Source organism: Capricornis sumatraensis, chromosome 3 (assembly GCF_032405125.1).
Source record: "Capricornis sumatraensis isolate serow.1 chromosome 3, serow.2, whole genome shotgun sequence".
Lineage (NCBI taxonomy): Eukaryota > Metazoa > Chordata > Mammalia > Artiodactyla > Bovidae > Capricornis > Capricornis sumatraensis.
Window position 1 is genome coordinate 43898270 of NC_091071.1, and position 67582 is coordinate 43965851.

Below are 67582 nucleotides of genomic sequence, written 5' to 3' on the forward strand. Positions count from 1 at the left end.
TGGGGTCTGCGGCCCCACACACCCGGAGGCTGACTCCGTGAGCGCCCAGAAGGTGCCTGACAGACGTCATTTCCCTAGTGCTCTCCTCCCCAGCAGAGACGTGTGCAGGTGGTTGGGGCCTGCCCCTGCGTGTCTGGGCTCCCGCCTACAGCCCCAGCTCAGTTGAAGCAGCCCCTGAGCCAAGACCTTCAGGAGGCGCGGGGCCTCCCTGTCGGGAAGCCATGTGCACAGTACGCGGGGATGCGAGCCTCCTTGGGAAGAGTCGAGGGAGCCAAGCCACTTGCACCTGCAATCCCTGCTTGGGCGGAGCTGAGTGCGCCTCCAGTACGGCAGAGCTCTAGCTCTGCTCAGAGGCTGGATCTAGTAAGGTTCCTTGCGCGAGGCAGCTCTGCCCAGTGCGAGACTTGCCCAGGCTTGCCGCGCTGCTAGCCTTCCTGCCCAGGAAGGAGCAGGCTGTGCGATGCTGGGAGAGGCCACTGGCGCCTTCCTGGCCTCAGCTCCGCTCCTGCCTTGCCTTTGCACCCAGGCTTCAGGCGTCCTTGGGGAGGGCTTAGGGGCTGGTGCCTAGCACACTGCTAAGCGCTCCAGCAGTCAGGGCTCTATTAGAGGGAAGGGGAGGGCAACTGCAGGGCTCCTCCAGCGGTTGCTTGGCCGCCCAGACTCAGCGCCACACGGAGAGCACAAGGCTCACAGGGCCCCTGTCTGTGGTCTGCAGCCCCACACACCCGGAGGCTGACTCCGTGGGCGCCCAGAAGTTACCTGACAGACGTCATTTCCCTAGCGCTCTCCTCCCCAGCAGAGACGTGTGCAAGTGGTTGGGGCCAGGCCCTGCGTGTCTGGGCTCCCGCTCCCATCCCCAGCTCAGGGGAAGCAGCCCCTGAGCCAAGACCTGCAGGAGGCGCGGCGCGCCCCCGCATGGAAGCTTAGTGCACAGCATGCGGGAAGCGAGCCTCCTCGGGGGAAGAGGAGGCAGCCCAGCTGCGTGCAGCTGAAATCACTGCTTGGGTGGAGCCGAGTTCGCTTCCAGTACGGCAGAGCTCCAGCTCTGCTCAGAGGCCCGATCTGCCAGAGTTCCTGGCGTGAGGCTGCTCTGGCCTGGGCGAGCCTTGCCCAGACTTGCCTCGCAGTTCGGCTTCCTGACCAGGAAGGAGCAGACTGCGCGAGACTGGGAGACGCGACTGGCTCCTTCCTGGCCTCAGCTCCACTCCTGCCTTGCCTTTGCACCTAGTCCCCGGGCGTCCTTGCGGAGGGCTTAGTTGCCGATGGGTTGCACACTGCCAAGCGCTCCAGCAGTGAGGGCTCTATTAGTGGCAATGGGAGGGCAACTGCAGGGCTCCTCCAGCGGTTGCTTGACCGCCCAGACTCAGCACAGCACGGAGAGCACAAGGCTCACAGGGCCCCTGGCTGGGGTCTGCGGCCCCACACACCCGGAGGCTGACTCCGTGAGAGCCCAGAAGGTGCCTGACAGACGTCATTTCCCTAGTGCTCTCCTCCCCAGCAGAGACGTGTGCAGGTGGTTGGGGCCTGCCCCTGCGTGTCTGGGCTCCCGCCTACAGCCCCAGCTCAGTTGAAGCAGCCCCTGAGCCAAGACCTTCAGGAGGCGCGGGGCCTCCCTGTCGGGAAGCCATGTGCACAGTACGCGGGGATGCGAGCCTCCTTGGGAAGAGTCGAGGGAGCCAAGCCACTTGCACCTGCAATCCCTGCTTGGGCGGAGCTGAGTGCGCCTCCAGTACGGCAGAGCTCTAGCTCTGCTCAGAGGCTGGATCTAGTAAGGTTCCTTGCGCGAGGCAGCTCTGCCCAGTGCGAGACTTGCCCAGGCTTGCCGCGCTGCTAGCCTTCCTGCCCAGGAAGGAGCAGGCTGTGCGATGCTGGGAGAGGCCACTGGCGCCTTCCTGGCCTCAGCTCCGCTCCTGCCTTGCCTTTGCACCTAGTTCAAAGGCGTCCTTTTGGAAGGTTTAGGGGCCGGTGTGTTGCACACTGCCAAGAGGTCCAGCAGTGAGGGCTCTATTAGAGGCAATGGGAGGGCAACTGCAGGGCTCCTCCAGCGGTCGCTTGACCGCCCTGACTCAGCACAGCACGGAGAGCACAAGGCTCACAGTGCCCCTGGCTAGGGTCTGCAGCCCCACACACCGGGCGGCTGACTCCGTGAGCTCCCAGCAGGTGCCTGACAGACGTCATTTCCCTAGTGCTCTCCTCCCCAGCAGAGACGTGTGCAGGTGGTTGGGGCCTGCCCCTGCGTGTCTGGGCTCCGGTCCTCAGCCCCAGCTCAGGGAAGCAGCTCCTGAGTCAAGACCTGTAGGAGGCGCGGGGCGCCCCCGCCTGGAAGCCTAGTGCACAGCATGCGGGAAGCGAGCCTCCTCGGGGGAAGAGGAGGCAGCCCAGCTGCGTGCAGCTGAAATCACTTCTTGGGCGGAGCCGAGTGCGCCCCCAGTACGGCAGAGCTCCAGGTCTGCTCAGAGGCCTAATCTGGTAGAGTTGCTGGCGTGAGGCTGCTCTGCCCTGGGCGAGCCTTGCCCAGACTTGCCTCGCGGCTAGGCTTCCAGTCCAGGAAAGAGCAGGCTGCGCGAGACTGGGAGATGCTACTGGCGCCTTCCTGGCCTCAGCTCCACTCCTGCCTTGCCTTTGCACCTAGTCCCCAGGCCTTCTTGTGGAGGGCTTAGTTGCCGGTGGGTTGCACACTGCCAAGCGCTCCAGCAGTGAGGGCTCTATTAGAGGCAATGGGAGGGCAACTGCAGGGCTCCTCCAGCGGTTGCTTGACCGCCCAGACTCAGCACAGCACGGAGAGCACAAGGCTCACAGGGCCCCTGGCTGGGGTCTGCGGCCCCACACACCCGGAGGCTGACTCCGTGAGCGCCCAGAAGGTGCCTGACAGACGTCATTTCCCTAGTGCTCTCCTCCCCAGCAGAGACGTGTGCAGGTGGTTGGGGCCTGCCCCTGCGTGTCTGGGCTCCCGCCTACAGCCCCAGCTCAGTTGAAGCAGCCCCTGAGCCAAGACCTTCAGGAGGCGCGGGGCCTCCCTGTCGGGAAGCCATGTGCACAGTACGCGGGGATGCGAGCCTCCTTGGGAAGAGTCGAGGGAGCCAAGCCACTTGCACCTGCAATCCCTGCTTGGGCGGAGCTGAGTGCGCCTCCAGTACGGCAGAGCTCTAGCTCTGCTCAGAGGCTGGATCTAGTAAGGTTCCTTGCGCGAGGCAGCTCTGCCCAGTGCGAGACTTGCCCAGGCTTGCCGCGCTGCTAGCCTTCCTGCCCAGGAAGGAGCAGGCTGTGCGATGCTGGGAGAGGCCACTGGCGCCTTCCTGGCCTCAGCTCCGCTCCTGCCTTGCCTTTGCACCCAGGCTTCAGGCGTCCTTGGGGAGGGCTTAGGGGCTGGTGCCTAGCACACTGCTAAGCGCTCCAGCAGTCAGGGCTCTATTAGAGGGAAGGGGAGGGCAACTGCAGGGCTCCTCCAGCGGTTGCTTGGCCGCCCAGACTCAGCGCCACACGGAGAGCACAAGGCTCACAGGGCCCCTGTCTGTGGTCTGCAGCCCCACACACCCGGAGGCTGACTCCGTGGGCGCCCAGAAGTTACCTGACAGACGTCATTTCCCTAGCGCTCTCCTCCCCAGCAGAGACGTGTGCAAGTGGTTGGGGCCAGGCCCTGCGTGTCTGGGCTCCCGCTCCCATCCCCAGCTCAGGGGAAACAGCCCCTGAGCCAACACCTGCAGGAGGCGCGGGGCGCCCCCGCCTGGAAGCTTAGTGCACAGCATGCGGGAAGCGAGCCTCCTCGGGGGAAGAGGAGGCAGCCCAGCTGCGTGCAGCTGAAATCACTGCTTGGGTGGAGCCGAGTTCGCTTCCAGTACGGCAGAGCTCCAGCTCTGCTCAGAGGCCCGATCTGCCAGAGTTCCTGGCGTGAGGCTGCTCTGGCCTGGGCGAGCCTTGCCCAGACTTGCCTCGCAGTTCGGCTTCCTGACCAGGAAGGAGCAGACTGCGCGAGACTGGGAGACGCGACTGGCTCCTTCCTGGCCTCAGCTCCACTCCTGCCTTGCCTTTGCACCTAGTCCCCGGGCGTCCTTGCGGAGGGCTTAGTTGCCGATGGGTTGCACACTGCCAAGCGCTCCAGCAGTGAGGGCTCTATTAGTGGCAATGGGAGGGCAACTGCAGGGCTCCTCCAGCGGTTGCTTGACCGCCCAGACTCAGCACAGCACGGAGAGCACAAGGCTCACAGGGCCCCTGGCTGGGGTCTGCGGCCCCACACACCCGGAGGCTGACTCCGTGAGAGCCCAGAAGGTGCCTGACAGACGTCATTTCCCTAGTGCTCTCCTCCCCAGCAGAGACGTGTGCAGGTGGTTGGGGCCTGCCCCTGCGTGTCTGGGCTCCCGCCTACAGCCCCAGCTCAGTTGAAGCAGCCCCTGAGCCAAGACCTTCAGGAGGCGCGGGGCCTCCCTGTCGGGAAGCCATGTGCACAGTACGCGGGGATGCGAGCCTCCTTGGGAAGAGTCGAGGGAGCCAAGCCACTTGCACCTGCAATCCCTGCTTGGGCGGAGCTGAGTGCGCCTCCAGTACGGCAGAGCTCTAGCTCTGCTCAGAGGCTGGATCTAGTAAGGTTCCTTGCGCGAGGCAGCTCTGCCCAGTGCGAGACTTGCCCAGGCTTGCCGCGCTGCTAGCCTTCCTGCCCAGGAAGGAGCAGGCTGTGCGATGCTGGGAGAGGCCACTGGCGCCTTCCTGGCCTCAGCTCCGCTCCTGCCTTGCCTTTGCACCTAGTTCAAAGGCGTCCTTTTGGAAGGTTTAGGGGCCGGTGTGTTGCACACTGCCAAGAGGTCCAGCAGTGAGGGCTCTATTAGAGGCAATGGGAGGGCAACTGCAGGGCTCCTCCAGCGGTCGCTTGACCGCCCTGACTCAGCACAGCACGGAGAGCACAAGGCTCACAGTGCCCCTGGCTAGGGTCTGCAGCCCCACACACCGGGCGGCTGACTCCGTGAGCTCCCAGCAGGTGCCTGACAGACGTCATTTCCCTAGTGCTCTCCTCCCCAGCAGAGACGTGTGCAGGTGGTTGGGGCCTGCCCCTGCGTGTCTGGGCTCCGGTCCTCAGCCCCAGCTCAGGGAAGCAGCTCCTGAGTCAAGACCTGTAGGAGGCGCGGGGCGCCCCCGCCTGGAAGCCTAGTGCACAGCATGCGGGAAGCGAGCCTCCTCGGGGGAAGAGGAGGCAGCCCAGCTGCGTGCAGCTGAAATCACTTCTTGGGCGGAGCCGAGTGCGCCCCCAGTACGGCAGAGCTCCAGGTCTGCTCAGAGGCCTAATCTGGTAGAGTTGCTGGCGTGAGGCTGCTCTGCCCTGGGCGAGCCTTGCCCAGACTTGCCTCGCGGCTAGGCTTCCAGTCCAGGAAAGAGCAGGCTGCGCGAGACTGGGAGATGCTACTGGCGCCTTCCTGGCCTCAGCTCCACTCCTGCCTTGCCTTTGCACCTAGTCCCCAGGCCTTCTTGTGGAGGGCTTAGTTGCCGGTGGGTTGCACACTGCCAAGCGCTCCAGCAGTGAGGGCTCTATTAGAGGCAATGGGAGGGCAACTGCAGGGCTCCTCCAGCGGTTGCTTGACCGCCCAGACTCAGCACAGCACGGAGAGCACAAGGCTCACAGGGCCCCTGGCTGGGGTCTGCGGCCCCACACACCCGGAGGCTGACTCCGTGAGCGCCCAGAAGGTGCCTGACAGACGTCATTTCCCTAGTGCTCTCCTCCCCAGCAGAGACGTGTGCAGGTGGTTGGGGCCTGCCCCTGCGTGTCTGGGCTCCCGCCTACAGCCCCAGCTCAGTTGAAGCAGCCCCTGAGCCAAGACCTTCAGGAGGCGCGGGGCCTCCCTGTCGGGAAGCCATGTGCACAGTACGCGGGGATGCGAGCCTCCTTGGGAAGAGTCGAGGGAGCCAAGCCACTTGCACCTGCAATCCCTGCTTGGGCGGAGCTGAGTGCGCCTCCAGTACGGCAGAGCTCTAGCTCTGCTCAGAGGCTGGATCTAGTAAGGTTCCTTGCGCGAGGCAGCTCTGCCCAGTGCGAGACTTGCCCAGGCTTGCCGCGCTGCTAGCCTTCCTGCCCAGGAAGGAGCAGGCTGTGCGATGCTGGGAGAGGCCACTGGCGCCTTCCTGGCCTCAGCTCCGCTCCTGCCTTGCCTTTGCACCTAGTTCAAAGGCGTCCTTTTGGAAGGTTTAGGGGCCGGTGTGTTGCACACTGCCAAGAGGTCCAGCAGTGAGGGCTCTATTAGAGGCAATGGGAGGGCAACTGCAGGGCTCCTCCAGCGGTTGCTTGGCCGCCCAGACTCAGCGCCACACGGAGAGCACAAGGCTCACAGGGCCCCTGTCTGTGGTCTGCAGCCCCACACACCCGGAGGCTGACTCCGTGGGCGCCCAGAAGTTACCTGACAGACGTCATTTCCCTAGCGCTCTCCTCCCCAGCAGAGACGTGTGCAAGTGGTTGGGGCCAGGCCCTGCGTGTCTGGGCTCCCGCTCCCATCCCCAGCTCAGGGGAAGCAGCCCCTGAGCCAAGACCTGCAGGAGGCGCGGGGCGCCCCCGCCTGGAAGCTTAGTGCACAGCATGCGGGAAGCGAGCCTCCTCGGGGGAAGAGGAGGCAGCCCAGCTGCGTGCAGCTGAAATCACTGCTTGGGTGGAGCCGAGTTCGCTTCCAGTACGGCAGAGCTCCAGCTCTGCTCAGAGGCCCGATCTGCCAGAGTTCCTGGCGTGAGGCTGCTCTGGCCTGGGCGAGCCTTGCCCAGACTTGCCTCGCAGTTCGGCTTCCTGACCAGGAAGGAGCAGACTGCGCGAGACTGGGAGACGCGACTGGCTCCTTCCTGGCCTCAGCTCCACTCCTGCCTTGCCTTTGCACCTAGTCCCCGGGCGTCCTTGCGGAGGGCTTAGTTGCCGATGGGTTGCACACTGCCAAGCGCTCCAGCAGTGAGGGCTCTATTAGTGGCAATGGGAGGGCAACTGCAGGGCTCCTCCAGCGGTTGCTTGACCGCCCAGACTCAGCACAGCACGGAGAGCACAAGGCTCACAGGGCCCCTGGCTGGGGTCTGCGGCCCCACACACCCGGAGGTTGACTCCGTGAGAGCCCAGAAGGTGCCTGACAGACGTCATTTCCCTAGTGCTCTCCTCCCCAGCAGAGACGTGTGCAGGTGGTTGGGGCCTGCCCCTGCGTGTCTGGGCTCCCGCCTACAGCCCCAGCTCAGTTGAAGCAGCCCCTGAGCCAAGACCTTCAGGAGGCGCGGGGCCTCCCTGTCGGGAAGCCATGTGCACAGTACGCGGGGATGCGAGCCTCCTTGGGAAGAGTCGAGGGAGCCAAGCCACTTGCACCTGCAATCCCTGCTTGGGCGGAGCTGAGTGCGCCTCCAGTACGGCAGAGCTCTAGCTCTGCTCAGAGGCTGGATCTAGTAAGGTTCCTTGCGCGAGGCAGCTCTGCCCAGTGCGAGACTTGCCCAGGCTTGCCGCGCTGCTAGCCTTCCTGCCCAGGAAGGAGCAGGCTGTGCGATGCTGGGAGAGGCCACTGGCGCCTTCCTGGCCTCAGCTCCGCTCCTGCCTTGCCTTTGCACCTAGTTCAAAGGCGTCCTTTTGGAAGGTTTAGGGGCCGGTGTGTTGCACACTGCCAAGAGGTCCAGCAGTGAGGGCTCTATTAGAGGCAATGGGAGGGCAACTGCAGGGCTCCTCCAGCGGTCGCTTGACCGCCCTGACTCAGCACAGCACGGAGAGCACAAGGCTCACAGGGCCCCTGTCTGTGGTCTGCAGCCCCACACACCCGGAGGCTGACTCCGTGGGCGCCCAGAAGTTACCTGACAGACGTCATTTCCCTAGCGCTCTCCTCCCCAGCAGAGACGTGTGCAAGTGTTTGGGGCCAGGCCCTGCGTGTCTGGGCTCCCGCTCCCATCCCCAGCTCAGGGGAAGCAGCCCCTGAGCCAAGACCTTCAGGAGGCGCGGGGCCTCCCTGTCGGGAAGCCATGTGCACAGTACGCGGGGATGCGAGCCTCCTTGGGAAGAGTCGAGGGAGCCAAGCCACTTGCACCTGTAATCCCTGCTTGGGCGGAGCTGAGTGCGCCTCCAGTACGGCAGAGCTCTAGCTCTGCTCAGAGGCTGGATCTAGTAAGGTTCCTTGCGCGAGGCAGCTCTGCCCAGTGCGAGACTTGCCCAGGCTTGCCGCGCTGCTAGCCTTCCTGCCCAGGAAGGAGCAGGCTGTGCGATGCTGGGAGAGGCCACTGGCGCCTTCCTGGCCTCAGCTCCGCTCCTGCCTTGCCTTTGCACCTAGTTCAAAGGCGTCCTTTTGGAAGGCTTAGGGGCCGGTGTGTTGCACACTGCCAAGAGGTCCAGCAGTGAGGGCTCTATTAGAGGCAATGGGAGGGCAACTGCAGGGCTCCTCCAGCGGTCGCTTGACCGCCCTGACTCAGCACAGCACGGAGAGCACAAGGCTCACAGTGCCCCTGGCTAGGGTCTGCAGCCCCACACACCGGGCGGCTGACTCCGTGAGCGCCCAGCAGGTGCCTGACAGACGTCATTTCCCTAGTGCTCTCCTCCCCAGCAGAGACGTGTGCAGGTGGTTGGGGCCTGCCCCTGCGTGTCTGGGCTCCGGTCCTCAGCCCCAGCTCAGGGAAGCAGCTCCTGAGTCAAGACCTGTAGGAGGCGCGGGGCGCCCCCGCCTGGAAGCCTAGTGCACAGCATGCGGGAAGCGAGCCTCCTCGGGGGAAGAGGAGGCAGCCCAGCTGCGTGCAGCTGAAATCACTTCTTGGGCGGAGCCGAGTGCGCCCCCAGTACGGCAGAGCTCCAGGTCTGCTCAGAGGCCTAATCTGGTAGAGTTGCTGGCGTGAGGCTGCTCTGCCCTGGGCGAGCCTTGCCCAGACTTGCCTCGCGGCTAGGCTTCCAGTCCAGGAAAGAGCAGGCTGCGCGAGACTGGGAGATGCTACTGGCGCCTTCCTGGCCTCAGCTCCACTCCTGCCTTGCCTTTGCACCTAGTCCCCAGGCCTTCTTGTGGAGGGCTTAGTTGCCGGTGGGTTGCACACTGCCAAGCGCTCCAGCAGTGAGGGCTCTATTAGAGGCAATGGGAGGGCAACTGCAGGGCTCCTCCAGCGGTTGCTTGACCGCCCAGACTCAGCACAGCACGGAGAGCACAAGGCTCACAGGGCCCCTGGCTGGGGTCTGCGGCCCCACACACCCGGAGGCTGACTCCGTGAGCGCCCAGAAGGTGCCTGACAGACGTCATTTCCCTAGTGCTCTCCTCCCCAGCAGAGACGTGTGCAGGTGGTTGGGGCCTGCCCCTGCGTGTCTGGGCTCCCGCCTACAGCCCCAGCTCAGTTGAAGCAGCCCCTGAGCCAAGACCTTCAGGAGGCGCGGGGCCTCCCTGTCGGGAAGCCATGTGCACAGTACGCGGGGATGCGAGCCTCCTTGGGAAGAGTCGAGGGAGCCAAGCCACTTGCACCTGCAATCCCTGCTTGGGCGGAGCTGAGTGCGCCTCCAGTACGGCAGAGCTCTAGCTCTGCTCAGAGGCTGGATCTAGTAAGGTTCCTTGCGCGAGGCAGCTCTGCCCAGTGCGAGACTTGCCCAGGCTTGCCGCGCTGCTAGCCTTCCTGCCCAGGAAGGAGCAGGCTGTGCGATGCTGGGAGAGGCCACTGGCGCCTTCCTGGCCTCAGCTCCGCTCCTGCCTTGCCTTTGCACCCAGGCTTCAGGCGTCCTTGGGGAGGGCTTAGGGGCTGGTGCCTAGCACACTGCTAAGCGCTCCAGCAGTCAGGGCTCTATTAGAGGGAAGGGGAGGGCAACTGCAGGGCTCCTCCAGCGGTTGCTTGGCCGCCCAGACTCAGCGCCACACGGAGAGCACAAGGCTCACAGGGCCCCTGTCTGTGGTCTGCAGCCCCACACACCCGGAGGCTGACTCCGTGGGCGCCCAGAAGTTACCTGACAGACGTCATTTCCCTAGCGCTCTCCTCCCCAGCAGAGACGTGTGCAAGTGGTTGGGGCCAGGCCCTGCGTGTCTGGGCTCCCGCTCCCATCCCCAGCTCAGGGGAAGCAGCCCCTGAGCCAAGACCTGCAGGAGGCGCGGCGCGCCCCCGCATGGAAGCTTAGTGCACAGCATGCGGGAAGCGAGCCTCCTCGGGGGAAGAGGAGGCAGCCCAGCTGCGTGCAGCTGAAATCACTGCTTGGGTGGAGCCGAGTTCGCTTCCAGTACGGCAGAGCTCCAGCTCTGCTCAGAGGCCCGATCTGCCAGAGTTCCTGGCGTGAGGCTGCTCTGGCCTGGGCGAGCCTTGCCCAGACTTGCCTCGCAGTTCGGCTTCCTGACCAGGAAGGAGCAGACTGCGCGAGACTGGGAGACGCGACTGGCTCCTTCCTGGCCTCAGCTCCACTCCTGCCTTGCCTTTGCACCTAGTCCCCGGGCGTCCTTGCGGAGGGCTTAGTTGCCGATGGGTTGCACACTGCCAAGCGCTCCAGCAGTGAGGGCTCTATTAGTGGCAATGGGAGGGCAACTGCAGGGCTCCTCCAGCGGTTGCTTGACCGCCCAGACTCAGCACAGCACGGAGAGCACAAGGCTCACAGGGCCCCTGGCTGGGGTCTGCGGCCCCACACACCCGGAGGCTGACTCCGTGAGAGCCCAGAAGGTGCCTGACAGACGTCATTTCCCTAGTGCTCTCCTCCCCAGCAGAGACGTGTGCAGGTGGTTGGGGCCTGCCCCTGCGTGTCTGGGCTCCCGCCTACAGCCCCAGCTCAGTTGAAGCAGCCCCTGAGCCAAGACCTTCAGGAGGCGCGGGGCCTCCCTGTCGGGAAGCCATGTGCACAGTACGCGGGGATGCGAGCCTCCTTGGGAAGAGTCGAGGGAGCCAAGCCACTTGCACCTGCAATCCCTGCTTGGGCGGAGCTGAGTGCGCCTCCAGTACGGCAGAGCTCTAGCTCTGCTCAGAGGCTGGATCTAGTAAGGTTCCTTGCGCGAGGCAGCTCTGCCCAGTGCGAGACTTGCCCAGGCTTGCCGCGCTGCTAGCCTTCCTGCCCAGGAAGGAGCAGGCTGTGCGATGCTGGGAGAGGCCACTGGCGCCTTCCTGGCCTCAGCTCCGCTCCTGCCTTGCCTTTGCACCTAGTTCAAAGGCGTCCTTTTGGAAGGTTTAGGGGCCGGTGTGTTGCACACTGCCAAGAGGTCCAGCAGTGAGGGCTCTATTAGAGGCAATGGGAGGGCAACTGCAGGGCTCCTCCAGCGGTCTCTTGACCGCCCTGACTCAGCACAGCACGGAGAGCACAAGGCTCACAGTGCCCCTGGCTAGGGTCTGCAGCCCCACACACCGGGCGGCTGACTCCGTGAGCTCCCAGCAGGTGCCTGACAGACGTCATTTCCCTAGTGCTCTCCTCCCCAGCAGAGACGTGTGCAGGTGGTTGGGGCCTGCCCCTGCGTGTCTGGGCTCCGGTCCTCAGCCCCAGCTCAGGGAAGCAGCTCCTGAGTCAAGACCTGTAGGAGGCGCGGGGCGCCCCCGCCTGGAAGCCTAGTGCACAGCATGCGGGAAGCGAGCCTCCTCGGGGGAAGAGGAGGCAGCCCAGCTGCGTGCAGCTGAAATCACTTCTTGGGCGGAGCCGAGTGCGCCCCCAGTACGGCAGAGCTCCAGGTCTGCTCAGAGGCCTAATCTGGTAGAGTTGCTGGCGTGAGGCTGCTCTGCCCTGGGCGAGCGTTGCCCAGACTTGCCTCGCGGCTAGGCTTCCAGTCCAGGAAAGAGCAGGCTGCGCGAGACTGGGAGATGCTACTGGCGCCTTCCTGGCCTCAGCTCCACTCCTGCCTTGCCTTTGCACCTAGTCCCCAGGCCTTCTTGTGGAGGGCTTAGTTGCCGGTGGGTTGCACACTGCCAAGCGCTCCAGCAGTGAGGGCTCTATTAGAGGCAATGGGAGGGCAACTGCAGGGCTCCTCCAGCGGTTGCTTGACCGCCCAGACTCAGCACAGCACGGAGAGCACAAGGCTCACAGGGCCCCCTTGGGCGGAGCTGAGTGCGCCTCCAGTACGGCAGAGCTCTAGCTCTGCTCAGAGGCTGGATCTAGTAAGGTTCCTTGCGCGAGGCAGCTCTGCCCAGTGCGAGACTTGCCCAGGCTTGCCGCGCTGCTAGCCTTCCTGCCCAGGAAGGAGCAGGCTGTGCGATGCTGGGAGAGGCCACTGGCGCCTTCCTGGCCTCAGCTCCGCTCCTGCCTTGCCTTTGCACCTAGTTCAAAGGCGTCCTTTTGGAAGGTTTAGGGGCCGGTGTGTTGCACACTGCCAAGAGGTCCAGCAGTGAGGGCTCTATTAGAGGCAATGGGAGGGCAACTGCAGGGCTCCTCCAGCGGTCGCTTGACCGCCCTGACTCAGCACAGCACGGAGAGCACAAGGCTCACAGGGCCCCTGTCTGTGGTCTGCAGCCCCACACACCCGGAGGCTGACTCCGTGGGCGCCCAGAAGTTACCTGACAGACGTCATTTCCCTAGCGCTCTCCTCCCCAGCAGAGACGTGTGCAAGTGTTTGGGGCCAGGCCCTGCGTGTCTGGGCTCCCGCTCCCATCCCCAGCTCAGGGGAAGCAGCCCCTGAGCCAAGACCTTCAGGAGGCGCGGGGCCTCCCTGTCGGGAAGCCATGTGCACAGTACGCGGGGATGCGAGCCTCCTTGGGAAGAGTCGAGGGAGCCAAGCCACTTGCACCTGTAATCCCTGCTTGGGCGGAGCTGAGTGCGCCTCCAGTACGGCAGAGCTCTAGCTCTGCTCAGAGGCTGGATCTAGTAAGGTTCCTTGCGCGAGGCAGCTCTGCCCAGTGCGAGACTTGCCCAGGCTTGCCGCGCTGCTAGCCTTCCTGCCCAGGAAGGAGCAGGCTGTGCGATGCTGGGAGAGGCCACTGGCGCCTTCCTGGCCTCAGCTCCGCTCCTGCCTTGCCTTTGCACCTAGTTCAAAGGCGTCCTTTTGGAAGGCTTAGGGGCCGGTGTGTTGCACACTGCCAAGAGGTCCAGCAGTGAGGGCTCTATTAGAGGCAATGGGAGGGCAACTGCAGGGCTCCTCCAGCGGTCGCTTGACCGCCCTGACTCAGCACAGCACGGAGAGCACAAGGCTCACAGTGCCCCTGGCTAGGGTCTGCAGCCCCACACACCGGGCGGCTGACTCCGTGAGCGCCCAGCAGGTGCCTGACAGACGTCATTTCCCTAGTGCTCTCCTCCCCAGCAGAGACGTGTGCAGGTGGTTGGGGCCTGCCCCTGCGTGTCTGGGCTCCGGTCCTCAGCCCCAGCTCAGGGAAGCAGCTCCTGAGTCAAGACCTGTAGGAGGCGCGGGGCGCCCCCGCCTGGAAGCCTAGTGCACAGCATGCGGGAAGCGAGCCTCCTCGGGGGAAGAGGAGGCAGCCCAGCTGCGTGCAGCTGAAATCACTTCTTGGGCGGAGCCGAGTGCGCCCCCAGTACGGCAGAGCTCCAGGTCTGCTCAGAGGCCTAATCTGGTAGAGTTGCTGGCGTGAGGCTGCTCTGCCCTGGGCGAGCCTTGCCCAGACTTGCCTCGCGGCTAGGCTTCCAGTCCAGGAAAGAGCAGGCTGCGCGAGACTGGGAGATGCTACTGGCGCCTTCCTGGCCTCAGCTCCACTCCTGCCTTGCCTTTGCACCTAGTCCCCAGGCCTTCTTGTGGAGGGCTTAGTTGCCGGTGGGTTGCACACTGCCAAGCGCTCCAGCAGTGAGGGCTCTATTAGAGGCAATGGGAGGGCAACTGCAGGGCTCCTCCAGCGGTTGCTTGACCGCCCAGACTCAGCACAGCACGGAGAGCACAAGGCTCACAGGGCCCCTGGCTGGGGTCTGCGGCCCCACACACCCGGAGGCTGACTCCGTGAGCGCCCAGAAGGTGCCTGACAGACGTCATTTCCCTAGTGCTCTCCTCCCCAGCAGAGACGTGTGCAGGTGGTTGGGGCCTGCCCCTGCGTGTCTGGGCTCCCGCCTACAGCCCCAGCTCAGTTGAAGCAGCCCCTGAGCCAAGACCTTCAGGAGGCGCGGGGCCTCCCTGTCGGGAAGCCATGTGCACAGTACGCGGGGATGCGAGCCTCCTTGGGAAGAGTCGAGGGAGCCAAGCCACTTGCACCTGCAATCCCTGCTTGGGCGGAGCTGAGTGCGCCTCCAGTACGGCAGAGCTCTAGCTCTGCTCAGAGGCTGGATCTAGTAAGGTTCCTTGCGCGAGGCAGCTCTGCCCAGTGCGAGACTTGCCCAGGCTTGCCGCGCTGCTAGCCTTCCTGCCCAGGAAGGAGCAGGCTGTGCGATGCTGGGAGAGGCCACTGGCGCCTTCCTGGCCTCAGCTCCGCTCCTGCCTTGCCTTTGCACCCAGGCTTCAGGCGTCCTTGGGGAGGGCTTAGGGGCTGGTGCCTAGCACACTGCTAAGCGCTCCAGCAGTCAGGGCTCTATTAGAGGGAAGGGGAGGGCAACTGCAGGGCTCCTCCAGCGGTTGCTTGGCCGCCCAGACTCAGCGCCACACGGAGAGCACAAGGCTCACAGGGCCCCTGTCTGTGGTCTGCAGCCCCACACACCCGGAGGCTGACTCCGTGGGCGCCCAGAAGTTACCTGACAGACGTCATTTCCCTAGCGCTCTCCTCCCCAGCAGAGACGTGTGCAAGTGGTTGGGGCCAGGCCCTGCGTGTCTGGGCTCCCGCTCCCATCCCCAGCTCAGGGGAAGCAGCCCCTGAGCCAAGACCTGCAGGAGGCGCGGCGCGCCCCCGCATGGAAGCTTAGTGCACAGCATGCGGGAAGCGAGCCTCCTCGGGGGAAGAGGAGGCAGCCCAGCTGCGTGCAGCTGAAATCACTGCTTGGGTGGAGCCGAGTTCGCTTCCAGTACGGCAGAGCTCCAGCTCTGCTCAGAGGCCCGATCTGCCAGAGTTCCTGGCGTGAGGCTGCTCTGGCCTGGGCGAGCCTTGCCCCGACTTGCCTCGCAGTTCGGCTTCCTGACCAGGAAGGAGCAGACTGCGCGAGACTGGGAGACGCGACTGGCTCCTTCCTGGCCTCAGCTCCACTCCTGCCTTGCCTTTGCACCTAGTCCCCGGGCGTCCTTGCGGAGGGCTTAGTTGCCGATGGGTTGCACACTGCCAAGCGCTCCAGCAGTGAGGGCTCTATTAGTGGCAATGGGAGGGCAACTGCAGGGCTCCTCCAGCGGTTGCTTGACCGCCCAGACTCAGCACAGCACGGAGAGCACAAGGCTCACAGGGCCCCTGGCTGGGGTCTGCGGCCCCACACACCCGGAGGCTGACTCCGTGAGAGCCCAGAAGGTGCCTGACAGACGTCATTTCCCTAGTGCTCTCCTCCCCAGCAGAGACGTGTGCAGGTGGTTGGGGCCTGCCCCTGCGTGTCTGGGCTCCCGCCTACAGCCCCAGCTCAGTTGAAGCAGCCCCTGAGCCAAGACCTTCAGGAGGCGCGGGGCCTCCCTGTCGGGAAGCCATGTGCACAGTACGCGGGGATGCGAGCCTCCTTGGGAAGAGTCGAGGGAGCCAAGCCACTTGCACCTGCAATCCCTGCTTGGGCGGAGCTGAGTGCGCCTCCAGTACGGCAGAGCTCTAGCTCTGCTCAGAGGCTGGATCTAGTAAGGTTCCTTGCGCGAGGCAGCTCTGCCCAGTGCGAGACTTGCCCAGGCTTGCCGCGCTGCTAGCCTTCCTGCCCAGGAAGGAGCAGGCTGTGCGATGCTGGGAGAGGCCACTGGCGCCTTCCTGGCCTCAGCTCCGCTCCTGCCTTGCCTTTGCACCCAGGCTTCAGGCGTCCTTGGGGAGGGCTTAGGGGCTGGTGCCTAGCACACTGCTAAGCGCTCCAGCAGTCAGGGCTCTATTAGAGGGAAGGGGAGGGCAACTGCAGGGCTCCTCCAGCGGTTCCTTGGCCGCCCAGACTCAGCGCCACACGGAGAGCACAAGGCTCACAGGGCCCCTGTCTGTGGTCTGCAGCCCCACACACCCGGAGGCTGACTCCGTGGGCGCCCAGAAGTTACCTGACAGACGTCATTTCCCTAGCGCTCTCCTCCCCAGCAGAGACGTGTGCAAGTGGTTGGGGCCAGGCCCTGCGTGTCTGGGCTCCCGCTCCCATCCCCAGCTCAGGGGAAGCAGCCCCTGAGCCAAGACCTGCAGGAGGCGCGGCGCGCCCCCGCATGGAAGCTTAGTGCACAGCATGCGGGAAGCGAGCCTCCTCGGGGGAAGAGGAGGCAGCCCAGCTGCGTGCAGCTGAAATCACTGCTTGGGTGGAGCCGAGTTCGCTTCCAGTACGGCAGAGCTCCAGCTCTGCTCAGAGGCCCGATCTGCCAGAGTTCCTGGCGTGAGGCTGCTCTGGCCTGGGCGAGCCTTGCCCAGACTTGCCTCGCAGTTCGGCTTCCTGACCAGGAAGGAGCAGACTGCGCGAGACTGGGAGACGCGACTGGCTCCTTCCTGGCCTCAGCTCCACTCCTGCCTTGCCTTTGCACCTAGTCCCCGGGCGTCCTTGCGGAGGGCTTAGTTGCCGATGGGTTGCACACTGCCAAGCGCTCCAGCAGTGAGGGCTCTATTAGTGGCAATGGGAGGGCAACTGCAGGGCTCCTCCAGCGGTTGCTTGACCGCCCAGACTCAGCACAGCACGGAGAGCACAAGGCTCACAGGGCCCCTGGCTGGGGTCTGCGGCCCCACACACCCGGAGGCTGACTCCGTGAGAGCCCAGAAGGTGCCTGACAGACGTCATTTCCCTAGTGCTCTCCTCCCCAGCAGAGACGTGTGCAGGTGGTTGGGGCCTGCCCCTGCGTGTCTGGGCTCCCGCCTACAGCCCCAGCTCAGTTGAAGCAGCCCCTGAGCCAAGACCTTCAGGAGGCGCGGGGCCTCCCTGTCGGGAAGCCATGTGCACAGTACGCGGGGATGCGAGCCTCCTTGGGAAGAGTCGAGGGAGCCAAGCCACTTGCACCTGCAATCCCTGCTTGGGCGGAGCTGAGTGCGCCTCCAGTACGGCAGAGCTCTAGCTCTGCTCAGAGGCTGGATCTAGTAAGGTTCCTTGCGCGAGGCAGCTCTGCCCAGTGCGAGACTTGCCCAGGCTTGCCGCGCTGCTAGCCTTCCTGCCCAGGAAGGAGCAGGCTGTGCGATGCTGGGAGAGGCCACTGGCGCCTTCCTGGCCTCAGCTCCGCTCCTGCCTTGCCTTTGCACCTAGTTCAAAGGCGTCCTTTTGGAAGGTTTAGGGGCCGGTGTGTTGCACACTGCCAAGAGGTCCAGCAGTGAGGGCTCTATTAGAGGCAATGGGAGGGCAACTGCAGGGCTCCTCCAGCGGTCTCTTGACCGCCCTGACTCAGCACAGCACGGAGAGCACAAGGCTCACAGTGCCCCTGGCTAGGGTCTGCAGCCCCACACACCGGGCGGCTGACTCCGTGAGCTCCCAGCAGGTGCCTGACAGACGTCATTTCCCTAGTGCTCTCCTCCCCAGCAGAGACGTGTGCAGGTGGTTGGGGCCTGCCCCTGCGTGTCTGGGCTCCGGTCCTCAGCCCCAGCTCAGGGAAGCAGCTCCTGAGTCAAGACCTGTAGGAGGCGCGGGGCGCCCCCGCCTGGAAGCCTAGTGCACAGCATGCGGGAAGCGAGCCTCCTCGGGGGAAGAGGAGGCAGCCCAGCTGCGTGCAGCTGAAATCACTTCTTGGGCGGAGCCGAGTGCGCCCCCAGTACGGCAGAGCTCCAGGTCTGCTCAGAGGCCTAATCTGGTAGAGTTGCTGGCGTGAGGCTGCTCTGCCCTGGGCGAGCCTTGCCCAGACTTGCCTCGCGGCTAGGCTTCGAGTCCAGGAAAGAGCAGGCTGCGCGAGACTGGGAGATGCTACTGGCGCCTTCCTGGCCTCAGCTCCACTCCTGCCTTGCCTTTGCACCTAGTCCCCAGGCCTTCTTGTGGAGGGCTTAGTTGCCGGTGGGTTGCACACTGCCAAGCGCTCCAGCAGTGAGGGCTCTATTAGAGGCAATGGGAGGGCAACTGCAGGGCTCCTCCAGCGGTTGCTTGACCGCCCAGACTCAGCACAGCACGGAGAGCACAAGGCTCACAGGGCCCCTGGCTGGGGTCTGCGGCCCCACACACCCGGAGGCTGACTCCGTGAGCGCCCAGAAGGTGCCTGACAGACGTCATTTCCCTAGTGCTCTCCTCCCCAGCAGAGACGTGTGCAGGTGGTTGGGGCCTGCCCCTGCGTGTCTGGGCTCCCGCCTACAGCCCCAGCTCAGTTGAAGCAGCCCCTGAGCCAAGACCTTCAGGAGGCGCGGGGCCTCCCTGTCGGGAAGCCATGTGCACAGTACGCGGGGATGCGAGCCTCCTTGGGAAGAGTCGAGGGAGCCAAGCCACTTGCACCTGCAATCCCTGCTTGGGCGGAGCTGAGTGCGCCTCCAGTACGGCAGAGCTCTAGCTCTGCTCAGAGGCTGGATCTAGTAAGGTTCCTTGCGCGAGGCAGCTCTGCCCAGTGCGAGACTTGCCCAGGCTTGCCGCGCTGCTAGCCTTCCTGCCCAGGAAGGAGCAGGCTGTGCGATGCTGGGAGAGGCCACTGGCGCCTTCCTGGCCTCAGCTCCGCTCCTGCCTTGCCTTTGCACCCAGGCTTCAGGCGTCCTTGGGGAGGGCTTAGGGGCTGGTGCCTAGCACACTGCTAAGCGCTCCAGCAGTCAGGGCTCTATTAGAGGGAAGGGGAGGGCAACTGCAGGGCTCCTCCAGCGGTTGCTTGGCCGCCCAGACTCAGCGCCACACGGAGAGCACAAGGCTCACAGGGCCCCTGTCTGTGTTCTGCAGCCCCACACACCCGGAGGCTGACTCCGTGGGCGCCCAGAAGTTACCTGACAGACGTCATTTCCCTAGCGCTCTCCTCCCCAGCAGAGACGTGTGCAAGTGGTTGGGGCCAGGCCCTGCGTGTCTGGGCTCCCGCTCCCATCCCCAGCTCAGGGGAAGCAGCCCCTGAGCCAAGACCTGCAGGAGGCGCGGGGCGCCCCCGCCTGGAAGCTTAGTGCACAGCATGCGGGAAGCGAGCCTCCTCGGGGGAAGAGGAGGCAGCCCAGCTGCGTGCAGCTGAAATCACTGCTTGGGTGGAGCCGAGTTCGCTTCCAGTACGGCAGAGCTCCAGCTCTGCTCAGAGGCCCGATCTGCCAGAGTTCCTGGCGTGAGGCTGCTCTGGCCTGGGCGAGCCTTGCCCAGACTTGCCTCGCAGTTCGGCTTCCTGACCAGGAAGGAGCAGACTGCGCGAGACTGGGAGACGCGACTGGCTCCTTCCTGGCCTCAGCTCCACTCCTACCTTGCCTTTGCACCTAGTCCCCGGGCGTCCTTGCGGAGGGCTTAGTTGCCGATGGGTTGCACACTGCCAAGCGCTCCAGCAGTGAGGGCTCTATTAGTGGCAATGGGAGGGCAACTGCAGGGCTCCTCCAGCGGTTGCTTGACCGCCCAGACTCAGCACAGCACGGAGAGCACAAGGCTCACAGGGCCCCTGGCTGGGGTCTGCGGCCCCACACACCCGGAGGCTGACTCCGTGAGAGCCCAGAAGGTGCCTGACAGACGTCATTTCCCTAGTGCTCTCCTCCCCAGCAGAGACGTGTGCAGGTGGTTGGGGCCTGCCCCTGCGTGTCTGGGCTCCCGCCTACAGCCCCAGCTCAGTTGAAGCAGCCCCTGAGCCAAGACCTTCAGGAGGCGCGGGGCCTCCCTGTCGGGAAGCCATGTGCACAGTACGCGGGGATGCGAGCCTCCTTGGGAAGAGTCGAGGGAGCCAAGCCACTTGCACCTGCAATCCCTGCTTGGGCGGAGCTGAGTGCGCCTCCAGTACGGCAGAGCTCTAGCTCTGCTCAGAGGCTGGATCTAGTAAGGTTCCTTGCGCGAGGCAGCTCTGCCCAGTGCGAGACTTGCCCAGGCTTGCCGCGCTGCTAGCCTTCCTGCCCAGGAAGGAGCAGGCTGTGCGATGCTGGGAGAGGCCACTGGCGCCTTCCTGGCCTCAGCTCCGCTCCTGCCTTGCCTTTGCACCTAGTTCAAAGGCGTCCTTTTGGAAGGTTTAGGGGCCGGTGTGTTGCACACTGCCAAGAGGTCCAGCAGTGAGGGCTCTATTAGAGGCAATGGGAGGGCAACTGCAGGGCTCCTCCAGCGGTCTCTTGACCGCCCTGACTCAGCACAGCACGGAGAGCACAAGGCTCACAGTGCCCCTGGCTAGGGTCTGCAGCCCCACACACCGGGCGGCTGACTCCGTGAGCTCCCAGCAGGTGCCTGACAGACGTCATTTCCCTAGTGCTCTCCTCCCCAGCAGAGACGTGTGCAGGTGGTTGGGGCCTGCCCCTGCGTGTCTGGGCTCCGGTCCTCAGCCCCAGCTCAGGGAAGCAGCTCCTGAGTCAAGACCTGTAGGAGGCGCGGGGCGCCCCCGCCTGGAAGCCTAGTGCACAGCATGCGGGAAGCGAGCCTCCTCGGGGGAAGAGGAGGCAGCCCAGCTGCGTGCAGCTGAAATCACTTCTTGGGCGGAGCCGAGTGCGCCCCCAGTACGGCAGAGCTCCAGGTCTGCTCAGAGGCCTAATCTGGTAGAGTTGCTGGCGTGAGGCTGCTCTGCCCTGGGCGAGCCTTGCCCAGACTTGCCTCGCGGCTAGGCTTCCAGTCCAGGAAAGAGCAGGCTGCGCGAGACTGGGAGATGCTACTGGCGCCTTCCTGGCCTCAGCTCCACTCCTGCCTTGCCTTTGCACCTAGTCCCCAGGCCTTCTTGTGGAGGGCTTAGTTGCCGGTGGGTTGCACACTGCCAAGCGCTCCAGCAGTGAGGGCTCTATTAGAGGCAATGGGAGGGCAACTGCAGGGCTCCTCCAGCGGTTGCTTGACCGCCCAGACTCAGCACAGCACGGAGAGCACAAGGCTCACAGGGCCCCTGGCTGGGGTCTGCGGCCCCACACACCCGGAGGCTGACTCCGTGAGCGCCCAGAAGGTGCCTGACAGACGTCATTTCCCTAGTGCTCTCCTCCCCAGCAGAGACGTGTGCAGGTGGTTGGGGCCTGCCCCTGCGTGTCTGGGCTCCCGCCTACAGCCCCAGCTCAGTTGAAGCAGCCCCTGAGCCAAGACCTTCAGGAGGCGCGGGGCCTCCCTGTCGGGAAGCCATGTGCACAGTACGCGGGGATGCGAGCCTCCTTGGGAAGAGTCGAGGGAGCCAAGCCACTTGCACCTGCAATCCCTGCTTGGGCGGAGCTGAGTGCGGCTCCAGTACGGCAGAGCTCTAGCTCTGCTCAGAGGCTGGATCTAGTAAGGTTCCTTGCGCGAGGCAGCTCTGCCCAGTGCGAGACTTGCCCAGGCTTGCCGCGCTGCTAGCCTTCCTGCCCAGGAAGGAGCAGGCTGTGCGATGCTGGGAGAGGCCACTGGCGCCTTCCTGGCCTCAGCTCCGCTCCTGCCTTGCCTTTGCACCCAGGCTTCAGGCGTCCTTGGGGAGGGCTTAGGGGCTGGTGCCTAGCACACTGCTAAGCGCTCCAGCAGTCAGGGCTCTATTAGAGGGAAGGGGAGGGCAACTGCAGGGCTCCTCCAGCGGTTGCTTGGCCGCCCAGACTCAGCGCCACACGGAGAGCACAAGGCTCACAGGGCCCCTGTCTGTGTTCTGCAGCCCCACACACCCGGAGGCTGACTCCGTGGGCGCCCAGAAGTTACCTGACAGACGTCATTTCCCTAGCGCTCTCCTCCCCAGCAGAGACGTGTGCAAGTGGTTGGGGCCAGGCCCTGCGTGTCTGGGCTCCCGCTCCCATCCCCAGCTCAGGGGAAGCAGCCCCTGAGCCAAGACCTGCAGGAGGCGCGGGGCGCCCCCGCCTGGAAGCTTAGTGCACAGCATGCGGGAAGCGAGCCTCCTCGGGGGAAGAGGAGGCAGCCCAGCTGCGTGCAGCTGAAATCACTGCTTGGGTGGAGCCGAGTTCGCTTCCAGTACGGCAGAGCTCCAGCTCTGCTCAGAGGCCCGATCTGCCAGAGTTCCTGGCGTGAGGCTGCTCTGGCCTGGGCGAGCCTTGCCCAGACTTGCCTCGCAGTTCGGCTTCCTGACCAGGAAGGAGCAGACTGCGCGAGACTGGGAGACGCGACTGGCTCCTTCCTGGCCTCAGCTCCACTCCTACCTTGCCTTTGCACCTAGTCCCCGGGCGTCCTTGCGGAGGGCTTAGTTGCCGATGGGTTGCACACTGCCAAGCGCTCCAGCAGTGAGGGCTCTATTAGTGGCAATGGGAGGGCAACTGCAGGGCTCCTCCAGCGGTTGCTTGACCGCCCAGACTCAGCACAGCACGGAGAGCACAAGGCTCACAGGGCCCCTGGCTGGGGTCTGCGGCCCCACACACCCGGAGGCTGACTCCGTGAGAGCCCAGAAGGTGCCTGACAGACGTCATTTCCCTAGTGCTCTCCTCCCCAGCAGAGACGTGTGCAGGTGGTTGGGGCCTGCCCCTGCGTGTCTGGGCTCCCGCCTACAGCCCCAGCTCAGTTGAAGCAGCCCCTGAGCCAAGACCTTCAGGAGGCGCGGGGCCTCCCTGTCGGGAAGCCATGTGCACAGTACACGGGGATGCGAGCCTCCTTGGGAAGAGTCGAGGGAGCCAAGCCACTTGCACCTGCAATCCCTGCTTGGGCGGAGCTGAGTGCGCCTCCAGTACGGCAGAGCTCTAGCTCTGCTCAGAGGCTGGATCTAGTAAGGTTCCTTGCGCGAGGCAGCTCTGCCCAGTGCGAGACTTGCCCAGGCTTGCCGCGCTGCTAGCCTTCCTGCCCAGGAAGGAGCAGGCTGTGCGATGCTGGGAGAGGCCACTGGCGCCTTCCTGGCCTCAGCTCCGCTCCTGCCTTGCCTTTGCACCTAGTTCAAAGGCGTCCTTTTGGAAGGTTTAGGGGCCGGTGTGTTGCACACTGCCAAGAGGTCCAGCAGTGAGGGCTCTATTAGAGGCAATGGGAGGGCAACTGCAGGGCTCCTCCAGCGGTCGCTTGACCGCCCTGACTCAGCACAGCACGGAGAGCACAAGGCTCACAGTGCCCCTGGCTAGGGTCTGCAGCCCCACACACCGGGCGGCTGACTCCGTGAGCGCCCAGCAGGTGCCTGACAGACGTCATTTCCCTAGTGCTCTCCTCCCCAGCAGAGACGTGTGCAGGTGGTTGGGGCCTGCCCCTGCGTGTCTGGGCTCCGGTCCTCAGCCCCAGCTCAGGGAAGCAGCTCCTGAGTCAAGACCTGTAGGAGGCGCGGGGCGCCCCCGCCTGGAAGCCTAGTGCACAGCATGCGGGAAGCGAGCCTCCTCGGGGGAAGAGGAGGCAGCCCAGCTGCGTGCAGCTGAAATCACTTCTTGGGCGGAGCCGAGTGCGCCCCCAGTACGGCAGAGCTCCAGGTCTGCTCAGAGGCCTAATCTGGTAGAGTTGCTGGCGTGAGGCTGCTCTGCCCTGGGCGAGCCTTGCCCAGACTTGCCTCGCGGCTAGGCTTCCAGTCCAGGAAAGAGCAGGCTGCGCGAGACTGGGAGATGCTACTGGCGCCTTCCTGGCCTCAGCTCCACTCCTGCCTTGCCTTTGCACCTAGTCCCCAGGCCTTCTTGTGGAGGGCTTAGTTGCCGGTGGGTTGCACACTGCCAAGCGCTCCAGCAGTGAGGGCTCTATTAGAGGCAATGGGAGGGCAACTGCAGGGCTCCTCCAGCGGTTGCTTGACCGCCCAGACTCAGCACAGCACGGAGAGCACAAGGCTCACAGGGCCCCTGGCTGGGGTCTGCGGCCCCACACACCCGGAGGCTGACTCCGTGAGCGCCCAGAAGGTGCCTGACAGACGTCATTTCCCTAGTGCTCTCCTCCCCAGCAGAGACGTGTGCAGGTGGTTGGGGCCTGCCCCTGCGTGTCTGGGCTCCCGCCTACAGCCCCAGCTCAGTTGAAGCAGCCCCTGAGCCAAGACCTTCAGGAGGCGCGGGGCCTCCCTGTCGGGAAGCCATGTGCACAGTACGCGGGGATGCGAGCCTCCTTGGGAAGAGTCGAGGGAGCCAAGCCACTTGCACCTGCAATCCCTGCTTGGGCGGAGCTGAGTGCGCCTCCAGTACGGCAGAGCTCTAGCTCTGCTCAGAGGCTGGATCTAGTAAGGTTCCTTGCGCGAGGCAGCTCTGCCCAGTGCGAGACTTGCCCAGGCTTGCCGCGCTGCTAGCCTTCCTGCCCAGGAAGGAGCAGGCTGTGCGATGCTGGGAGAGGCCACTGGCGCCTTCCTGGCCTCAGCTCCGCTCCTGCCTTGCCTTTGCACCCAGGCTTCAGGCGTCCTTGGGGAGGGCTTAGGGGCTGGTGCCTAGCACACTGCTAAGCGCTCCAGCAGTCAGGGCTCTATTAGAGGGAAGGGGAGGGCAACTGCAGGGCTCCTCCAGCGGTTGCTTGGCCGCCCAGACTCAGCGCCACACGGAGAGCACAAGGCTCACAGGGCCCCTGTCTGTGGTCTGCAGCCCCACACACCCGGAGGCTGACTCCGTGGGCGCCCAGAAGTTACCTGACAGACGTCATTTCCCTAGCGCTCTCCTCCCCAGCAGAGACGTGTGCAAGTGGTTGGGGCCAGGCCCTGCGTGTCTGGGCTCCCGCTCCCATCCCCAGCTCAGGGGAAGCAGCCCCTGAGCCAAGACCTGCAGGAGGCGCGGCGCGCCCCCGCATGGAAGCTTAGTGCACAGCATGCGGGAAGCGAGCCTCCTCGGGGGAAGAGGAGGCAGCCCAGCTGCGTGCAGCTGAAATCACTGCTTGGGTGGAGCCGAGTTCGCTTCCAGTACGGCAGAGCTCCAGCTCTGCTCAGAGGCCCGATCTGCCAGAGTTCCTGGCGTGAGGCTGCTCTGGCCTGGGCGAGCCTTGCCCAGACTTGCCTCGCAGTTCGGCTTCCTGACCAGGAAGGAGCAGACTGCGCGAGACTGGGAGACGCGACTGGCTCCTTCCTGGCCTCAGCTCCACTCCTACCTTGCCTTTGCACCTAGTCCCCGGGCGTCCTTGCGGAGGGCTTAGTTGCCGATGGGTTGCACACTGCCAAGCGCTCCAGCAGTGAGGGCTCTATTAGTGGCAATGGGAGGGCAACTGCAGGGCTCCTCCAGCGGTTGCTTGACCGCCCAGACTCAGCACAGCACGGAGAGCACAAGGCTCACAGGGCCCCTGGCTGGGGTCTGCGGCCCCACACACCCGGAGGCTGACTCCGTGAGAGCCCAGAAGGTGCCTGACAGACGTCATTTCCCTAGTGCTCTCCTCCCCAGCAGAGACGTGTGCAGGTGGTTGGGGCCTGCCCCTGCGTGTCTGGGCTCCCGCCTACAGCCCCAGCTCAGTTGAAGCAGCCCCTGAGCCAAGACCTTCAGGAGGCGCGGGGCCTCCCTGTCGGGAAGCCATGTGCACAGTACACGGGGATGCGAGCCTCCTTGGGAAGAGTCGAGGGAGCCAAGCCACTTGCACCTGCAATCCCTGCTTGGGCGGAGCTGAGTGCGCCTCCAGTACGGCAGAGCTCTAGCTCTGCTCAGAGGCTGGATCTAGTAAGGTTCCTTGCGCGAGGCAGCTCTGCCCAGTGCGAGACTTGCCCAGGCTTGCCGCGCTGCTAGCCTTCCTGCCCAGGAAGGAGCAGGCTGTGCGATGCTGGGAGAGGCCACTGGCGCCTTCCTGGCCTCAGCTCCGCTCCTGCCTTGCCTTTGCACCTAGTTCAAAGGCGTCCTTTTGGAAGGTTTAGGGGCCGGTGTGTTGCACACTGCCAAGAGGTCCAGCAGTGAGGGCTCTATTAGAGGCAATGGGAGGGCAACTGCAGGGCTCCTCCAGCGGTCTCTTGACCGCCCTGACTCAGCACAGCACGGAGAGCACAAGGCTCACAGTGCCCCTGGCTAGGGTCTGCAGCCCCACACACCGGGCGGCTGACTCCGTGAGCTCCCAGCAGGTGCCTGACAGACGTCATTTCCCTAGTGCTCTCCTCCCCAGCAGAGACGTGTGCAGGTGGTTGGGGCCTGCCCCTGCGTGTCTGGGCTCCGGTCCTCAGCCCCAGCTCAGGGAAGCAGCTCCTGAGTCAAGACCTGTAGGAGGCGCGGGGCGCCCCCGCCTGGAAGCCTAGTGCACAGCATGCGGGAAGCGAGCCTCCTCGGGGGAAGAGGAGGCAGCCCAGCTGCGTGCAGCTGAAATCACTTCTTGGGCGGAGCCGAGTGCGCCCCCAGTACGGCAGAGCTCCAGGTCTGCTCAGAGGCCTAATCTGGTAGAGTTGCTGGCGTGAGGCTGCTCTGCCCTGGGCGAGCCTTGCCCAGACTTGCCTCGCGGCTAGGCTTCCAGTCCAGGAAAGAGCAGGCTGCGCGAGACTGGGAGATGCTACTGGCGCCTTCCTGGCCTCAGCTCCACTCCTGCCTTGCCTTTGCACCTAGTCCCCAGGCCTTCTTGTGGAGGGCTTAGTTGCCGGTGGGTTGCACACTGCCAAGCGCTCCAGCAGTGAGGGCTCTATTAGAGGCAATGGGAGGGCAACTGCAGGGCTCCTCCAGCGGTTGCTTGACCGCCCAGACTCAGCACAGCACGGAGAGCACAAGGCTCACAGGGCCCCTGGCTGGGGTCTGCGGCCCCACACACCCGGAGGCTGACTCCGTGAGCGCCCAGAAGGTGCCTGACAGACGTCATTTCCCTAGTGCTCTCCTCCCCAGCAGAGACGTGTGCAGGTGGTTGGGGCCTGCCCCTGCGTGTCTGGGCTCCCGCCTACAGCCCCAGCTCAGTTGAAGCAGCCCCTGAGCCAAGACCTTCAGGAGGCGCGGGGCCTCCCTGTCGGGAAGCCATGTGCACAGTACGCGGGGATGCGAGCCTCCTTGGGAAGAGTCGAGGGAGCCAAGCCACTTGCACCTGCAATCCCTGCTTGGGCGGAGCTGAGTGCGCCTCCAGTACGGCAGAGCTCTAGCTCTGCTCAGAGGCTGGATCTAGTAAGGTTCCTTGCGCGAGGCAGCTCTGCCCAGTGCGAGACTTGCCCAGGCTTGCCGCGCTGCTAGCCTTCCTGCCCAGGAAGGAGCAGGCTGTGCGATGCTGGGAGAGGCCACTGGCGCCTTCCTGGCCTCAGCTCCGCTCCTGCCTTGCCTTTGCACCCAGGCTTCAGGCGTCCTTGGGGAGGGCTTAGGGGCTGGTGCCTAGCACACTGCTAAGCGCTCCAGCAGTCAGGGCTCTATTAGAGGGAAGGGGAGGGCAACTGCAGGGCTCCTCCAGCGGTTGCTTGGCCGCCCAGACTCAGCGCCACACGGAGAGCACAAGGCTCACAGGGCCCCTGTCTGTGGTCTGCAGCCCCACACACCCGGAGGCTGACTCCGTGGGCGCCCAGAAGTTACCTGACAGACGTCATTTCCCTAGCGCTCTCCTCCCCAGCAGAGACGTGTGCAAGTGGTTGGGGCCAGGCCCTGCGTGTCTGGGCTCCCGCTCCCATCCCCAGCTCAGGGGAAGCAGCCCCTGAGCCAAGACCTGTAGGAGGCGCGGCGCGCCCCCGCCTGGAAGCTTAGTGCACAGCATGCGGGAAGCGAGCCTCCTCGGGGGAAGAGGAGGCAGCCCAGCTGCGTGCAGCTGAAATCACTGCTTGGGTGGAGCCGAGTTCGCTTCCAGTACGGCAGAGCTCCAGCTCTGCTCAGAGGCCCGATCTGCCAGAGTTCCTGGCGTGAGGCTGCTCTGGCCTGGGCGAGCCTTGCCCAGACTTGCCTCGCAGTTCGGCTTCCTGACCAGGAAGGAGCAGACTGCGCGAGACTGGGAGACGCGACTGGCTCCTTCCTGGCCTCAGCTCCACTCCTGCCTTGCCTTTGCACCTAGTCCCCGGGCGTCCTTGCGGAGGGCTTAGTTGCCGATGGGTTGCACACTGCCAAGCGCTCCAGCAGTGAGGGCTCTATTAGTGGCAATGGGAGGGCAACTGCAGGGCTCCTCCAGCGGTTGCTTGACCGCCCAGACTCAGCACAGCACGGAGAGCACAAGGCTCACAGGGCCCCTGGCTGGGGTCTGCGGCCCCACACACCCGGAGGCTGACTCCGTGAGAGCCCAGAAGGTGCCTGACAGACGTCATTTCCCTAGTGCTCTCCTCCCCAGCAGAGACGTGTGCAGGTGGTTGGGGCCTGCCCCTGCGTGTCTGGGCTCCCGCCTACAGCCCCAGCTCAGTTGAAGCAGCCCCTGAGCCAAGACCTTCAGGAGGCGCGGGGCCTCCCTGTCGGGAAGCCATGTGCACAGTACGCGGGGATGCGAGCCTCCTTGGGAAGAGTCGAGGGAGCCAAGCCACTTGCACCTGCAATCCCTGCTTGGGCGGAGCTGAGTGCGCCTCCAGTACGGCAGAGCTCTAGCTCTGCTCAGAGGCTGGATCTAGTAAGGTTCCTTGCGCGAGGCAGCTCTGCCCAGTGCGAGACTTGCCCAGGCTTGCCGCGCTGCTAGCCTTCCTGCCCAGGAAGGAGCAGGCTGTGCGATGCTGGGAGAGGCCACTGGCGCCTTCCTGGCCTCAGCTCCGCTCCTGCCTTGCCTTTGCACCTAGTTCAAAGGCGTCCTTTTGGAAGGTTTAGGGGCCGGTGTGTTGCACACTGCCAAGAGGTCCAGCAGTGAGGGCTCTATTAGAGGCAATGGGAGGGCAACTGCAGGGCTCCTCCAGCGGTCGCTTGACCGCCCTGACTCAGCACAGCACGGAGAGCACAAGGCTCACAGTGCCCCTGGCTAGGGTCTGCAGCCCCACACACCGGGCGGCTGACTCCGTGAGCGCCCAGCAGGTGCCTGACAGACGTCATTTCCCTAGTGCTCTCCTCCCCAGCAGAGACGTGTGCAGGTGGTTGGGGCCTGCCCCTGCGTGTCTGGGCTCCGGTCCTCAGCCCCAGCTCAGGGAAGCAGCTCCTGAGTCAAGACCTGTAGGAGGCGCGGGGCGCCCCCGCCTGGAAGCCTAGTGCACAGCATGCGGGAAGCGAGCCTCCTCGGGGGAAGAGGAGGCAGCCCAGCTGCGTGCAGCTGAAATCACTTCTTGGGCGGAGCCGAGTGCGCCCCCAGTACGGCAGAGCTCCAGGTCTGCTCAGAGGCCTAATCTGGTAGAGTTGCTGGCGTGAGGCTGCTCTGCCCTGGGCGAGCCTTGCCCAGACTTGCCTCGCGGCTAGGCTTCCAGTCCAGGAAAGAGCAGGCTGCGCGAGACTGGGAGATGCTACTGGCGCCTTCCTGGCCTCAGCTCCACTCCTGCCTTGCCTTTGCACCTAGTCCCCAGGCCTTCTTGTGGAGGGCTTAGTTGCCGGTGGGTTGCACACTGCCAAGCGCTCCAGCAGTGAGGGCTCTATTAGAGGCAATGGGAGGGCAACTGCAGGGCTCCTCCAGCGGTTGCTTGACCGCCCAGACTCAGCACAGCACGGAGAGCACAAGGCTCACAGGGCCCCTGGCTGGGGTCTGCGGCCCCACACACCCGGAGGCTGACTCCGTGAGCGCCCAGAAGGTGCCTGACAGACGTCATTTCCCTAGTGCTCTCCTCCCCAGCAGAGACGTGTGCAGGTGGTTGGGGCCTGCCCCTGCGTGTCTGGGCTCCCGCCTACAGCCCCAGCTCAGTTGAAGCAGCCCCTGAGCCAAGACCTTCAGGAGGCGCGGGGCCTCCCTGTCGGGAAGCCATGTGCACAGTACGCGGGGATGCGAGCCTCCTTGGGAAGAGTCGAGGGAGCCAAGCCACTTGCACCTGCAATCCCTGCTTGGGCGGAGCTGAGTGCGCCTCCAGTACGGCAGAGCTCTAGCTCTGCTCAGAGGCTGGATCTAGTAAGGTTCCTTGCGCGAGGCAGCTCTGCCCAGTGCGAGACTTGCCCAGGCTTGCCGCGCTGCTAGCCTTCCTGCCCAGGAAGGAGCAGGCTGTGCGATGCTGGGAGAGGCCACTGGCGCCTTCCTGGCCTCAGCTCCGCTCCTGCCTTGCCTTTGCACCCAGGCTTCAGGCGTCCTTGGGGAGGGCTTAGGGGCTGGTGCCTAGCACACTGCTAAGCGCTCCAGCAGTCAGGGCTCTATTAGAGGGAAGGGGAGGGCAACTGCAGGGCTCCTCCAGCGGTTGCTTGGCCGCCCAGACTCAGCGCCACACGGAGAGCACAAGGCTCACAGGGCCCCTGTCTGTGGTCTGCAGCCCCACACACCCGGAGGCTGACTCCGTGGGCGCCCAGAAGTTACCTGACAGACGTCATTTCCCTAGCGCTCTCCTCCCCAGCAGAGACGTGTGCAAGTGGTTGGGGCCAGGCCCTGCGTGTCTGGGCTCCCGCTCCCATCCCCAGCTCAGGGGAAGCAGCCCCTGAGCCAAGACCTGTAGGAGGCGCGGCGCGCCCCCGCATGGAAGCTTAGTGCACAGCATGCGGGAAGCGAGCCTCCTCGGGGGAAGAGGAGGCAGCCCAGCTGCGTGCAGCTGAAATCACTGCTTGGGTGGAGCCGAGTTCGCTTCCAGTACGGCAGAGCTCCAGCTCTGCTCAGAGGCCCGATCTGCCAGAGTTCCTGGCGTGAGGCTGCTCTGGCCTGGGCGAGCCTTGCCCAGACTTGCCTCGCAGTTCGGCTTCCTGACCAGGAAGGAGCAGACTGCGCGAGACTGGGAGACGCGACTGGCTCCTTCCTGGCCTCAGCTCCACTCCTGCCTTGCCTTTGCACCTAGTCCCCGGGCGTCCTTGCGGAGGGCTTAGTTGCCGATGGGTTGCACACTGCCAAGCGCTCCAGCAGTGAGGGCTCTATTAGTGGCAATGGGAGGGCAACTGCAGGGCTCCTCCAGCGGTTGCTTGACCGCCCAGACTCAGCACAGCACGGAGAGCACAAGGCTCACAGGGCCCCTGGCTGGGGTCTGCGGCCCCACACACCCGGAGGCTGACTCCGTGAGAGCCCAGAAGGTGCCTGACAGACGTCATTTCCCTAGTGCTCTCCTCCCCAGCAGAGACGTGTGCAGGTGGTTGGGGCCTGCCCCTGCGTGTCTGGGCTCCCGCCTACAGCCCCAGCTCAGTTGAAGCAGCCCCTGAGCCAAGACCTTCAGGAGGCGCGGGGCCTCCCTGTCGGGAAGCCATGTGCACAGTACGCGGGGATGCGAGCCTCCTTGGGAAGAGTCGAGGGAGCCAAGCCACTTGCACCTGCAATCCCTGCTTGGGCGGAGCTGAGTGCGCCTCCAGTACGGCAGAGCTCTAGCTCTGCTCAGAGGCTGGATCTAGTAAGGTTCCTTGCGCGAGGCAGCTCTGCCCAGTGCGAGACTTGCCCAGGCTTGCCGCGCTGCTAGCCTTCCTGCCCAGGAAGGAGCAGGCTGTGCGATGCTGGGAGAGGCCACTGGCGCCTTCCTGGCCTCAGCTCCGCTCCTGCCTTGCCTTTGCACCTAGTTCAAAGGCGTCCTTTTGGAAGGTTTAGGGGCCGGTGTGTTGCACACTGCCAAGAGGTCCAGCAGTGAGGGCTCTATTAGAGGCAATGGGAGGGCAACTGCAGGGCTCCTCCAGCGGTCGCTTGACCGCCCTGACTCAGCACAGCACGGAGAGCACAAGGCTCACAGTGCCCCTGGCTAGGGTCTGCAGCCCCACACACCGGGCGGCTGACTCCGTGAGCGCCCAGCAGGTGCCTGACAGACGTCATTTCCCTAGTGCTCTCCTCCCCAGCAGAGACGTGTGCAGGTGGTTGGGGCCTGCCCCTGCGTGTCTGGGCTCCGGTCCTCAGCCCCAGCTCAGGGAAGCAGCTCCTGAGTCAAGACCTGTAGGAGGCGCGGGGCGCCCCCGCCTGGAAGCCTAGTGCACAGCATGCGGGAAGCGAGCCTCCTCGGGGGAAGAGGAGGCAGCCCAGCTGCGTGCAGCTGAAATCACTTCTTGGGCGGAGCCGAGTGCGCCCCCAGTACGGCAGAGCTCCAGGTCTGCTCAGAGGCCTAATCTGGTAGAGTTGCTGGCGTGAGGCTGCTCTGCCCTGGGCGAGCCTTGCCCAGACTTGCCTCGCGGCTAGGCTTCCAGTCCAGGAAAGAGCAGGCTGTGCGAGACTGGGAGATGCTACTGGCGCCTTCCTGGCCTCAGCTCCACTCCTGCCTTGCCTTTGCACCTAGTCCCCAGGCCTTCTTGTGGAGGGCTTAGTTGCCGGTGGGTTGCGCACTGCCAAGCGCTCCAGCAGTGAGGGCTCTATTAGAGGCAATGGGAGGGCAACTGCAGGGCTCCTCCAGCGGTTGCTTGACCGCCCAGACTCAGCACAGCACGGAGAGCACAAGGCTCGCAGGGCCCCTGGCTGGGGTCTGCGGCCCCACACACCCGGAGGCTGACTCCGTGAGCGCCCAGAAGGTGCCTGACAGACGTCATTTCCCTAGTGCTCTCCTCCCCAGCAGAGACGTGTGCAGGTGGTTGGGGCCTGCCCCTGCGTGTCTGGGCTCCCGCCTACAGCCCCAGCTCAGTTGAAGCAGCCCCTGAGCCAAGACCTTCAGGAGGCGCGGGGCCTCCCTGTCGGGAAGCCATGTGCACAGTACGCGGGGATGCGAGCCTCCTTGGGAAGAGTCGAGGGAGCCAAGCCACTTGCACCTGCAATCCCTGCTTGGGCGGAGCTGAGTGCGCCTCCAGTACGGCAGAGCTCTAGCTCTGCTCAGAGGCTGGATCTAGTAAGGTTCCTTGCGCGAGGCAGCTCGGCCCAGTGCGAGACTTGCCCAGGCTTGCCGCGCTGCTAGCCTTCCTGCCCAGGAAGGAGCAGGCTGTGCGATGCTGGGAGAGGCCACTGGCGCCTTCCTGGCCTCAGCTCCGCTCCTGCCTTGCCTTTGCACCCAGGCTTCAGGCTTCCTTGTGGAGGGCTTAGGGGCTGGTGCCTAGCACACTGCTAAGCGCTCCAGCAGTCAGGGCTCTATTAGAGGGAAGGGGAGGGCAACTGCAGGGCTCCTCCAGCGGTTGCTTGGCCGCCCAGACTCAGCGACACACGGAGAGCACAAGGCTCACAGGGCCCCTGTCTGTGGTCTGCAGCCCCACACACCCGGAGGCTGACTCCGTGGGCGCCCAGAAGTTACCTGACAGACGTCATTTCCCTAGCGCTCTCCTCCCCAGCAGAGACGTGTGCAAGTGGTTGGGGCCAGGCCCTGCGTGTCTGGGCTCCCGCTCCCATCCCCAGCTCAGGGGAAGCAGCCCCTGAGCCAACACCTGCAGGAGGCGCGGGGCGCCCCCGCCTGGAAGCTTAGTGCACAGCATGCGGGAAGCGAGCCTCCTCGGGGGAAGAGGAGGCAGCCCAGCTGCGTGCAGCTGAAATCACTGCTTGGGTGGAGCCGAGTTCGCTTCCAGTACGGCAGAGCTCCAGCTCTGCTCAGAGGCCCGATCTGCCAGAGTTCCTGGCGTGAGGCTGCTCTGGCCTGGGCGAGCCTTGCCCAGACTTGCCTCGCAGTTCGGCTTCCTGACCAGGAAGGAGTAGACTGCGCGAGACTGGGAGACGCGACTGCCTCCTTCCTGGCCTCAGCTCCACTCCTGCCTTGCCTTTGCACCTAGTCCCCGGGCGTCCTTGCGGAGGGCTTAGTTGCCGATGGGTTGCACACTGCCAAGCGCTCCAGCAGTGAGGGCTCTATTAGTGGCAATGGGAGGGCAACTGCAGGGCTCCTCCAGCGGTTGCTTGACCGCCCAGACTCAGCACAGCACGGAGAGCACAAGGCTCACAGGGCCCCTGGCTGGGGTCTGCGGCCCCACACACCCGGAGGCTGACTCCGTGAGCGCCCAGAAGGTGCCTGACAGACGTCATTTCCCTAGTGCTCTCCTCCCCAGCAGAGACGTGTGCAGGTGGTTGGGGCCTGCCCCTGCGTGTCTGGGCTCCCGCCTACAGCCCCAGCTCAGTTGAAGCAGCCCCTGAGCCAAGACCTTCAGGAGGCGCGGGGCCTCCCTGTCGGGAAGCCATGTGCACAGTACGCGGGGATGCGAGCCTCCTTAGGAAGAGTCGAGGGAGCCAAGCCACTTGCACCTGCAATCCCTGCTTGGGCGGAGCTGAGTGCGCCTCCAGTACGGCAGAGCTCTAGCTCTGCTCAGAGGCTGGATCTAGTAAGGTTCCTTGCGCGAGGCAGCTCTGCCCAGTGCGAGACTTGCCCAGGCTTGCCGCGCTGCTAGCCTTCCTGCCCAGGAAGGAGCAGGCTGTGCGATGCTGGGAGAGGCCACTGGCGCCTTCCTGGCCTCAGCTCCGCTCCTGCCTTGCCTTTGCACCTAGTTCAAAGGCGTCCTTTTGGAAGGCTTAGGGGCCGGTGTGTTGCACACTGCCAAGAGGTCCAGCAGTGAGGGCTTTATTAGAGGCAATGGGAGGGCAACTGCAGGGCTCCTCCAGCGGTCGCTTGACCGCCCTGACTCAGCACAGCACGGAGAGCACAAGGCTCACAGTGCCCCTGGCTAGGGTCTGCAGCCCCACACACCGGGCGGCTGACTCCGTGAGCGCCCAGCAGGTGCCTGACAGACGTCATTTCCCTAGTGCTCTCCTCCCCAGCAGAGACGTGTGCAGGTGGTTGGGGCCTGCCCCTGCGTGTCTGGGCTCCGGTCCTCAGCCCCAGCTCAGGGAAGCAGCTCCTGAGTCAAGACCTGTAGGAGGCGCGGGGCGCCCCCGCCTGGAAGCCTAGTGCACAGCATGCGGGAAGCGAGCCTCCTCGGGGGAAGAGGAGGCAGCCCAGCTGCGTGCAGCTGAAATCACTTCTTGGGCGGAGCCGAGTGCGCCCCCAGTACGGCAGAGCTCCAGGTCTGCTCAGAGGCCTAATCTGGTAGAGTTGCTGGCGTGAGGCTGCTCTGCCCTGGGCGAGCCTTGCCCAGACTTGCCTCGCGGCTAGGCTTCGAGTCCAGGAAAGAGCAGGCTGCGCGAGACTGGGAGATGCTACTGGCGCCTTCCTGGCCTCAGCTCCACTCCTGCCTTGCCTTTGCACCTAGTCCCCAGGCCTTCTTGTGGAGGGCTTAGTTGCCGGTGGGTTGCACACTGCCAAGCGCTCCAGCAGTGAGGGCTCTATTAGAGGCAATGGGAGGGCAACTGCAGGGCTCCTCCAGCGGTTGCTTGACCGCCCAGACTCAGCACAGCACGGAGAGCACAAGGCTCGCAGGGCCCCTGGCTGGGGTCTGCGGCCCCACACACCCGGAGGCTGACTCCGTGAGCGCCCAGAAGGTGCCTGACAGACGTCATTTCCCTAGTGCTCTCCTCCCCAGCAGAGACGTGTGCAGGTGGTTGGGGCCTGCCCCTGCGTGTCTGGGCTCCCGCCTACAGCCCCAGCTCAGTTGAAGCAGCCCCTGAGCCAAGACCTTCAGGAGGCGCGGGGCCTCCCTGTCGGGAAGCCATGTGCACAGTACGCGGGGATGCGAGCCTCCTTGGGAAGAGTCGAGGGAGCCAAGCCACTTGCACCTGCAATCCCTGCTTGGGCGGAGCTGAGTGCGCCTCCAGTACGGCAGAGCTCTAGCTCTGCTCAGAGGCTGGATCTAGTAAGGTTCCTTGCGCGAGGCAGCTCTGCCCAGTGCGAGACTTGCCCAGGCTTGCCGCGCTGCTAGCCTTCCTGCCCAGGAAGGAGCAGGCTGTGCGATGCTGGGAGAGGCCACTGGCGCCTTCCTGGCCTCAGCTCCGCTCCTGCCTTGCCTTTGCACCCAGGCTTCAGGCGTCCTTGGGGAGGGCTTAGGGGCTGGTGCCTAGCACACTGCTAAGCGCTCCAGCAGTCAGGGCTCTATTAGAGGGAAGGGGAGGGCAACTGCAGGGCTCCTCCAGCGGTTGCTTGGCCGCCCAGACTCAGCGCCACACGGAGAGCACAAGGCTCACAGGGCCCCTGTCTGTGGTCTGCAGCCCCACACACCCGGAGGCTGACTCCGTGGGCGCCCAGAAGTTACCTGACAGACGTCATTTCCCTAGCACTCTCCTCCCCAGCAGAGACGTGTGCAAGTGTTTGGGGCCAGGCCCTGCGTGTCTGGGCTCCCGCTCCCATCCCCAGCTCAGGGGAAGCAGCCCCTGAGCCAACACCTGCAGGAGGCGCGGGGCGCCCCCGCCTGGAAGCTTAGTGCACAGCATGCGGGAAGCGAGCCTCCTCGGGGGAAGAGGAGGCAGCCCAGCTGCGTGCAGCTGAAATCACTGCTTGGGTGGAGCCGAGTTCGCTTCCAGTACGGCAGAGCTCCAGCTCTGCTCAGAGGCCCGATCTGCCAGAGTTCCTGGCGTGAGGCTGCTCTGGCCTGGGCGAGCCTTGCCCAGACTTGCCTCGCAGTTCGGCTTCCTGACCAGGAAGGAGTAGACTGCGCGAGACTGGGAGACGCGACTGCCTCCTTCCTGGCCTCAGCTCCACTCCTGCCTTGCCTTTGCACCTAGTCCCCGGGCGTCCTTGCGGAGGGCTTAGTTGCCGATGGGTTGCACACTGCCAAGCGCTCCAGCAGTGAGGGCTCTATTAGTGGCAATGGGAGGGCAACTGCAGGGCTCCTCCAGCGGTTGCTTGACCGCCCAGACTCAGCACAGCACGGAGAGCACAAGGCTCACAGGGCCCCTGGCTGGGGTCTGCGGCCCCACACACCCGGAGGCTGACTCCGTGAGCGCCCAGAAGGTGCCTGACAGACGTCATTTCCCTAGTGCTCTCCTCCCCAGCAGAGACGTGTGCAGGTGGTTGGGGCCTGCCCCTGCGTGTCTGGGCTCCCGCCTACAGCCCCAGCTCAGTTGAAGCAGCCCCTGAGCCAAGACCTTCAGGAGGCGCGGGGCCTCCCTGTCGGGAAGCCATGTGCACAGTACGCGGGGATGCGAGCCTCCTTGGGAAGAGTCGAGGGAGCCAAGCCACTTGCACCTGCAATCCCTGCTTGGGCGGAGCTGAGTGCGCCTCCAGTACGGCAGAGCTCTAGCTCTGCTCAGAGGCTGGATCTAGTAAGGTTCCTTGCGCGAGGCAGCTCTGCCCAGTGCGAGACTTGCCCAGGCTTGCCGCGCTGCTAGCCTTCCTGCCCAGGAAGGAGCAGGCTGTGCGATGCTGGGAGAGGCCACTGGCGCCTTCCTGGCCTCAGCTCCGCTCCTGCCTTGCCTTTGAACCTAGTTCAAAGGCGTCCTTTTGGAAGGCTTAGGGGCCGGTGTGTTGCACACTGCCAAGAGGTCCAGCAGTGAGGGCTCTATTAGAGGCAATGGGAGGGCAACTGCAGGGCTCCTCCAGCGGTCGCTTGACCGCCCTGACTCAGCACAGCACGGAGAGCACAAGGCTCACAGTGCCCCTGGCTAGGGTCTGCAGCCCCACACACCGGGCGGCTTACTCCGTGAGCGCCCAGCAGGTGCCTGACAGACGTCATTTCCCTAGTGCTCTCCTCCCCAGCAGAGACGTGTGCAGGTGGTTGGGGCCTGCCCCTGCGTGTCTGGGCTCCGGTCCTCAGCCCCAGCTCAGGGAAGCAGCTCCTGAGTCAAGACCTGTAGGAGGCGCGGGGCGCCCCCGCCTGGAAGCCTAGTGCACAGCATGCGGGAAGCGAGCCTCCTCGGGGGAAGAGGAGGCAGCCCAGCTGCGTGCAGCTGAAATCACTTCTTGGGCGGAGCCGAGTGCGCCCCCAGTACGGCAGAGCTCCAGGTCTGCTCAGAGGCCTAATCTGGTAGAGTTGCTGGCGTGAGGCTGCTCTGCCCTGGGCGAGCCTTGCCCAGACTTGCCTCGCGGCTAGGCTTCGAGTCCAGGAAAGAGCAGGCTGCGCGAGACTGGGAGATGCTACTGGCGCCTTCCTGGCCTCAGCTCCACTCCTGCCTTGCCTTTGCACCTAGTCCCCAGGCCTTCTTGTGGAGGGCTTAGTTGCCGGTGGGTTGCACACTGCCAAGCGCTCCAGCAGTGAGGGCTCTATTAGAGGCAATGGGAGGGCAACTGCAGGGCTCCTCCAGCGGTTGCTTGACCGCCCAGACTCAGCACAGCACGGAGAGCACAAGGCTCGCAGGGCCCCTGGCTGGGGTCTGCGGCCCCACACACCCGGAGGCTGACTCCGTGAGCGCCCAGAAGGTGCCTGACAGACGTCATTTCCCTAGTGCTCTCCTCCCCAGCAGAGACGTGTGCAGGTGGTTGGGGCCTGCCCCTGCGTGTCTGGGCTCCCGCCTACAGCCCCAGCTCAGTTGAAGCAGCCCCTGAGCCAAGACCTTCAGGAGGCGCGGGGCCTCCCTGTCGGGAAGCCATGTGCACAGTACGCGGGGATGCGAGCCTCCTTGGGAAGAGTCGAGGGAGCCAAGCCACTTGCACCTGCAATCCCTGCTTGGGCGGAGCTGAGTGCGCCTCCAGTACGGCAGAGCTCTAGCTCTGCTCAGAGGCTGGATCTAGTAAGGTTCCTTGCGCGAGGCAGCTCTGCCCAGTGCGAGACTTGCCCAGGCTTGCCGCGCTGCTAGCCTTCCTGCCCAGGAAGGAGCAGGCTGTGCGATGCTGGGAGAGGCCACTGGCGCCTTCCTGGCCTCAGCTCCGCTCCTGCCTTGCCTTTGCACCTAGTTCAAAGGCGTCCTTTTGGAAGGTTTAGGGGCCGGTGTGTTGCACACTGCCAAGAGGTCCAGCAGTGAGGGCTCTATTAGAGGCAATGGGAGGGCAACTGCAGGGCTCCTCCAGCGGTCGCTTGACCGCCCTGACTCAGCACAGCACGGAGAGCACAAGGCTCACAGTGCCCCTGGCTAGGGTCTGCAGCCCCACACACCGGGCGGCTGACTCCGTGAGCGCCCAGCAGGTGCCTGACAGACGTCATTTCCCTAGTGCTCTCCTCCCCAGCAGAGACGTGTGCAGGTGGTTGGGGCCTGCCCCTGCGTGTCTGGGCTCCGGTCCTCAGCCCCAGCTCAGGGAAGCAGCTCCTGAGTCAAGACCTGTAGGAGGCGCGGGGCGCCCCCGCCTGGAAGCCTAGTGCACAGCATGCGGGAAGCGAGCCTCCTCGGGGGAAGAGGAGGCAGCCCAGCTGCGTGCAGCTGAAATCACTTCTTGGGCGGAGCCGAGTGCGCCCCCAGTACGGCAGAGCTCCAGGTCTGCTCAGAGGCCTAATCTGGTAGAGTTGCTGGCGTGAGGCTGCTCTGCCCTGGGCGAGCCTTGCCCAGACTTGCCTCGCGGCTAGGCTTCCAGTCCAGGAAAGAGCAGGCTGTGCGAGACTGGGAGATGCTACTGGCGCCTTCCTGGCCTCAGCTCCACTCCTGCCTTGCCTTTGCACCTAGTCCCCAGGCCTTCTTGTGGAGGGCTTAGTTGCTGGTGGGTTGCACACTGCCAAGCGCTCCAGCAGTGAGGGCTCTATTAGAGGCAATGGGAGGGCAACTCCTGGGCTCCTCCAGCGGTTGCTTGACCGCCCAGACTCAGCACAGCACGGAGAGCACAAGGCTCGCAGGGCCCCTGGCTGGGGTCTGCGGCCCCACACACCCGGAGGCTGACTCCGTGAGCGCCCAGAAGGTGCCTGACAGACGTCATTTCCCTAGTGCTCTCCTCCCCAGCAGAGACGTGTGCAGGTGGTTGGGGCCTGCCCCTGCGTGTCTGGGCTCCCGCCTACAGCCCCAGCTCAGTTGAAGCAGCCCCTGAGCCAAGACCTTCAGGAGGCGCGGGGCCTCCCTGTCGGGAAGCCATGTGCACAGTACGCGGGGATGCGAGCCTCCTTGGGAAGAGTCGAGGGAGCCAAGCCACTTGCACCTGCAATCCCTGCTTGGGCGGAGCTGAGTGCGCCTCCAGTACGGCAGAGCTCTAGCTCTGCTCAGAGGCTGGATCTAGTAAGGTTCCTTGTGCGAGGCAGCTCTGCCCAGTGCGAGACTTGCCCAGGCTTGCCGCGCTGCTAGCCTTCCTGCCCAGGAAGGAGCAGGCTGTGCGATGCTGGGAGAGGCCACTGGCGCCTTCCTGGCCTCAGCTCCGCTCCTGCCTTGCCTTTGCACCTAGTTCAAAGGCGTCCTTTTGGAAGGTTTAGGGGCCGGTGTGTTGCACACTGCCAAGAGGTCCAGCAGTGAGGGCTCTATTAGAGGCAATGGGAGGGCAACTGCAGGGCTCCTCCAGCGGTCGCTTGACCGCCCTGACTCAGCACAGCACGGAGAGCACAAGGCTCACAGTGCCCCTGGCTAGGGTCTGCAGCCCCACACACCGGGCGGCTGACTCCGTGAGCGCCCAGCAGGTGCCTGACAGACGTCATTTCCCTAGTGCTCTCCTCCCCAGCAGAGACGTGTGCAGGTGGTTGGGGCCTGCCCCTGCGTGTCTGGGCTCCGGTCCTCAGCCCCAGCTCAGGGAAGCAGCTCCTGAGTCAAGACCTGTAGGAGGCGCGGGGCGCCCCCGCCTGGAAGCCTAGTGCACAGCATGCGGGAAGCGAGCCTCCTCGGGGGAAGAGGAGGCAGCCCAGCTGCGTGCAGCTGAAATCACTTCTTGGGCGGAGCCGAGTGCGCCCCCAGTACGGCAGAGCTCCAGGTCTGCTCAGAGGCCTAATCTGGTAGAGTTGCTGGCGTGAGGCTGCTCTGCCCTGGGCGAGCCTTGCCCAGACTTGCCTCGCGGCTAGGCTTCCAGTCCAGGAAAGAGCAGGCTGTGCGAGACTGGGAGATGCTACTGGCGCCTTCCTGGCCTCAGCTCCACTCCTGCCTTGCCTTTGCACCTAGTCCCCAGGCCTTCTTGTGGAGGGCTTAGTTGCTGGTGGGTTGCACACTGCCAAGCGCTCCAGCAGTGAGGGCTCTATTAGAGGCAATGGGAGGGCAACTCCTGGGCTCCTCCAGCGGTTGCTTGACCGCCCAGACTCAGCACAGCACGGAGAGCACAAGGCTCACAGGGCCCCTGGCTGGGGTCTGCGGCCCCACACACCCGGAGGCTGACTCCGTGAGCGCCCAGAAGGTGCCTGACAGACGTCATTTCCCTAGTGCTCTCCTCCCCAGCAGAGACGTGTGCAGGTGGTTGGGGCCTGGCCCTGCGTGTCTGGGCTCCCGCCTACAGCCCCAGCTCAGTTGAAGCAGCCCCTGAGCCAAGACCTTCAGGAGGCGCGGGGCCTCCCTGTCGGGAAGCCATGTGCACAGTACGCGGGGATGCGAGCCTCCTTGGGAAGAGTCGAGGGAGCCAAGCCACTTGCACCTGCAATCCCTGCTTGGGCGGAGCTGAGTGCGCCTCCAGTACGGCAGAGCTCTAGCTCTGCTCAGAGGCTGGATCTAGTAAGGTTCCTTGCGCGAGGCAGCTCTGCCCAGTGCGAGACTTGCCCAGGCTTGCCGCGCTGCTAGCCTTCCTGCCCAGGAAGGAGCAGGCTGTGCGATGCTGGGAGAGGCCACTGGCGCCTTCCTGGCCTCAGCTCCGCTCCTGCCTTGCCTTTGCACCCAGGCTTCAGGCTTCCTTGTGGAGGGCTTAGGGGCTGGTGCCTAGCACACTGCTAAGCGCTCCAGCAGTCAGGGCTCTATTAGAGGGAAGGGGAGGGCAACTGCAGGGCTCCTCCAGCGGTTGCTTGGCCGCCCAGACTCAGCGCCACACGGAGAGCACAAGGCTCACAGGGCCCCTGTCTGTGGTCTGCAGCCCCACACACCCGGAGGCTGACTCCGTGGGCGCCCAGAAGTTACCTGACAGACGTCATTTCCCTAGCGCTCTCCTCCCCAGCAGAGACGTGTGCAAGTGGTTGGGGCCAGGCCCTGCGTGTCTGGGCTCCCGCTCCCATCCCCAGCTCAGGGGAAGCAGCCCCTGAGCCAAGACCTGCAGGAGGCGCGGGGCGCCCCCGCCTGGAAGCTTAGTGCACAGCATGCGGGAAGCGAGCCTCCTCGGGGGAAGAGGAGGCAGCCCAGCTGCGTGCAGCTGAAATCACTGCTTGGGTGGAGCCGAGTTCGCTTCCAGTACGGCAGAGCTCCAGCTCTGCTCAGAGGCCCGATCTGCCAGAGTTCCTGGCGTGAGGCTGCTCTGGCCTGGGCGAGCCTTGCCCAGACTTGCCTCGCAGTTCGGCTTCCTGACCAGGAAGGAGTAGACTGCGCGAGACTGGGAGACGCGACTGCCTCCTTCCTGGCCTCAGCTCCACTCCTGCCTTGCCTTTGCACCTAGTCCCCGGGCGTCCTTGCGGAGGGCTTAGTTGCCGATGGGTTGCACACTGCCAAGCGCTCCAGCAGTGAGGGCTCTATTAGTGGCAATGGGAGGGCAACTGCAGGGCTCCTCCAGCGGTTGCTTGACCGCCCAGACTCAGCACAGCACGGAGAGCACAAGGCTCACAGGGCCCCTGGCTGGGGTCTGCGGCCCCACACACCCGGAGGCTGACTCCGTGAGCGCCCAGAAGGTGCCTGACAGACGTCATTTCCCTAGTGCTCTCCTCCCCAGCAGAGACGTGTGCAGGTGGTTGGGGCCTGCCCCTGCGTGTCTGGGCTCCCGCCTACAGCCCCAGCTCAGTTGAAGCAGCCCCTGAGCCAAGACCTTCAGGAGGCGCGGGGCCTCCCTGTCGGGAAGCCATGTGCACAGTACGCGGGGATGCGAGCCTCCTTGGGAAGAGTCGAGGGAGCCAAGCCACTTGCACCTGCAATCCCTGCTTGGGCGGAGCTGAGTGCGCCTCCAGTACGGCAGAGCTCTAGCTCTGCTCAGAGGCTGGATCTAGTAAGGTTCCTTGCGCGAGGCAGCTCTGCCCAGTGCGAGACTTGCCCAGGCTTGCCGCGCTGCTAGCCTTCCTGCCCAGGAAGGAGCAGGCTGTGCGATGCTGGGAGAGGCCACTGGCGCCTTCCTGGCCTCAGCTCCGCTCCTGCCTTGCCTTTGCACCTAGTTCAAAGGCGTCCTTTTGGAAGGCTTAGGGGCCGGTGTGTTGCACACTGCCAAGAGGTCCAGCAGTGAGGGCTTTATTAGAGGCAATGGGAGGGCAACTGCAGGGCTCCTCCAGCGGTCGCTTGACCGCCCTGACTCAGCACAGCACGGAGAGCACAAGGCTCACAGTGCCCCTGGCTAGGGTCTGCAGCCCCACACACCGGGCGGCTGACTCCGTGAGCGCCCAGCAGGTGCCTGACAGACGTCATTTCCCTAGTGCTCTCCTCCCCAGCAGAGACGTGTGCAGGTGGTTGGGGCCTGCCCCTGCGTGTCTGGGCTCCGGTCCTCAGCCCCAGCTCAGGGAAGCAGCTCCTGAGTCAAGACCTGTAGGAGGCGCGGGGCGCCCCCGCCTGGAAGCCTAGTGCACAGCATGCGGGAAGCGAGCCTCCTCGGGGGAAGAGGAGGCAGCCCAGCTGCGTGCAGCTGAAATCACTTCTTGGGCGGAGCCGAGTGCGCCCCCAGTACGGCAGAGCTCCAGGTCTGCTCAGAGGCCTAATCTGGTAGAGTTGCTGGCGTGAGGCTGCTCTGCCCTGGGCGAGCCTTGCCCAGACTTGCCTCGCGGCTAGGCTTCGAGTCCAGGAAAGAGCAGGCTGCGCGAGACTGGGAGATGCTACTGGCGCCTTCCTGGCCTCAGCTCCACTCCTGCCTTGCCTTTGCACCTAGTCCCCAGGCCTTCTTGTGGAGGGCTTAGTTGCCGGTGGGTTGCACACTGCCAAGCGCTCCAGCAGTGAGGGCTCTATTAGAGGCAATGGGAGGGCAACTGCAGGGCTCCTCCAGCGGTTGCTTGACCGCCCAGACTCAGCACAGCACGGAGAGCACAAGGCTCGCAGGGCCCCTGGCTGGGGTCTGCGGCCCCACACACCCGGAGGCTGACTCCGTGAGCGCCCAGAAGGTGCCTGACAGACGTCATTTCCCTAGTGCTCTCCTCCCCAGCAGAGACGTGTGCAGGTGGTTGGGGCCTGCCCCTGCGTGTCTGGGCTCCCGCCTACAGCCCCAGCTCAGTTGAAGCAGCCCCTGAGCCAAGACCTTCAGGAGGCGCGGGGCCTCCCTGTCGGGAAGCCATGTGCACAGTACGCGGGGATGCGAGCCTCCTTGGGAAGAGTCGAGGGAGCCAAGCCACTTGCACCTGCAATCCCTGCTTGGGCGGAGCTGAGTGCGCCTCCAGTACGGCAGAGCTCTAGCTCTGCTCAGAGGCTGGATCTAGTAAGGTTCCTTGCGCGAGGCAGCTCTGCCCAGTGCGAGACTTGCCCAGGCTTGCCGCGCTGCTAGCCTTCCTGCCCAGGAAGGAGCAGGCTGTGCGATGCTGGGAGAGGCCACTGGCGCCTTCCTGGCCTCAGCTCCGCTCCTGCCTTGCCTTTGCACCTAGTTCAAAGGCGTCCTTTTGGAAGGCTTAGGGGCCGGTGTGTTGCACACTGCCAAGAGGTCCAGCAGTGAGGGCTTTATTAGAGGCAATGGGAGGGCAACTGCAGGGCTCCTCCAGCGGTCGCTTGACCGCCCTGACTCAGCACAGCACGGAGAGCACAAGGCTCACAGTGCCCCTGGCTAGGGTCTGCAGCCCCACACACCGGGCGGCTGACTCCGTGAGCGCCCAGCAGGTGCCTGACAGACGTCATTTCCCTAGTGCTCTCCTCCCCAGCAGAGACGTGTGCAGGTGGTTGGGGCCTGCCCCTGCGTGTCTGGGCTCCGGTCCTCAGCCCCAGCTCAGGGAAGCAGCTCCTGAGTCAAGACCTGTAGGAGGCGCGGGGCGCCCCCGCCTGGAAGCCTAGTGCACAGCATGCGGGAAGCGAGCCTCCTCGGGGGAAGAGGAGGCAGCCCAGCTGCGTGCAGCTGAAATCACTTCTTGGGCGGAGCCGAGTGCGCCCCCAGTACGGCAGAGCTCCAGGTCTGCTCAGAGGCCTAATCTGGTAGAGTTGCTGGCGTGAGGCTGCTCTGCCCTGGGCGAGCCTTGCCCAGACTTGCCTCGCGGCTAGGCTTCGAGTCCAGGAAAGAGCAGGCTGCGCGAGACTGGGAGATGCTACTGGCGCCTTCCTGGCCTCAGCTCCACTCCTGCCTTGCCTTTGCACCTAGTCCCCAGGCCTTCTTGTGGAGGGCTTAGTTGCCGGTGGGTTGCACACTGCCAAGCGCTCCAGCAGTGAGGGCTCTATTAGAGGCAATGGGAGGGCAACTGCAGGGCTCCTCCAGCGGTTGCTTGACCGCCCAGACTCAGCACAGCACGGAGAGCACAAGGCTCACAGGGCCCCTGGCTGGGGTCTGCGGCCCCACACACCCGGAGGCTGACTCCGTGAGCGCCCAGAAGGTGCCTGACAGACGTCATTTCCCTAGTGCTCTCCTCCCCAGCAGAGACGTGTGCAGGTGGTTGGGGCCTGCCCCTGCGTGTCTGGGCTCCCGCCTACAGCCCCAGCTCAGTTGAAGCAGCCCCTGAGCCAAGACCTTCAGGAGGCGCGGGGCCTCCCTGTCGGGAAGCCATGTGCACAGTACGCGGGGATGCGAGCCTCCTTGGGAAGAGTCGAGGGAGCCAAGCCACTTGCACCTGCAATCCCTGCTTGGGCGGAGCTGAGTGCGCCTCCAGTACGGCAGAGCTCTAGCTCTGCTCAGAGGCTGGATCTAGTAAGGTTCCTTGCGCGAGGCAGCTCTGCCCAGTGCGAGACTTGCCCAGGCTTGCCGCGCTGCTAGCCTTCCTGCCCAGGAAGGAGCAGGCTGTGCGATGCTGGGAGAGGCCACTGGCGCCTTCCTGGCCTCAGCTCCGCTCCTGCCTTGCCTTTGCACCCAGGCTTCAGGCTTCCTTGTGGAGGGCTTAGGGGCTGGTGCCTAGCACACTGCTAAGCGCTCCAGCAGTCAGGGCTCTATTAGAGGGAAGGGGAGGGCAACTGCAGGGCTCCTCCAGCGGTTGCTTGGCCGCCCAGACTCAGCGCCACACGGAGAGCACAAGGCTCACAGGGCCCCTGTCTGTGGTCTGCAGCCCCACACACCCGGAGGCTGACTCCGTGGGCGCCCAGAAGTTACCTGACAGACGTCATTTCCCTAGCGCTCTCCTCCCCAGCAGAGACGTGTGCAAGTGGTTGGGGCCAGGCCCTGCGTGTCTGGGCTCCCGCTCCCATCCCCAGCTCAGGGGAAGCAGCCCCTGAGCCAAGACCTGCAGGAGGCGCGGGGCGCCCCCGCCTGGAAGCTTAGTGCACAGCATGCGGGAAGCGAGCCTCCTCGGGGGAAGAGGAGGCAGCCCAGCTGCGTGCAGCTGAAATCACTGCTTGGGTGGAGCCGAGTTCGCTTCCAGTACGGCAGAGCTCCAGCTCTGCTCAGAGGCCCGATCTGCCAGAGTTCCTGGCGTGAGGCTGCTCTGGCCTGGGCGAGCCTTGCCCAGACTTGCCTCGCAGTTCGGCTTCCTGACCAGGAAGGAGTAGACTGCGCGAGACTGGGAGACGCGACTGCCTCCTTCCTGGCCTCAGCTCCACTCCTGCCTTGCCTTTGCACCTAGTCCCCGGGCGTCCTTGCGGAGGGCTTAGTTGCCGATGGGTTGCACACTGCCAAGCGCTCCAGCAGTGAGGGCTCTATTAGTGGCAATGGGAGGGCAACTGCAGGGCTCCTCCAGCGGTTGCTTGACCGCCCAGACTCAGCACAGCACGGAGAGCACAAGGCTCACAGGGCCCCTGGCTGGGGTCTGCGGCCCCACACACCCGGAGGCTGACTCCGTGAGCGCCCAGAAGGTGCCTGACAGACGTCATTTCCCTAGTGCTCTCCTCCCCAGCAGAGACGTGTGCAGGTGGTTGGGGCCTGCCCCTGCGTGTCTGGGCTCCCGCCTACAGCCCCAGCTCAGTTGAAGCAGCCCCTGAGCCAAGACCTTCAGGAGGCGCGGGGCCTCCCTGTCGGGAAGCCATGTGCACAGTACGCGGGGATGCGAGCCTCCTTAGGAAGAGTCGAGGGAGCCAAGCCACTTGCACCTGCAATCCCTGCTTGGGCGGAGCTGAGTGCGCCTCCAGTACGGCAGAGCTCTAGCTCTGCTCAGAGGCTGGATCTAGTAAGGTTCCTTGCGCGAGGCAGCTCTGCCCAGTGCGAGACTTGCCCAGGCTTGCCGCGCTGCTAGCCTTCCTGCCCAGGAAGGAGCAGGCTGTGCGATGCTGGGAGAGGCCACTGGCGCCTTCCTGGCCTCAGCTCCGCTCCTGCCTTGCCTTTGCACCTAGTTCAAAGGCGTCCTTTTGGAAGGCTTAGGGGCCGGTGTGTTGCACACTGCCAAGAGGTCCAGCAGTGAGGGCTTTATTAGAGGCAATGGGAGGGCAACTGCAGGGCTCCTCCAGCGGTCGCTTGACCGCCCTGACTCAGCACAGCACGGAGAGCACAAGGCTCACAGTGCCCCTGGCTAGGGTCTGCAGCCCCACACACCGGGCGGCTGACTCCGTGAGCGCCCAGCAGGTGCCTGACAGACGTCATTTCCCTAGTGCTCTCCTCCCCAGCAGAGACGTGTGCAGGTGGTTGGGGCCTGCCCCTGCGTGTCTGGGCTCCGGTCCTCAGCCCCAGCTCAGGGAAGCAGCTCCTGAGTCAAGACCTGTAGGAGGCGCGGGGCGCCCCCGCCTGGAAGCTTAGTGCACAGCATGCGGGAAGCGAGCCTCCTCGGGGGAAGAGGAGGCAGCCCAGCTGCGTGCAGCTGAAATCACTTCTTGGGCGGAGCCGAGTGCGCCCCCAGTACGGCAGAGCTCCAGGTCTGCTCAGAGGCCTAATCTGGTAGAGTTGCTGGCGTGAGGCTGCTCTGCCCTGGGCGAGCCTTGCCCAGACTTGCCTCGCGGCTAGGCTTCGAGTCCAGGAAAGAGCAGGCTGCGCGAGACTGGGAGATGCTACTGGCGCCTTCCTGGCCTCAGCTCCACTCCTGCCTTGCCTTTGCACCTAGTCCCCAGGCCTTCTTGTGGAGGGCTTAGTTGCCGGTGGGTTGCACACTGCCAAGCGCTCCAGCAGTGAGGGCTCTATTAGAGGCAATGGGAGGGCAACTGCAGGGCTCCTCCAGCGGTTGCTTGACCGCCCAGACTCAGCACAGCACGGAGAGCACAAGGCTCGCAGGGCCCCTGGCTGGGGTCTGCGGCCCCACACACCCGGAGGCTGACTCCGTGAGCGCCCAGAAGGTGCCTGACAGACGTCATTTCCCTAGTGCTCTCCTCCCCAGCAGAGACGTGTGCAGGTGGTTGGGGCCTGCCCCTGCGTGTCTGGGCTCCCGCCTACAGCCCCAGCTCAGTTGAAGCAGCCCCTGAGCCAAGACCTTCAGGAGGCGCGGGGCCTCCCTGTCGGGAAGCCATGTGCACAGTACGCGGGGATGCGAGCCTCCTTGGGAAGAGTCGAGGGAGCCAAGCCACTTGCACCTGCAATCCCTGCTTGGGCGGAGCTGAGTGCGCCTCCAGTACGGCAGAGCTCTAGCTCTGCTCAGAGGCTGGATCTAGTAAGGTTCCTTGCGCGAGGCAGCTCTGCCCAGTGCGAGACTTGCCCAGGCTTGCCGCGCTGCTAGCCTTCCTGCCCAGGAAGGAGCAGGCTGTGCGATGCTGGGAGAGGCCACTGGCGCCTTCCTGGCCTCAGCTCCGCTCCTGCCTTGCCTTTGCACCCAGGCTTCAGGCGTCCTTGGGGAGGGCTTAGGGGCTGGTGCCTAGCACACTGCTAAGCGCTCCAGCAGTCAGGGCTCTATTAGAGGGAAGGGGAGGGCAACTGCAGGGCTCCTCCAGCGGTTGCTTGGCCGCCCAGACTCAGCGCCACACGGAGAGCACAAGGCTCACAGGGCCCCTGTCTGTGGTCTGCAGCCCCACACACCCGGAGGCTGACTCCGTGGGCGCCCAGAAGTTACCTGACAGACGTCATTTCCCTAGCACTCTCCTCCCCAGCAGAGACGTGTGCAAGTGTTTGGGGCCAGGCCCTGCGTGTCTGGGCTCCCGCTCCCATCCCCAGCTCAGGGGAAGCAGCCCCTGAGCCAACACCTGCAGGAGGCGCGGGGCGCCCCCGCCTGGAAGCTTAGTGCACAGCATGCGGGAAGCGAGCCTCCTCGGGGGAAGAGGAGGCAGCCCAGCTGCGTGCAGCTGAAATCACTGCTTGGGTGGAGCCGAGTTCGCTTCCAGTACGGCAGAGCTCCAGCTCTGCTCAGAGGCCCGATCTGCCAGAGTTCCTGGCGTGAGGCTGCTCTGGCCTGGGCGAGCCTTGCCCAGACTTGCCTCGCAGTTCGGCTTCCTGACCAGGAAGGAGTAGACTGCGCGAGACTGGGAGACGCGACTGCCTCCTTCCTGGCCTCAGCTCCACTCCTGCCTTGCCTTTGCACCTAGTCCCCGGGCGTCCTTGCGGAGGGCTTAGTTGCCGATGGGTTGCACACTGCCAAGCGCTCCAGCAGTGAGGGCTCTATTAGTGGCAATGGGAGGGCAACTGCAGGGCTCCTCCAGCGGTTGCTTGACCGCCCAGACTCAGCACAGCACGGAGAGCACAAGGCTCACAGGGCCCCTGGCTGGGGTCTGCGGCCCCACACACCCGGAGGCTGACTCCGTGAGCGCCCAGAAGGTGCCTGACAGACGTCATTTCCCTAGTGCTCTCCTCCCCAGCAGAGACGTGTGCAGGTGGTTGGGGCCTGCCCCTGCGTGTCTGGGCTCCCGCCTACAGCCCCAGCTCAGTTGAAGCAGCCCCTGAGCCAAGACCTTCAGGAGGCGCGGGGCCTCCCTGTCGGGAAGCCATGTGCACAGTACGCGGGGATGCGAGCCTCCTTGGGAAGAGTCGAGGGAGCCAAGCCACTTGCACCTGCAATCCCTGCTTGGGCGGAGCTGAGTGCGCCTCCAGTACGGCAGAGCTCTAGCTCTGCTCAGAGGCTGGATCTAGTAAGGTTCCTTGCGCGAGGCAGCTCTGCCCAGTGCGAGACTTGCCCAGGCTTGCCGCGCTGCTAGCCTTCCTGCCCAGGAAGGAGCAGGCTGTGCGATGCTGGGAGAGGCCACTGGCGCCTTCCTGGCCTCAGCTCCGCTCCTGCCTTGCCTTTGAACCTAGTTCAAAGGCGTCCTTTTGGAAGGCTTAGGGGCCGGTGTGTTGCACACTGCCAAGAGGTCCAGCAGTGAGGGCTCTATTAGAGGCAATGGGAGGGCAACTGCAGGGCTCCTCCAGCGGTCGCTTGACCGCCCTGACTCAGCACAGCACGGAGAGCACAAGGCTCACAGTGCCCCTGGCTAGGGTCTGCAGCCCCACACACCGGGCGGCTTACTCCGTGAGCGCCCAGCAGGTGCCTGACAGACGTCATTTCCCTAGTGCTCTCCTCCCCAGCAGAGACGTGTGCAGGTGGTTGGGGCCTGCCCCTGCGTGTCTGGGCTCCGGTCCTCAGCCCCAGCTCAGGGAAGCAGCTCCTGAGTCAAGACCTGTAGGAGGCGCGGGGCGCCCCCGCCTGGAAGCCTAGTGCACAGCATGCGGGAAGCGAGCCTCCTCGGGGGAAGAGGAGGCAGCCCAGCTGCGTGCAGCTGAAATCACTTCTTGGGCGGAGCCGAGTGCGCCCCCAGTACGGCAGAGCTCCAGGTCTGCTCAGAGGCCTAATCTGGTAGAGTTGCTGGCGTGAGGCTGCTCTGCCCTGGGCGAGCCTTGCCCAGACTTGCCTCGCGGCTAGGCTTCGAGTCCAGGAAAGAGCAGGCTGCGCGAGACTGGGAGATGCTACTGGCGCCTTCCTGGCCTCAGCTCCACTCCTGCCTTGCCTTTGCACCTAGTCCCCAGGCCTTCTTGTGGAGGGCTTAGTTGCCGGTGGGTTGCACACTGCCAAGCGCTCCAGCAGTGAGGGCTCTATTAGAGGCAATGGGAGGGCAACTGCAGGGCTCCTCCAGCGGTTGCTTGACCGCCCAGACTCAGCACAGCACGGAGAGCACAAGGCTCGCAGGGCCCCTGGCTGGGGTCTGCGGCCCCACACACCCGGAGGCTGACTCCGTGAGCGCCCAGAAGGTGCCTGACAGACGTCATTTCCCTAGTGCTCTCCTCCCCAGCAGAGACGTGTGCAGGTGGTTGGGGCCTGCCCCTGCGTGTCTGGGCTCCCGCCTACAGCCCCAGCTCAGTTGAAGCAGCCCCTGAGCCAAGACCTTCAGGAGGCGCGGGGCCTCCCTGTCGGGAAGCCATGTGCACAGTACGCGGGGATGCGAGCCTCCTTGGGAAGAGTCGAGGGAGCCAAGCCACTTGCACCTGCAATCCCTGCTTGGGCGGAGCTGAGTGCGCCTCCAGTACGGCAGAGCTCTAGCTCTGCTCAGAGGCTGGATCTAGTAAGGTTCCTTGCGCGAGGCAGCTCTGCCCAGTGCGAGACTTGCCCAGGCTTGCCGCGCTGCTAGCCTTCCTGCCCAGGAAGGAGCAGGCTGTGCGATGCTGGGAGAGGCCACTGGCGCCTTCCTGGCCTCAGCTCCGCTCCTGCCTTGCCTTTGCACCTAGTTCAAAGGCGTCCTTTTGGAAGGTTTAGGGGCCGGTGTGTTGCACACTGCCAAGAGGTCCAGCAGTGAGGGCTCTATTAGAGGCAATGGGAGGGCAACTGCAGGGCTCCTCCAGCGGTCGCTTGACCGCCCTGACTCAGCACAGCACGGAGAGCACAAGGCTCACAGTGCCCCTGGCTAGGGTCTGCAGCCCCACACACCGGGCGGCTGACTCCGTGAGCGCCCAGCAGGTGCCTGACAGACGTCATTTCCCTAGTGCTCTCCTCCCCAGCAGAGACGTGTGCAGGTGGTTGGGGCCTGCCCCTGCGTGTCTGGGCTCCGGTCCTCAGCCCCAGCTCAGGGAAGCAGCTCCTGAGTCAAGACCTGTAGGAGGCGCGGGGCGCCCCCGCCTGGAAGCCTAGTGCACAGCATGCGGGAAGCGAGCCTCCTCGGGGGAAGAGGAGGCAGCCCAGCTGCGTGCAGCTGAAATCACTTCTTGGGCGGAGCCGAGTGCGCCCCCAGTACGGCAGAGCTCCAGGTCTGCTCAGAGGCCTAATCTGGTAGAGTTGCTGGCGTGAGGCTGCTCTGCCCTGGGCGAGCCTTGCCCAGACTTGCCTCGCGGCTAGGCTTCCAGTCCAGGAAAGAGCAGGCTGTGCGAGACTGGGAGATGCTACTGGCGCCTTCCTGGCCTCAGCTCCACTCCTGCCTTGCCTTTGCACCTAGTCCCCAGGCCTTCTTGTGGAGGGCTTAGTTGCTGGTGGGTTGCACACTGCCAAGCGCTCCAGCAGTGAGGGCTCTATTAGAGGCAATGGGAGGGCAACTCCTGGGCTCCTCCAGCGGTTGCTTGACCGCCCAGACTCAGCACAGCACGGAGAGCACAAGGCTCGCAGGGCCCCTGGCTGGGGTCTGCGGCCCCACACACCCGGAGGCTGACTCCGTGAGCGCCCAGAAGGTGCCTGACAGACGTCATTTCCCTAGTGCTCTCCTCCCCAGCAGAGACGTGTGCAGGTGGTTGGGGCCTGCCCCTGCGTGTCTGGGCTCCCGCCTACAGCCCCAGCTCAGTTGAAGCAGCCCCTGAGCCAAGACCTTCAGGAGGCGCGGGGCCTCCCTGTCGGGAAGCCATGTGCACAGTACGCGGGGATGCGAGCCTCCTTGGGAAGAGTCGAGGGAGCCAAGCCACTTGCACCTGCAATCCCTGCTTGGGCGGAGCTGAGTGCGCCTCCAGTACGGCAGAGCTCTAGCTCTGCTCAGAGGCTGGATCTAGTAAGGTTCCTTGTGCGAGGCAGCTCTGCCCAGTGCGAGACTTGCCCAGGCTTGCCGCGCTGCTAGCCTTCCTGCCCAGGAAGGAGCAGGCTGTGCGATGCTGGGAGAGGCCACTGGCGCCTTCCTGGCCTCAGCTCCGCTCCTGCCTTGCCTTTGCACCTAGTTCAAAGGCGTCCTTTTGGAAGGTTTAGGGGCCGGTGTGTTGCACACTGCCAAGAGGTCCAGCAGTGAGGGCTCTATTAGAGGCAATGGGAGGGCAACTGCAGGGCTCCTCCAGCGGTCGCTTGACCGCCCTGACTCAGCACAGCACGGAGAGCACAAGGCTCACAGTGCCCCTGGCTAGGGTCTGCAGCCCCACACACCGGGCGGCTGACTCCGTGAGCGCCCAGCAGGTGCCTGACAGACGTCATTTCCCTAGTGCTCTCCTCCCCAGCAGAGACGTGTGCAGGTGGTTGGGGCCTGCCCCTGCGTGTCTGGGCTCCGGTCCTCAGCCCCAGCTCAGGGAAGCAGCTCCTGAGTCAAGACCTGTAGGAGGCGCGGGGCGCCCCCGCCTGGAAGCCTAGTGCACAGCATGCGGGAAGCGAGCCTCCTCGGGGGAAGAGGAGGCAGCCCAGCTGCGTGCAGCTGAAATCACTTCTTGGGCGGAGCCGAGTGCGCCCCCAGTACGGCAGAGCTCCAGGTCTGCTCAGAGGCCTAATCTGGTAGAGTTGCTGGCGTGAGGCTGCTCTGCCCTGGGCGAGCCTTGCCCAGACTTGCCTCGCGGCTAGGCTTCCAGTCCAGGAAAGAGCAGGCTGTGCGAGACTGGGAGATGCTACTGGCGCCTTCCTGGCCTCAGCTCCACTCCTGCCTTGCCTTTGCACCTAGTCCCCAGGCCTTCTTGTGGAGGGCTTAGTTGCTGGTGGGTTGCACACTGCCAAGCGCTCCAGCAGTGAGGGCTCTATTAGAGGCAATGGGAGGGCAACTCCTGGGCTCCTCCAGCGGTTGCTTGACCGCCCAGACTCAGCACAGCACGGAGAGCACAAGGCTCACAGGGCCCCTGGCTGGGGTCTGCGGCCCCACACACCCGGAGGCTGACTCCGTGAGCGCCCAGAAGGTGCCTGACAGACGTCATTTCCCTAGTGCTCTCCTCCCCAGCAGAGACGTGTGCAGGTGGTTGGGGCCTGGCCCTGCGTGTCTGGGCTCCCGCCTACAGCCCCAGCTCAGTTGAAGCAGCCCCTGAGCCAAGACCTTCAGGAGGCGCGGGGCCTCCCTGTCGGGAAGCCATGTGCACAGTACGCGGGGATGCGAGCCTCCTTGGGAAGAGTCGAGGGAGCCAAGCCACTTGCACCTGCAATCCCTGCTTGGGCGGAGCTGAGTGCGCCTCCAGTACGGCAGAGCTCTAGCTCTGCTCAGAGGCTGGATCTAGTAAGGTTCCTTGCGCGAGGCAGCTCTGCCCAGTGCGAGACTTGCCCAGGCTTGCCGCGCTGCTAGCCTTCCTGCCCAGGAAGGAGCAGGCTGTGCGATGCTGGGAGAGGCCACTGGCGCCTTCCTGGCCTCAGCTCCGCTCCTGCCTTGCCTTTGCACCCAGGCTTCAGGCTTCCTTGTGGAGGGCTTAGGGGCTGGTGCCTAGCACACTGCTAAGCGCTCCAGCAGTCAGGGCTCTATTAGAGGGAAGGGGAGGGCAACTGCAGGGCTCCTCCAGCGGTTGCTTGGCCGCCCAGACTCAGCGCCACACGGAGAGCACAAGGCTCACAGGGCCCCTGTCTGTGGTCTGCAGCCCCACACACCCGGAGGCTGACTCCGTGGGCGCCCAGAAGTTACCTGACAGACGTCATTTCCCTAGCGCTCTCCTCCCCAGCAGAGACGTGTGCAAGTGGTTGGGGCCAGGCCCTGCGTGTCTGGGCTCCCGCTCCCATCCCCAGCTCAGGGGAAGCAGCCCCTGAGCCAAGACCTGCAGGAGGCGCGGGGCGCCCCCGCCTGGAAGCTTAGTGCACAGCATGCGGGAAGCGAGCCTCCTCGGGGGAAGAGGAGGCAGCCCAGCTGCGTGCAGCTGAAATCACTGCTTGGGTGGAGCCGAGTTCGCTTCCAGTACGGCAGAGCTCCAGCTCTGCTCAGAGGCCCGATCTGCCAGAGTTCCTGGCGTGAGGCTGCTCTGGCCTGGGCGAGCCTTGCCCAGACTTGCCTCGCAGTTCGGCTTCCTGACCAGGAAGGAGTAGACTGCGCGAGACTGGGAGACGCGACTGCCTCCTTCCTGGCCTCAGCTCCACTCCTGCCTTGCCTTTGCACCTAGTCCCCGGGCGTCCTTGCGGAGGGCTTAGTTGCCGATGGGTTGCACACTGCCAAGCGCTCCAGCAGTGAGGGCTCTATTAGTGGCAATGGGAGGGCAACTGCAGGGCTCCTCCAGCGGTTGCTTGACCGCCCAGACTCAGCACAGCACGGAGAGCACAAGGCTCACAGGGCCCCTGGCTGGGGTCTGCGGCCCCACACACCCGGAGGCTGACTCCGTGAGCGCCCAGAAGGTGCCTGACAGACGTCATTTCCCTAGTGCTCTCCTCCCCAGCAGAGACGTGTGCAGGTGGTTGGGGCCTGCCCCTGCGTGTCTGGGCTCCCGCCTACAGCCCCAGCTCAGTTGAAGCAGCCCCTGAGCCAAGACCTTCAGGAGGCGCGGGGCCTCCCTGTCGGGAAGCCATGTGCACAGTACGCGGGGATGCGAGCCTCCTTGGGAAGAGTCGAGGGAGCCAAGCCACTTGCACCTGCAATCCCTGCTTGGGCGGAGCTGAGTGCGCCTCCAGTACGGCAGAGCTCTAGCTCTGCTCAGAGGCTGGATCTAGTAAGGTTCCTTGCGCGAGGCAGCTCTGCCCAGTGCGAGACTTGCCCAGGCTTGCCGCGCTGCTAGCCTTCCTGCCCAGGAAGGAGCAGGCTGTGCGATGCTGGGAGAGGCCACTGGCGCCTTCCTGGCCTCAGCTCCGCTCCTGCCTTGCCTTTGCACCTAGTTCAAAGGCGTCCTTTTGGAAGGCTTAGGGGCCGGTGTGTTGCACACTGCCAAGAGGTCCAGCAGTGAGGGCTTTATTAGAGGCAATGGGAGGGCAACTGCAGGGCTCCTCCAGCGGTCGCTTGACCGCCCTGACTCAGCACAGCACGGAGAGCACAAGGCTCACAGTGCCCCTGGCTAGGGTCTGCAGCCCCACACACCGGGCGGCTGACTCCGTGAGCGCCCAGCAGGTGCCTGACAGACGTCATTTCCCTAGTGCTCTCCTCCCCAGCAGAGACGTGTGCAGGTGGTTGGGGCCTGCCCCTGCGTGTCTGGGCTCCGGTCCTCAGCCCCAGCTCAGGGAAGCAGCTCCTGAGTCAAGACCTGTAGGAGGCGCGGGGCGCCCCCGCCTGGAAGCCTAGTGCACAGCATGCGGGAAGCGAGCCTCCTCGGGGGAAGAGGAGGCAGCCCAGCTGCGTGCAGCTGAAATCACTTCTTGGGCGGAGCCGAGTGCGCCCCCAGTACGGCAGAGCTCCAGGTCTGCTCAGAGGCCTAATCTGGTAGAGTTGCTGGCGTGAGGCTGCTCTGCCCTGGGCGAGCCTTGCCCAGACTTGCCTCGCGGCTAGGCTTCGAGTCCAGGAAAGAGCAGGCTGCGCGAGACTGGGAGATGCTACTGGCGCCTTCCTGGCCTCAGCTCCACTCCTGCCTTGCCTTTGCACCTAGTCCCCAGGCCTTCTTGTGGAGGGCTTAGTTGCCGGTGGGTTGCACACTGCCAAGCGCTCCAGCAGTGAGGGCTCTATTAGAGGCAATGGGAGGGCAACTGCAGGGCTCCTCCAGCGGTTGCTTGACCGCCCAGACTCAGCACAGCACGGAGAGCACAAGGCTCGCAGGGCCCCTGGCTGGGGTCTGCGGCCCCACACACCCGGAGGCTGACTCCGTGAGCGCCCAGAAGGTGCCTGACAGACGTCATTTCCCTAGTGCTCTCCTCCCCAGCAGAGACGTGTGCAGGTGGTTGGGGCCTGCCCCTGCGTGTCTGGGCTCCCGCCTACAGCCCCAGCTCAGTTGAAGCAGCCCCTGAGCCAAGACCTTCAGGAGGCGCGGGGCCTCCCTGTCGGGAAGCCATGTGCACAGTACGCGGGGATGCGAGCCTCCTTGGGAAGAGTCGAGGGAGCCAAGCCACTTGCACCTGCAATCCCTGCTTGGGCGGAGCTGAGTGCGCCTCCAGTACGGCAGAGCTCTAGCTCTGCTCAGAGGCTGGATCTAGTAAGGTTCCTTGCGCGAGGCAGCTCTGCCCAGTGCGAGACTTGCCCAGGCTTGCCGCGCTGCTAGCCTTCCTGCCCAGGAAGGAGCAGGCTGTGCGATGCTGGGAGAGGCCACTGGCGCCTTCCTGGCCTCAGCTCCGCTCCTGCCTTGCCTTTGCACCTAGTTCAAAGGCGTCCTTTTGGAAGGCTTAGGGGCCGGTGTGTTGCACACTGCCAAGAGGTCCAGCAGTGAGGGCTTTATTAGAGGCAATGGGAGGGCAACTGCAGGGCTCCTCCAGCGGTCGCTTGACCGCCCTGACTCAGCACAGCACGGAGAGCACAAGGCTCACAGTGCCCCTGGCTAGGGTCTGCAGCCCCACACACCGGGCGGCTGACTCCGTGAGCGCCCAGCAGGTGCCTGACAGACGTCATTTCCCTAGTGCTCTCCTCCCCAGCAGAGACGTGTGCAGGTGGTTGGGGCCTGCCCCTGCGTGTCTGGGCTCCGGTCCTCAGCCCCAGCTCAGGGAAGCAGCTCCTGAGTCAAGACCTGTAGGAGGCGCGGGGCGCCCCCGCCTGGAAGCCTAGTGCACAGCATGCGGGAAGCGAGCCTCCTCGGGGGAAGAGGAGGCAGCCCAGCTGCGTGCAGCTGAAATCACTTCTTGGGCGGAGCCGAGTGCGCCCCCAGTACGGCAGAGCTCCAGGTCTGCTCAGAGGCCTAATCTGGTAGAGTTGCTGGCGTGAGGCTGCTCTGCCCTGGGCGAGCCTTGCCCAGACTTGCCTCGCGGCTAGGCTTCGAGTCCAGGAAAGAGCAGGCTGCGCGAGACTGGGAGATGCTACTGGCGCCTTCCTGGCCTCAGCTCCACTCCTGCCTTGCCTTTGCACCTAGTCCCCAGGCCTTCTTGTGGAGGGCTTAGTTGCCGGTGGGTTGCACACTGCCAAGCGCTCCAGCAGTGAGGGCTCTATTAGAGGCAATGGGAGGGCAACTGCAGGGCTCCTCCAGCGGTTGCTTGACCGCCCAGACTCAGCACAGCACGGAGAGCACAAGGCTCACAGGGCCCCTGGCTGGGGTCTGCGGCCCCACACACCCGGAGGCTGACTCCGTGAGCGCCCAGAAGGTGCCTGACAGACGTCATTTCCCTAGTGCTCTCCTCCCCAGCAGAGACGTGTGCAGGTGGTTGGGGCCTGCCCCTGCGTGTCTGGGCTCCCGCCTACAGCCCCAGCTCAGTTGAAGCAGCCCCTGAGCCAAGACCTTCAGGAGGCGCGGGGCCTCCCTGTCGGGAAGCCATGTGCACAGTACGCGGGGATGCGAGCCTCCTTGGGAAGAGTCGAGGGAGCCAAGCCACTTGCACCTGCAATCCCTGCTTGGGCGGAGCTGAGTGCGCCTCCAGTACGGCAGAGCTCTAGCTCTGCTCAGAGGCTGGATCTAGTAAGGTTCCTTGCGCGAGGCAGCTCTGCCCAGTGCGAGACTTGCCCAGGCTTGCCGCGCTGCTAGCCTTCCTGCCCAGGAAGGAGCAGGCTGTGCGATGCTGGGAGAGGCCACTGGCGCCTTCCTGGCCTCAGCTCCGCTCCTGCCTTGCCTTTGCACCCAGGCTTCAGGCTTCCTTGTGGAGGGCTTAGGGGCTGGTGCCTAGCACACTGCTAAGCGCTCCAGCAGTCAGGGCTCTATTAGAGGGAAGGGGAGGGCAACTGCAGGGCTCCTCCAGCGGTTGCTTGGCCGCCCAGACTCAGCGCCACACGGAGAGCACAAGGCTCACAGGGCCCCTGTCTGTGGTCTGCAGCCCCACACACCCGGAGGCTGACTCCGTGGGCGCCCAGAAGTTACCTGACAGACGTCATTTCCCTAGCGCTCTCCTCCCCAGCAGAGACGTGTGCAAGTGGTTGGGGCCAGGCCCTGCGTGTCTGGGCTCCCGCTCCCATCCCCAGCTCAGGGGAAGCAGCCCCTGAGCCAAGACCTGCAGGAGGCGCGGGGCGCCCCCGCCTGGAAGCTTAGTGCACAGCATGCGGGAAGCGAGCCTCCTCGGGGGAAGAGGAGGCAGCCCAGCTGCGTGCAGCTGAAATCACTGCTTGGGTGGAGCCGAGTTCGCTTCCAGTACGGCAGAGCTCCAGCTCTGCTCAGAGGCCCGATCTGCCAGAGTTCCTGGCGTGAGGCTGCTCTGGCCTGGGCGAGCCTTGCCCAGACTTGCCTCGCAGTTCGGCTTCCTGACCAGGAAGGAGTAGACTGCGCGAGACTGGGAGACGCGACTGCCTCCTTCCTGGCCTCAGCTCCACTCCTGCCTTGCCTTTGCACCTAGTCCCCGGGCGTCCTTGCGGAGGGCTTAGTTGCCGATGGGTTGCACACTGCCAAGCGCTCCAGCAGTGAGGGCTCTATTAGTGGCAATGGGAGGGCAACTGCAGGGCTCCTCCAGCGGTTGCTTGACCGCCCAGACTCAGCACAGCACGGAGAGCACAAGGCTCACAGGGCCCCTGGCTGGGGTCTGCGGCCCCACACACCCGGAGGCTGACTCCGTGAGCGCCCAGAAGGTGCCTGACAGACGTCATTTCCCTAGTGCTCTCCTCCCCAGCAGAGACGTGTGCAGGTGGTTGGGGCCTGCCCCTGCGTGTCTGGGCTCCCGCCTACAGCCCCAGCTCAGTTGAAGCAGCCCCTGAGCCAAGACCTTCAGGAGGCGCGGGGCCTCCCTGTCGGGAAGCCATGTGCACAGTACGCGGGGATGCGAGCCTCCTTAGGAAGAGTCGAGGGAGCCAAGCCACTTGCACCTGCAATCCCTGCTTGGGCGGAGCTGAGTGCGCCTCCAGTACGGCAGAGCTCTAGCTCTGCTCAGAGGCTGGATCTAGTAAGGTTCCTTGCGCGAGGCAGCTCTGCCCAGTGCGAGACTTGCCCAGGCTTGCCGCGCTGCTAGCCTTCCTGCCCAGGAAGGAGCAGGCTGTGCGATGCTGGGAGAGGCCACTGGCGCCTTCCTGGCCTCAGCTCCGCTCCTGCCTTGCCTTTGCACCTAGTTCAAAGGCGTCCTTTTGGAAGGCTTAGGGGCCGGTGTGTTGCACACTGCCAAGAGGTCCAGCAGTGAGGGCTTTATTAGAGGCAATGGGAGGGCAACTGCAGGGCTCCTCCAGCGGTCGCTTGACCGCCCTGACTCAGCACAGCACGGAGAGCACAAGGCTCACAGTGCCCCTGGCTAGGGTCTGCAGCCCCACACACCGGGCGGCTGACTCCGTGAGCGCCCAGCAGGTGCCTGACAGACGTCATTTCCCTAGTGCTCTCCTCCCCAGCAGAGACGTGTGCAGGTGGTTGGGGCCTGCCCCTGCGTGTCTGGGCTCCGGTCCTCAGCCCCAGCTCAGGGAAGCAGCTCCTGAGTCAAGACCTGTAGGAGGCGCGGGGCGCCCCCGCCTGGAAGCTTAGTGCACAGCATGCGGGAAGCGAGCCTCCTCGGGGGAAGAGGAGGCAGCCCAGCTGCGTGCAGCTGAAATCACTTCTTGGGCGGAGCCGAGTGCGCCCCCAGTACGGCAGAGCTCCAGGTCTGCTCAGAGGCCTAATCTGGTAGAGTTGCTGGCGTGAGGCTGCTCTGCCCTGGGCGAGCCTTGCCCAGACTTGCCTCGCGGCTAGGCTTCGAGTCCAGGAAAGAGCAGGCTGCGCGAGACTGGGAGATGCTACTGGCGCCTTCCTGGCCTCAGCTCCACTCCTGCCTTGCCTTTGCACCTAGTCCCCAGGCCTTCTTGTGGAGGGCTTAGTTGCCGGTGGGTTGCACACTGCCAAGCGCTCCAGCAGTGAGGGCTCTATTAGAGGCAATGGGAGGGCAACTGCAGGGCTCCTCCAGCGGTTGCTTGACCGCCCAGACTCAGCACAGCACGGAGAGCACAAGGCTCGCAGGGCCCCTGGCTGGGGTCTGCGGCCCCACACACCCGGAGGCTGACTCCGTGAGCGCCCAGAAGGTGCCTGACAGACGTCATTTCCCTAGTGCTCTCCTCCCCAGCAGAGACGTGTGCAGGTGGTTGGGGCCTGCCCCTGCGTGTCTGGGCTCCCGCCTACAGCCCCAGCTCAGTTGAAGCAGCCCCTGAGCCAAGACCTTCAGGAGGCGCGGGGCCTCCCTGTCGGGAAGCCATGTGCACAGTACGCGGGGATGCGAGCCTCCTTGGGAAGAGTCGAGGGAGCCAAGCCACTTGCACCTGCAATCCCTGCTTGGGCGGAGCTGAGTGCGCCTCCAGTACGGCAGAGCTCTAGCTCTGCTCAGAGGCTGGATCTAGTAAGGTTCCTTGCGCGAGGCAGCTCTGCCCAGTGCGAGACTTGCCCAGGCTTGCCGCGCTGCTAGCCTTCCTGCCCAGGAAGGAGCAGGCTGTGCGATGCTGGGAGAGGCCACTGGCGCCTTCCTGGCCTCAGCTCCGCTCCTGCCTTGCCTTTGCACCCAGGCTTCAGGCGTCCTTGGGGAGGGCTTAGGGGCTGGTGCCTAGCACACTGCTAAGCGCTCCAGCAGTCAGGGCTCTATTAGAGGGAAGGGGAGGGCAACTGCAGGGCTCCTCCAGCGGTTGCTTGGCCGCCCAGACTCAGCGACACACGGAGAGCACAAGGCTCACAGGGCCCCTGTCTGTGGTCTGCAGCCCCACACACCCGGAGGCTGACTCCGTGGGCGCCCAGAAGTTACCTGACAGACGTCATTTCCCTAGCGCTCTCCTCCCCAGCAGAGACGTGTGCAAGTGTTTGGGGCCAGGCCCTGCGTGTCTGGGCTCCCGCTCCCATCCCCAGCTCAGGGGAAGCAGCCCCTGAGCCAACACCTGCAGGAGGCGCGGGGCGCCCCCGCCTGGAAGCTTAGTGCACAGCATGCGGGAAGCGAGCCTCCTCGGGGGAAGAGGAGGCAGCCCAGCTGCGTGCAGCTGAAATCACTGCTTGGGTGGAGCCGAGTTCGCTTCCAGTACGGCAGAGCTCCAGCTCTGCTCAGAGGCCCGATCTGCCAGAGTTCCTGGCGTGAGGCTGCTCTGGCCTGGGCGAGCCTTGCCCAGACTTGCCTCGCAGTTCGGCTTCCTGACCAGGAAGGAGTAGACTGCGCGAGACTGGGAGACGCGACTGCCTCCTTCCTGGCCTCAGCTCCACTCCTGCCTTGCCTTTGCACCTAGTCCCCGGGCGTCCTTGCGGAGGGCTTAGTTGCCGATGGGTTGCACACTGCCAAGCGCTCCAGCAGTGAGGGCTCTATTAGTGGCAATGGGAGGGCAACTGCAGGGCTCCTCCAGCGGTTGCTTGACCGCCCAGACTCAGCACAGCACGGAGAGCACAAGGCTCACAGGGCCCCTGGCTGGGGTCTGCGGCCCCACACACCCGGAGGCTGACTCCGTGAGCGCCCAGAAGGTGCCTGACAGACGTCATTTCCCTAGTGCTCTCCTCCCCAGCAGAGACGTGTGCAGGTGGTTGGGGCCTGCCCCTGCGTGTCTGGGCTCCCGCCTACAGCCCCAGCTCAGTTGAAGCAGCCCCTGAGCCAAGACCTTCAGGAGGCGCGGGGCCTCCCTGTCGGGAAGCCATGTGCACAGTACGCGGGGATGCGAGCCTCCTTGGGAAGAGTCGAGGGAGCCAAGCCACTTGCACCTGCAATCCCTGCTTGGGCGGAGCTGAGTGCGCCTCCAGTACGGCAGAGCTCTAGCTCTGCTCAGAGGCTGGATCTAGTAAGGTTCCTTGCGCGAGGCAGCTCTGCCCAGTGCGAGACTTGCCCAGGCTTGCCGCGCTGCTAGCCTTCCTGCCCAGGAAGGAGCAGGCTGTGCGATGCTGGGAGAGGCCACTGGCGCCTTCCTGGCCTCAGCTCCGCTCCTGCCTTGCCTTTGAACCTAGTTCAAAGGCGTCCTTTTGGAAGGCTTAGGGGCCGGTGTGTTGCACACTGCCAAGAGGTCCAGCAGTGAGGGCTCTATTAGAGGCAATGGGAGGGCAACTGCAGGGCTCCTCCAGCGGTCGCTTGACCGCCCTGACTCAGCACAGCACGGAGAGCACAAGGCTCACAGTGCCCCTGGCTAGGGTCTGCAGCCCCACACACCGGGCGGCTTACTCCGTGAGCGCCCAGCAGGTGCCTGACAGACGTCATTTCCCTAGTGCTCTCCTCCCCAGCAGAGACGTGTGCAGGTGGTTGGGGCCTGCCCCTGCGTGTCTGGGCTCCGGTCCTCAGCCCCAGCTCAGGGAAGCAGCTCCTGAGTCAAGACCTGTAGGAGGCGCGGGGCGCCCCCGCCTGGAAGCCTAGTGCACAGCATGCGGGAAGCGAGCCTCCTCGGGGGAAGAGGAGGCAGCCCAGCTGCGTGCAGCTGAAATCACTTCTTGGGCGGAGCCGAGTGCGCCCCCAGTACGGCAGAGCTCCAGGTCTGCTCAGAGGCCTAATCTGGTAGAGTTGCTGGCGTGAGGCTGCTCTGCCCTGGGCGAGCCTTGCCCAGACTTGCCTCGCGGCTAGGCTTCCAGTCCAGGAAAGAGCAGGCTGCGCGAGACTGGGAGATGCTACTGGCGCCTTCCTGGCCTCAGCTCCACTCCTGCCTTGCCTTTGCACCTAGTCCCCAGGCCTTCTTGTGGAGGGCTTAGTTGCCGGTGGGTTGCACACTGCCAAGCGCTCCAGCAGTGAGGGCTCTATTAGAGGCAATGGGAGGGCAACTGCAGGGTTCCTCCAGCGGTTGCTTGACCGCCCAGACTCAGCACAGCACGGAGAGCACAAGGCTCGCAGGGCCCCTGGCTGGGGTCTGCGGCCCCACACACCCGGAGGCTGACTCCGTGAGCGCCCAGAAGGTGCCTGACAGACGTCATTTCCCTAGTGCTCTCCTCCCCAGCAGAGACGTGTGCAGGTGGTTGGGGCCTGCCCCTGCGTGTCTGGGCTCCCGCCTACAGCCCCAGCTCAGTTGAAGCAGCCCCTGAGCCAAGACCTTCAGGAGGCGCGGGGCCTCCCTGTCGGGAAGCCATGTGCACAGTACGCGGGGATGCGAGCCTCCTTGGGAAGAGTCGAGGGAGCCAAGCCACTTGCACCTGCAATCCCTGCTTGGGCGGAGCTGAGTGCGCCTCCAGTACGGCAGAGCTCTAGCTCTGCTCAGAGGCTGGATCTAGTAAGGTTCCTTGCGCGAGGCAGCTCTGCCCAGTGCGAGACTTGCCCAGGCTTGCCGCGCTGCTAGCCTTCCTGCCCAGGAAGGAGCAGGCTGTGCGATGCTGGGAGAGGCCACTGGCGCCTTCCTGGCCTCAGCTCCGCTCCTGCCTTGCCTTTGCACCCAGGCTTCAGGCGTCCTTGGGGAGGGCTTAGGGGCTGGTGCCTAGCACACTGCTAAGCGCTCCAGCAGTCAGGGCTCTATTAGAGGGAAGGGGAGGGCAACTGCAGGGCTCCTCCAGCGGTTGCTTGGCCGCCCAGACTCAGCGCCACACGGAGAGCACAAGGCTCACAGGGCCCCTGTCTGTGGTCTGCAGCCCCACACACCCGGAGGCTGACTCCGTGGGCGCCCAGAAGTTACCTGACAGACGTCATTTCCCTAGCGCTCTCCTCCCCAGCAGAGACGTGTGCAAGTGTTTGGGGCCAGGCCCTGCGTGTCTGGGCTCCCGCTCCCATCCCCAGCTCAGGGGAAGCATCCCCTGAGCCAAGACCTGCAGGAGGCGCGGGGCGCCCCCGCCTGGAAGCTTAGTGCACAGCATGCGGGAAGCGAGCCTCCTCGGGGGAAGAGGAGGCAGCCCAGCTGCGTGCAGCTGAAATCACTTCTTGGGCGGAGCCGAGTGCGCCCCCAGTACGGCAGAGCTCCAGGTCTGCTCAGAGGCCTAATCTGGTAGAGTTGCTGGCGTGAGGCTGCTCTGCCCTGGGCGAGCCTTGCCCAGACTTGCCTCGCGGCTAGGCTTCCAGTCCAGGAATGAGCAGGCTGCGCGAGACTGGGAGATGCTACTGGCGCCTTCCTGGCCTCAGCTCCACTCCTGCCTTGCCTTTGCACCTAGTCCCCAGGCCTTCTTGTGGAGGGCTTAGTTGCCGGTGGGTTGCACACTGCCAAGCGCTCCAGCAGTGAGGGCTCTATTAGAGGCAATGGGAGGGCAACTGCAAGGCTCCTCCAGCGGTTGCTTGACCGCCCAGACTCAGCACAGCACGGAGAGCACAAGGCTCACAGGGCCCCTGGCTGGGGTCTGCGGCCCCACACACCCGGAGGCTGACTCCGTGAGCGCCCAGAAGGTGCCTGACAGACGTCATTTCCCTAGTGCTCTCCTCCCCAGCAGAGACGTGTGCAGGTGGTTGGGGCCTGCCCCTGCGTGTCTGGGCTCCCGCCTACAGCCCCAGCTCAGTTGAAGCAGCCCCTGAGCCAAGACCTTCAGGAGGCGCGGGGCCTCCCTGTCGGGAAGCCATGTGCACAGTACGCGGGGATGCGAGCCTCCTTGGGAAGAGTCGAGGGAGCCAAGCCACTTGCACCTGCAATCCCTGCTTGGGCGGAGCTGAGTGCGCCTCCAGTACGGCAGAGCTCTAGCTCTGCTCAGAGGCTGGATCTAGTAAGGTTCCTTGCGCGAGGCAGCTCTGCCCAGTGCGAGACTTGCCCAGGCTTGCCGCGCTGCTAGCCTTCCTGCCCAGGAAGGAGCAGGCTGTGCGATGCTGGGAGAGGCCACTGGCGCCTTCCTGGCCTCAGCTCCGCTCCTGCCTTGCCTTTGCACCCAGGCCTCAGGCGTCCTTGGGGAGGGCTTAGGGGCTGGTGCCTAGCACACTGCTAAGCGCTCCAGCAGTCAGGGCTCTATTAGAGGGAAGGGGAGGGCAACTGCAGGGCTCCTCCAGCGGTTGCTTGGCCGCCCAGACTCAGCGCCGCACGGAGAGCACAAGGCTCACAGGGCCCCTGTCTGTGGTCTGCAGCCCCACACACCCGGAGGCTGACTCCGTGGGCGCCCAGAAGTTACCTGACAGACGTCATTTCCCTAGCGCTCTCCTCCCCAGCAGAGACGTGTGCAAGTGGTTGGGGCCAGGCCCTGCGTGTCTGGGCTCCCGCTCCCATCCCCAGCTCAGGGGAAGCAGCCCCTGAGCCAAGACCTGCAGGAGGCGCGGGGCGCCCCCGCCTGGAAGCTTAGTGCACAGCATGCGGGAAGCGAGCCTCCTCGGGGGAAGAGGAGGCAGCCCAGCTGCGTGCAGCTGAAATCACTGCTTGGGTGGAGCCGAGTTCGCTTCCAGTACGGCAGAGCTCCAGCTCTGCTCAGAGGCCCGATCTGCCAGAGTTCCTGGCGTGAGGCTGCTCTGGCCTGGGCGAGCCTTGCCCAGACTTGCCTCGCAGTTCGGCTTCCTGACCAGGAAGGAGCAGACTGCGCGAGACTGGGAGACGCGACTGGCTCCTTCCTGGCCTCAGCTCCACTCCTGCCTTGCCTTTGCACCTAGTCCCCGGGCGTCCTTGTGGAGGGCTTAGTTGCCGGTGGGTTGCACACTGCCAAGCACTCCAGCAGTGAGGGCTCTATTAGTGGCAATGGGAGGGCAACTGCAGGGCTCCTCCAGCGGTTGCTTGACCGCCCAGACTCAGCACAGCACGGAGAGCACAAGGCTCACAGGGCCCCTGGCTGGGGTCTGCGGCCCCACACACCCGGAGGCTGACTCCGTGAGCGCCCAGCAGGTGCCTGACAGACGTCATTTCCCTAGTGCTCTCCTCCCCAGCAGAGACGTGTGCAGGTGGTTGGGACTGCCCCTGCGTGTCTGGGCTCCGGTCCTCAGCCCCAGCTCAGGGAAGCAGCTCCTGAGTCAAGACCTGTAGGAGGCGCGGGGCGCCCCCGCCTGGAAGCCTAGTGCACAGCATGCGGGAAGCGAGCCTCCTCGGGGGAAGAGGAGGCAGCCCAGCTGCGTGCAGCTGAAATCACTTCTTGGGCGGAGCCGAGTGCGCCCCCAGTACGGCAGAGCTCCAGGTCTGCTCAGAGGCCTAATCTGGTAGAGTTGCTGGCGTGAGGCTGCTCTGCCCTGGGCGAGCCTTGCCCAGACTTGCCTCGCGGCTAGGCTTCCAGTCCAGGAAAGAGCAGGCTGCGCGAGACTGGGAGATGCTACTGGCGCCTTCCTGGCCTCAGCTCCACTCCTGCCTTGCCTTTGCACCTAGTCCCCAGGCCTTCTTGTGGAGGGCTTAGTTGCCGGTGGGTTGCACACTGCCAAGGCCTGCAGCAGTGAGAGCTCTGTCATAGGGCAGGGAATGCCAGCTGCAGGGCTCCTCCAGCGGTTGCTTGGCCGCCCAGTCTCAGCACAGCACGGAGAGCACCAGGCTCACAGAGCCCCAGGCTGGGGTCTGCGGCCCCACACACCCGGAGGCTGACTCCGTGAGCGCCCAGAAGGTGCCTGACAGACGTCATTTCCCTAGTGCTCTCCTCCCGAGCAGAGACGTGTGCAGGTCGTTCGGGCCTGCCCCTGCGTGTCTGAGCTCCCGCCTACAGCCCTAGCTCAGTTGAAGCAGCCCCTGAGCCACGAGCTGCAGGATGCGCGGGGACTCCCTGCCTGGAAGCCAAGTGCAGAGCACGTGGGGAAGCGACCCTCCTTTGGAAGAGTCGAGGGAGCCAAGCCGCTTGCACCTTCAATCCCTGCTTGGGCGGAGCCGAGTACGCCTCCAGTACGGCAGAGCTCCAGCTCTGCTCAGAGGCTGGATCTAGTAAAGTTCCTGGCGCGAGGCAGCTCTGCCCTGTGCGAGACTTCTCCAGGCTTGCCTCGCTGCTAGCCTTCCTGCTCAGGAAGGAGCAGGCTGTGCGATGCTTGGAGAGGCCACTGGCGCCTTCCTGGCTTCAGCTCCGCTCCTGCCTTGCCTTTGCACCCAGGCCTCAGGCTTCCTTGGGGAGGGCTTAGGGGCTGGTGGCTAGCACACTGCTAAGCGCTCCAGCAGTGAGGGCTCTATTAAAGGGAAGGGGAGGGCAACTGCAGGGCTCCTCCAGCGGTTGCTTGGCCGCCCATACTCAGTGCCGCACGGAGAGCACAAGGCTCACAGGGCCCCTGTCTGTGGTCTGCAGCCCCACACACCCGGAGGCTGACTCGGTGAGCGCCCAGAAGGTGCCTGACAGACGTCATTTCCCTAGTGCTCTCCTCCCCAGCAGAGACGTGTGCAGGTGGTTGGGGCCTGCCCCTCCGTGTCTGGGCTCCCGTCCTCAGCCCCAGCTCAGGGAAGCAGCTCCTGAGTCAAGACCTGTAGGAGGCGCGGGGCGCCCCCGCCTGGAAGCTTAGTGCACAGCATGCGGGAAGCGAGCCTCCTCGGGGGAAGAGGAGGCAGCCCAGCTGCGTGCAGCTGAAATCACTGCTTGGGTGGAGCCGAGTTCGCTTCCAGTACGGCAGAGCTCCAGCTCTGCTCAGAGGCCCGATCTGCCAGAGTTCCTGGCGTGAGGCTGCTCTGGCCTGGGCGAGCCTTGCCCAGACTTGCCTCGCAGTTCGGCTTCCTGACCAGGAAGGAGCAGACTGCGCGAGACTGGGAGAC